The sequence below is a fragment of the Coregonus clupeaformis genome, unplaced genomic scaffold (assembly GCF_020615455.1).
Source record: "Coregonus clupeaformis isolate EN_2021a unplaced genomic scaffold, ASM2061545v1 scaf1190, whole genome shotgun sequence".
In the NCBI taxonomy this organism is placed as follows: domain Eukaryota; kingdom Metazoa; phylum Chordata; class Actinopteri; order Salmoniformes; family Salmonidae; genus Coregonus; species Coregonus clupeaformis.
Genome location: NW_025534644.1, coordinates 50,012 through 122,100, shown reverse-complemented (window position 1 = coordinate 122,100; position 72,089 = coordinate 50,012). Strand labels below are relative to the sequence as shown.

At 43.0% G+C, this 72,089-nt stretch overlaps 1 protein-coding gene and 1 pseudogene across 1 annotated transcript; both read right to left on the bottom strand.

Annotated features, from left to right (window-relative positions):
• Positions 1 to 33,388: 33,388 nt before the first annotated feature.
• Positions 33,389 to 35,223, bottom strand: LOC121534248 (zinc finger protein 501-like). Its single transcript, XM_041840857.2, has 2 exons — positions 34,789 to 35,223; positions 33,389 to 34,629 (listed from the first exon to the last, which is right to left on the bottom strand). The coding sequence occupies exons 1-2, from the start codon at positions 34,922 to 34,924 to the stop codon at positions 33,479 to 33,481; spliced, it is 1,287 nt and encodes a 428-aa protein (XP_041696791.1). The 5' UTR covers positions 34,925 to 35,223; the 3' UTR covers positions 33,389 to 33,478.
• An 8,449-nt stretch (positions 35,224 to 43,672) lies between these two features.
• LOC121534243 lies at positions 43,673 to 66,856 on the bottom strand (annotated as a pseudogene).
• Between the last annotated feature and the right edge of the window lie 5,233 nt (positions 66,857 to 72,089).

Below are 72,089 nucleotides of genomic sequence, written 5' to 3'. Positions count from 1 at the left end.
TGATGAAAATTACAGGCCTTTCTCATCTTTTTAAGTGGGAGAACTTGCACAATTGGTGGCTGACTAAATACTTTTTTCCCCCACTGTATGCATCTCATGCATGTAACCAATATGGCCTGACCTATAGCATATCATAATCACATCAATAAATTGGTTATAACAAACTCTGAACACTGTGACAAATTACCTTAAAACTGGGGGAATGTTTACTGGTTGCTCAGTATGTAAAGGTAAAGTCAAATGTGTTTAATAAATTGACTAGTTGTGGAAAATACTGGAGATCAAGAAAAAATAAGGTAAGGAGAGCTGCATGCATATTATATGTGCCGAACAGGTGCTGTTAGATTACAATAATTTTTCTGACTGTTTGGAACAATGTATACAACACCAAATAAATGATAAGCGTACCAGAGAATCTGTTGTAACGTTTTTGTAAAGCCTTTATTACAGCAAAGACTAAAAACAGTTGCATTCATTAGTGAATACAATTTCCTAAAATGGAATGGTTTAGGCCTGTTTATTGTTTACAATAATTATTCAATGATCGCTTTGTTATTTTATTTTAAAAACTAAAATGCTTGATTGCATTTCAAATCATGAATGACTCGTATGCTGTGTGATGACCTGACCGGATTAATGATTGATACAGTAGCCTATATAAGTATTGAAATATAGGCCTAAGTAAGTTACGGTATTAAGACTAAACAGGATGCGCTCTTAGGCCTACAGCTCGATGGTGGTTATACAAGGCTGCTATACTAAGCCTACTAATGATAATGACATCACTTATTATTAATATGATGATCATAATTATAATAATAACAATATGAAAGAGATAAAGGAAAAAGGAGAGTTATTATTATTATAAATATAATTTTTCTGACAATTTGGAACAGTGTAAACACAAAATCAATTATAAATAATACCAGAGGCTGGTCTAACGAGAGAAAAAAAAGTGTAAAGCCTTTATTACAGCAAAGCAAAGATTAAAAACAGCCACATTTGTGAAATTGTTTATCCGACGTGGTTGCGTGAGTCTTAGAGTTCATGAAATCAGTAGGCTATTAACAAAACACTCAAACAGGCAACATAAGCAGGATCTGTCTTATTTCTGTAGATATATAGATGTTATATATATATGGATGATTTATAAAGCCAGGCCCATTTAACAGTTAGGCTGTTGATTATAGACCTAATTAAGTTGGGGTTTCCTCTCTGCTCACTTTTCTTAGACAATTATGGCATGGGCTGTTTTATTGTCTCCTAACTCTGCTGCTGCCTCCGCCGCATTGTTCTCAACACCAATATGCAGGTTAACTTTTCTTTTTATAGACATAGCAACGTGGTCTAGGAAAAGGCACCAATTCAACAGCGCACTGATGTGTTTCAGAACCGCGGACAGCGACCACTATCCAACGTGGGAGAAAGCGCATGTTATTAAATCTAATAATTTTTTATTTGTGTTGCATCATTGTTCTGACATAATATAACCATATACAATTTCAGTAGCACATGTCTTAGACTGATGGACTGTGCCATCCCCACGGCCTCCACAATGGATCAGTCCACTCAGACTGTACAATCCAGGTGTGTAAAGCTATTAGAGACTTACCCAGAAAGAATCAAAGCTGTAATTGCTGCCAAAGGTAATTCTAACATGTATTGATTCAAGGGTGTGAATACTTATGTGAATGAGATATTTATGTATTTCAATACATTTGCAAACATTTATAAAAACATGTTTTCACTTTGTTATTATGGGGTATTGTGGGTGAGAGAAAAATATATTTAATCCATTTTGAATTCAGCCTGTAACACAACAAAATGTGGAATAAGTCCAGGGGTATGAATACTTTCCCAAGGCACTGTAACAGGGACCTTCAACTCCTGTTCTGGACAGCCCATCTGCATGGTGTGCAGGCTCTTGTTCCATCCCAGTACTAACGCAGTGGGTTCAGCTAAATCAAATAATCATAATCCTCAATTTAGCCCTTATCACTTGAAATTCGTATGGGTATGAATACTTTATAGCTTATGATATGTCCCTTTTGTAAAACCATGGCCTCGGCTTGATATGCTAATGCTATTTGCTCCTTTGCATTGTTTAGTCCTGGCAGTCTCATACATTTGTAACTATATGTTAAACCCATAGTCATCTGGTATTATCTCATGCACCTTTGTTGATGTGTTCCTAATGCGTGTCCCTCGTCTCTCTTCTAGACCGCCACTTCCTCCCACAACTGCACCTTCCTACTGGCCTTACAAGCCCCAACTCCTAACCTTCCTACTGGCCTTACAAGCCCCAACTCCTAACTTTCCTACTGGCCTTACAAGCCCCCAACTCCTAACCTTCCTACTGGCCTTACAAGCCCCAACTCCTAACCTTCCTACTGGCCTTACAAGCCCCAACTCCTAACCTTCCTACTGGCCTTACAAGCCCCAACTCCTAACCTTCCTACTGGCCTTACAAGCCCCAACTCCTAACCTTCCTACTGGCCTTACAAGCCCCAACTCCTAACCTTCCCCCGTGTGCCTCTGTGTTCGTGTGCAACTGTGTTTATAATAAATACCCTAAAACGTGGATTATTAACCTCCATCTCCTAATTGTGTTCTGACCGATTCAGCAACACTCCTGAACTAGCATATACAGTCCACCTAGTCCTTTTCTTCAAAAATAGTTATTTTTTAAAAAGTCGTAGATACTGTAATTACCTAGCTAGTTGTTAATGTCTACTGTACTGGACAGAAAAACTGACCAAATTTAGCGAGAATTTACTTCTGGGTAACCGAGATTAGCTAGCTGCCGTCATTACAATGTTTCTCATCACTTCAATAGCCCCAAGGTAGACCCACCCAAGTTAGCTAGCTGGCTACTAAGGTGATGGAAAATAGTTAAGGGCTGCTCCTCTTCCTCTCTGCTAATAAACAAAGCTAGCTAGCTAGCTAGCTAACAGTATATAGGTTTCTGGCCCTCAGTACCCGTTATTCCACCAATGTGGCTTTCACTGACGATTTATAATGGAAGCCAGACTTTATTCACGCTCATAAACAGTTCAACAGATCATAAACTCACCTTTTAAATATAGTCCTCGTCGTCAGTTGTTTGGCTGAGTAACACAACTGGCCGAGAACCAGCCGCACTGTAAACTTCCGCCCGCGTTCTAAAACCGGAAGTGGCTATATATTTGTGCTGCTATTTGTTTTTTTGTGAGTGTAGCGTTAGATGGTATGGTATTTGTTGTATTTTATTTTTTTAAGCAAAAATATAAGGGAGTTATACTCCAGTCTAGTGGGTGGCGGTAATGCAACATTTATTGGATGCCAACCGCTGTTAAACCTAATCGAAGAAGATATTTGTGCTGAGGTCAGTTAGATACTGTAGGTATGTAGCCAGCAACTTAAATAAAAATATATAAAGGTAGCTGAAAATTATATAGTATTACTATATAGTATTATTAATGACAATTAGTGTTAATCAAATCAAATCAAATCTTATTGGTCACATGCGCCGAATACTACAGGTGCAGACATTACAGTGAAATGCTTACTTACAGCCCTTAACCAACAGTGCATTTATTTTAAACAAAAAAAAGTAAAAATAAAACAACAACAAAAAAAGTGTTGAGAAGAAAAAGAGCAGAAGTAAAATAAAGTGACAGTAGGGAGGCTATATATACAGGGGGGTACCGTTGCAGAGTCAATGTGCGGGGGGGGCACCGGCTAGTTGAGGTAATATGTACATGTGGGTAGAGTTAAAGTGACTATGCATAAATAATTAACAGAGTAGCAGCAGCGTAAAAAGGATGGTTATGTCACATGCGCCGAATACAACAGCTGTAGACCTCACCGTGAAATGCTTACTTACAAGCCCTTAACCAACAATGCAGTTCAAGAAATAGATTTAAGAACATATTTACTAAATAAACTAAAAGTAATAAAATAACATAAAAAGTAACACAAAATAACAATAACGAGGCTATATACAGGGGGTACAGGTTAGTCGAGGTAATTTGTACGTGTAGGTAGGGGTAAAGTGACTATGCATTGATAATAAACAGCGAGTAGCAGCAGTGTAAAAACAATAAGATGTGTTTACATGTGTTTTACCTGTGTGGTTTGGAAGTTTTCTATAGCAAGAGAATTCTGTCCAGTGTCAGTGCCATGATACTTTAACTGGTGTGTCTTCATATTTTATGACCAACTGAAACCCTTCGCACACTGGGAGCAGTGGAAAGGCTTCTTCAGCGTGTGAGTTGGCTGGTGTGTAAGTTGTGTAACAAACGGAAACTGTTCACACACTTAGAGCAGCGGAAAGGCTACTCTTCTGTGAGTTAGCTGGCGTTTTTTTAGGAAAGAAAAACTGGTGAAACTCTCCCCACACTGAGAGCAGTGGAAAGGCTTCTCTCCTTTGTGAGTGAGCTGGTGTGTCTTTAGATGGTGTAACTGACTGAAATTCTTCCCACAGAGCAGTGGAAGAGATAGTGATACGGACTATTCCCTTTGTGAGTTATCTGGTGCATCTTTAGTTTGCTATTCCCATATTGACCACAGAGGTACATTTTCTTTCTTTTGAGAGTCTGTTGGTGTGATTTAAGGTGAAGTGGACAAATAAAACTGTCTCTGCAATCTGAGCAGGGGTGGGGCCTACAAGTGTGCCTTCTCAACTCCTCTGGCTCATAGAAACTAGTGAAGCAGTCCATGCAGTGGTGATGTTTCTGTCTTGAGTTCCTCTGTCTGTGTTGTTTATGGTTTCCTGATGCTGTGGAACTGGGCTCACTGTCTGAACCTGGGTTGGAGCTCTCTCCTGTGGGAATATGGACAGATATGGGGTTAGAATCAGGAAAAGCATTGGAAGGGGCTTTAAAGGGCAACTGCCCCTAAAAAACAATGAATTCCTTTGAAAACAGCGTATGTGGCATCGAATATTAATCAGAAACATTTATTCTAGTGTCAAAATAAATTGACTACAAAGTGTAAATAGGATAATTATGGTCATAAAGTCAGTCTCGTTTAAAATGGATTTTCATTTCTCGTCACAACGAGTAAATGAAGGTTGGGATAACAATTATGTCAACAAATCATGCTCCCTTTTGCATGTGCAAATCGCCACTCTGCCCACTTCCCTTCCCTTCAGTGAATATGGCTCTGTTGTTTCACCGCCCCCAACGCGTTCAAAGGATCACGGCCGTTTCAGACTGAAAAGCCCTGTACGGATTGACCATGTAATGGATGCTTCCAGCAGGATCCACAGCCTATGGTTTGCATGCCCTGCCGAAGGACCCTATCATGAGGAATAGGTGGTTGGAGTTCGTTGGTCCCCAGTGGTGGTGAGTATACCGCTAGCTAGACCATAGACTGATGGTTATGTATCTTATATTTTGTCCAGACTATACAGTCCATTCGGAATGTATTCAGACCCCTTGACTTTTTCCACATTTTGTTACGTTACAGCCTTATTCTATAATTGATTAAATAGTGTTTCTTCCTCATCAATCTACACACAATACCCCATAATGACAAAGCAAAACCAGGTTTCGCTGCACAGCTATTTTCAGGTCTCTCCAGAGATGTTCGATCGGGTTCAAGTCCGGGCTCTGGCTGGGCCACTCAAGGACATTCAGAGACTTGTCCCGAAGCCATTCCTGCATTGTCTTGGCTGTGTGCTTAGGGTCATTGTCCTGTTGGAAGGTGAACCTTCGCCCCAGTTTGAGGTCCTGAGCGCCCTGGAGAAGGTTTTCATCAAGGATCTCTCTGTACTTTGCTCCATTCATCTTTCCCTCGATCCTGACTTATCTCCCAGTCCCTGCCACTGAAAAACATCCCCACAGCATGATGCTGCCACCACCTTGCTTCACCGTAGGGATGGTGCCAGGTTTCCTCCAGACGTGACACTTGGCATTCAGGCCAAAGAGTTCAATCATGGTTTCATCAGACCAGAGAATCTTGTTTCTCATGGCCTGTGAGTCTTATAGGTGCCTTTTGGCAAACTCCAAGTGGGCTGTTATGTGCCTTGTACTGAGGACTGGCCTCCGTCTGGCCACTCTACCATAAAGGCCTGATTGGTGGAGTGCTGCAGAGATGGTTGTCCTTCTGAAGGTTCTCCCATCTCCACAGAGGAACTCTGGAGCTCTGTCAGAGTGACCATCAGGTTCTTGGTTACCTCCATGACCAAGGCCCTTCTCCCCCGATTGCTCAGTTTGGCCGGGTGGCCAGCTATAGGAAGAGTCTTGGTGGTTCCAAACTTCTTCCATTTAAGAATGATGGAGGCCGCTGTGTTCTTGGGGACCTTCAATGCTGCAGACATTTTTGGTACCCTTCCCCAGATCTGTGCCTCGACACAATCCTGTCTTGGTGCTCTATGGACAATTCCGTCGACCTCATGGCTCAGTTTGTGCTCTGACATGCACTGTCAACTATGGGATCTTATATAGACAGTTGTGTGCCTTTCCAAATCATGTCCAAATCGATTGAATTTACCATAGGTGAACTCCAATCAAGTTGTAGAAACATCTCAAGGATGATCAATGGAAACAGGATGCAACTGAGCTCAATTTCAAGTCTCATAGCAAAGAGTCTGAATATTTACAGTATATAAATGAGGTATTTCTGTTTTTGAATTTTTATAGATTTTCAAGCATTACTAAAAACCTGTTTTCGCTTTGTCATTATGGGGTATTGTGTGTAGATTGAGGACATAAAAATATAAAAAAATCAATTTTAGAATAAGGCTGTAACATAACAAAATGTGTTAGAAGGGAAGAGGTCTGAATACTTTCCGAATGCACTGTATATTAATGTAAAGGAACTTGGGGGTGGCAGGTAGCCTAGCGGTTAAGAGCATCCCCAAGCAGACTAGGTGAAAAAATCTGATGTGCCCTTGAGCAAGGCACTTAACCCTAATTGCTCCTGTGAGTCACTCTGGATAAGAGCGTATGCTAAATGTCAAAAATGTCAAATGTAACTTCCTTTCTCATGTCGCGCACAAAGGAAGGAAGGAATCGGGCCGTCCCATGGCCCCACCAAGCATGAACTATTCCTCAGGTAGGAGTATGCTGCTTATGGGAGACTAAAGTTGTGAAAAAGGCAGTGTGGAGGTGATTAGGGGAATTCAGTTGCAATACGTTTGGTCTTTTGCAAAACGTTTTGCAACTGAAACCGTTTACTCCAAACGGAAAACGATTTGCAACAATAACATGTTTCTATTGGACAAATTAAAGGGATACTTCGGGATATTGGCAATGAGGCTCTTTATCTACTTCCCCAGAGTCAGATGAACTCGTGGATTACATTTTTATGTCTCTGTGTCCAGTATGAAGGAAGTTAGAGGTAGTTTAGTAAGCCAATGCTAACTAGCGTTAGCGCAGATACCCATAGACTTCAAGTCATTGCGCTAATGTTAGTTAGCAACTTCTTTCAAACTGCACGCAGAGACATACAAAAATGGTATCCACGAGATCACCTGACTCTGAGGAAGTAAATAAAGGTGCCAAAATACCTAATTATTCCTTTAAGGTAGGTCCCCTCCCAGTTGACTAAATGTTTTGCAAAAGAATACGACTAATGCATACCCCTGGTGTGGAGGGCAGGGTCTACATGGGCTAATAGATTCAGCTGCAGACTGACCACAACTAAGCCCAAAAAGAGATTTGTTATTACAATCATTTCATACCTTGATTACATTGGGACACGATCACATCTTTGTTTTTTTTGTGGAATACTTGGGAATTCCTAAATTAAACACGTTTTTAGCTGAATTTCTGGTGATTTTAGTCTTTTTTTTTTTTTACCAAAAATGTAATCCCTTCCAAAATAATAATATAGTTTTACTAACAACTTTGAAAAAAAAAATCAGAAAAAAAAATCACTTGCGGGCCGGTTTTTGAAAAGCTATTGCATTCATTTTGGAACCAAGCTGCCTTGCAAGATCCCACTCTGGTCGACGGTGAAGTCGGCTCAAATCAAAGGTCACGTAGGTTATTAAGTGTGGAGTAATGAGTAGGATTGTGTTGACACATGCAAAAGTGATTATTTTTGATAAAAACGCTTTATCTGCCTTCACAATACAAACTAGTTAGAAAATTCGAACATGTACTTTATGGAAAAATATGTATGTTTCTGAACGATGCATCATGCTGCATTGTTGACAATATGACCAAGAAGCGCAGATGACTTTTCGATATGAGCAGGGCTTCACTCGGTCACGTGACGGGCCATAGCTCAATGTAACCCAGGCCAGTTTAATCGAATCCCCTCAATGGAATGACCCTTCACAACAAGTTGATTTAGCTGAACCCCCTGTGTTAGCGTACAAAATATTATAATTATGTTCCTGCCCCCTGATCATCCGCTCTGACAAAAATCATCCCTCTGCTGAATCTATTATAGATGGAAAATATATGTTATATGTTTCTGAAAGATGCATCATGCTGCATTGTTGACAATATGACTGAGTGGCACAGATTGCTGTTCAATTTGAGCAGGGCGTGTATCCCCTCAGTGGAATGACCCTTCACAACAAGTGGATTTCGCTGAACCCACTGTGTTAGTGCTGGGGTGGAACAAGAGCCTGCAAACCATGTAGATGGGCTGTCCAGAACAGGAGTTGCAGGCCCCTGATATACTGTTATTAACTGCCAGATGTCATTAAGCAGTTGAGTAAACTATCATTATAAAACTCATTGTAGATATTTGACGTATTTTAGCAGGGCCTTGGGAGGATCGGATAGTAACTCTTGATCCAATACATTTCAAGGGTGCTTTAAACGACAGTCTGTGCTCGCAAAGTAGTTTTATCACCACAGACAGGAGTTTGGCTGAACACCCCAGCGCCTTGGCTCACGTCAGCATTTCTTCAATCCATTAAAATGTCACAGCCAGTAAAAATCTAAATCTGGATATGAAATGTCACATGCTGTGCCATGGATCCACTAAACAACCAATCTTGGCTCAGTTAATTCAGATCTTATTTTCCAGGTCACATATCTTGCTGTAAATCTATTATGGTGGCAGCAATGTGAGGACCTCATGGTTGACTAATAAGGTCAGAATAATGTTATGAGGTCTTCACTTTTCAGCATGCAGTGTGAAGTTAATGGAGGGCTAAATGTAATATTAATCTAATACATTTACAAGGATAAACACTTGGATCAAATGTGGAGCTGTTGTGTTTTTCAGCTTTACAGATCTTTGGACAAAACAAGTCTAAATGTATTACCCCCTGCCAGTGACCTTCTTCAAACATGGCCATGATCCAAAACTGGGAGTCAGAAATACATGCAGCCTAAAGTAGTTTGGGATTGCTTCATGACCCTGCGTCATAGAGATGGTATCGAAGCACATCTGCTGAGCTGTTCTTGAAACTCCAATTTGATCCCATACAGTCGATAGCAGAGGTACAAGAAGAGAACCAAAGCAACAGATCATTTCCAAGCCCAATATGGCCATGTTCAGAAACAGGTGTGTCAGAAATACCACAGCAATACACTGAGTGTACAAAACATTAGGAACACCTTCCTGATATTGAGTTACACCCCCTCTTTTGCCCTCAGAACAGCCTCAATTCGTCGGGTCATGGACTCTACAAGGTGTCGAAAGCGTTCCACAGGAAGACTAGCTGCTGCCTTGGCAGGAACTAATTGGGATCCATAATAAATACAAATACAAGCCCAGTTATGTCAAGTTAGCTGGATGTCCTTTGGGTGGTGGACCATTTTTGATACACATGGAAAACTGTTGAGCGGGAAAACACAGCAGCGTTGCAGTTCTTGACTCAAACCGGTGCGCCTGGCACCTACTACCATACCCCGTTCAAAGGCACTTAAATATTTTGTCTTGCCCATTCACCCTCTGAAATGGCACACATACACAATCCATGATTGAAGTGGATTTAACAAGTGGCATCAATAAGGGATCATAGCTTTCACTTGGATTCACCTGGTCAGGCTCTCTCCTGGAAAGACCAGGTATTCCTAATGTTTTACATTTAAAGGCAGCTTAATGTGAACACTGTGCAAGGGGTGTGTAGACTTTCACTAGAGACTGTATATACGTTTAATCTGTGAATTCTGACCAAATAGGTCCAATATTGTAAAATAATTTTTGTGGTATGTCACCTGCATCTGGATGGCGTAGAACTGCTTGTAATTGAAGTAGTCCTGCTTGTCCAGTGTTGGTGGCTTGATCCATATGTGGTAACCATCGATGACCCTGACTGCCTGGTTTAACACTGGATTTCTCGCCAACCTCCCGAATCTGGCGCGGTGACCTCTACGTCTTCTGGAGTCGATGGCCTTCTTGTGAACAATCCTGCACACATCCTGGGGTTCTGGGACACTAAAAGGTGCTGGTTACCAGCCTCTAGGAAAGGCAGTGGGGCTACAAGTAAACAAAGATCAGGACCTCGAGGTGCTGGCCCCAACCATGATCCTTCTCCTGGTGAAGCAGTCTCATGAGCTGTCCCCAACCATGATCCTTCTCCTGGTGAAGCAGTCTCATGAGCTGGCCCCAACCATGATCCTTCTCCTAGTGAAGCAGTCTCATGAGCTGGCCCCAACCATGATCCTTCTCCTAGTGAAGCAGTCTCATGAGCTGTCCCCAACCATGATCCTTCTCCTGGTGAAGCAGTCTCATGAGCTGTCCCCAACCATGATCCTTCTCCTGGTGAAGCAGTCTCATGAGCTGTCCCCAACCATGATCCTTCTCCTGGTGAAGCAGTCTCACGAGCCACAACAGCCCCGTGAGGCGAAACTCAGGCCAGAGGCACGGCTCTGCCTCACCATAGTCTCAGGATAGGAGCGCAGGCGTTCAGCCTCATGTACGAGACCATACGACCTGCCTGAAAAGAGAGATGGGGAAAAACAACACATTTAATCTAGAAACAAAATGGAATTCATTACAGTTATAAGTTAGAAAGAATAATGTAGGCTACTTAAATCTTGGGTAGTGAAATGAATAGTCCACTCACTCTATACAGTACAGACCACTCTGTCGTTGTGCTTTTATTAAAATCATTTTAGAGCAACAAAATATTTTAGAACAACACCTATGCTCCCCGTTCACCCACGACTGTGTGGCCACGCACGACTCCAACACCATCAAGTTTTCTGACGACATAACGGTGGTTGGCCTGATCACCGGGGACGATGGTTGGCCTGATCACCGGGGACGATGGTTGGCCTGATCACCGGGGACGATGGTTGGCCTGATCACCGGGGACGATGAGACAGCCTACAGGGAAGAGGTCAGTGACCTGGCAGTGTGTTGCCAGGACAACAACCTCTCCTCGACATCAGTAAGACCAAGGAGCTGATCGGGGACTACAGGAAGGGGGCGGCCACCCTGTATATAGCTACTGACCCTGGAACTGACCCTGTATATAGCTACTGACCCTGGAACTGACCCTGTATATAGCTACTGACCCTGGAACTGATCCTGTATATAGCTACTGATCCTGGAACTGACCCTGTATATAGCTACTGACCCTGTATATAGCTACTGACCCTGGAACTGACCCTGTATATAGCTACTGACCCTGGAACTGTCCCTGTATATAGCTACTGACCCTGGAACTGATCCTGTATATAGCTACTGACCCTGGAACTGTCCCTGTATATAGCTACTGACCCTGTATATAGCTACTGACCCTGGAACTGTCCCTGTATATAGCTACTGACCCTGTATATAGCTACTGACCCTGGAACTGTCCCTGTATATAGCTACTGACCCTGTATATAGCTACTGACCCTGGAACTGTCCCTGTATATAGCTACTGACCCTGGAACTGACCCTGTATATAGCTACTGACCCTGGAACTGATCCTGTATATAGCTACTGACCCTGGAACTGACCCTGTATATAGCTACTGACCCTGGAACTGATCCTGTATATAGCTACTGACCCTGGAAATGTCCCTGTATATAGCTACTGACCCTGTATATAGCTACTGACCCTGGAACTGTCCCTGTATATAGCTACTGACCCTGTATATAGCTACTGACCCTGGAACTGTCCCTGTATATAGCTACTGACCCTGGAACTGTCCCTGTATATAGCTACTGACCCTGGAACTGACCCTGTATATAGCTACTGACCCTGGAACTGACCCTGTATATAGCTACTGACCCTGGAACTGTCCCTGTATATAGCTACTGACCCTGGAACTGTCCCTGTATATAGCTACTGACCCTGGAACTGACCCTGTATATAGCTACTGACCCTGGAACTGACCCTGTATATAGCTACTGACCCTGGAACTGACCCTGTATATAGCTACTGACCCTGGAACTGACCCTGTATATAGCTACCGATCCTGGAACTGATCATGTATATAGCTACTGACCCTGGAACTGTCCCTGTATATAGCTACTAACCCTGGAACTGACCCTGTATATAGCTACTGACCCTGGAACTGACCCTGTATATAGCTACTGACCCTGGAACTGACCCTGTATATAGCTACTGACCCTGGAACTGACCCTGTATATAGCTACTGACCCTGGAACTGACCCTGTATATAGCTACTGATCCTGGAACTGATCATGTATATAGCTACTGACCCTGTATATAGCTACTGACCCTGGAACTGTCCCTGTATATAGCTACTGACCCTGGAACTGTCCCTGTATATAGCTACTGACCCTGGAACTGACCCTGGATATAGCTACTGACCCTGGAACTGTCCCTGTATATAGCTACTGACCCTGTATATAGCTACTGACCCTGGAACTGTCCCTGTATATAGCTACTGACCCTGTATATAGCTACTGACCCTGGAACTGTCCCTGTATATAGCTACTGACCCTGTATATAGCTACTGATCCTGGAACTGATCATGTATATAGCTACTGACCCTGGAACTGACCCTGTATATAGCTACTGACCCAGGAACTGACCCTATATATAGCTACTGACCCTGGAACTGACCCTGTATATAGCTACTGACCCTGGAACTGACCCTGTATATAGCTACTGACCCAGGAACTGACCCTATATATAGCTACTGACCCTGGAACTGACCCTGTATATAGCTACTGATCCTGGAACTGACCCTGTATATAGCTACTGACCCTGGAACTGTCCCTGTATATAGCTACTGACCCTGGAACTGACCCTGGATATAGCTACTGACCCAGGAACTGACCCTGTATATAGCTACTGACCCTGGAACTGACCCTGTATATAGCTACTGACCCTGGAACTGTCCCTGTATATAGCTACTGACCCTGGAACTGACCCTGGATATAGCTACTGACCCTGGAACTGTCCCTGTATATAGCTACTGACCCTGGAACTGTCCCTGTATATAGCTACTGACCCTGGAACTGTCCCTGTATATAGCTACTGACCCTGGAACTGACCCTGGATATAGCTACTGACCCTGGAACTGTCCCTGTATATAGCTACTGACCCTGGAACTGTCCCTGTATATAGCTACTGACCCTGGAACTGACCCTGTATATAGCTACTGACCCTGGAACTGTCCCTGTATATAGCTACTGACCCTGGAACTGTCCCTGTATATAGCTACTGACCCTGGAACTGTCCCTGTATATAGCTACTGACCCTGGAACTGTCCCTGTATATAGATACTGACCCTGGAACTGACCCTGTATATAGCTACTGACCCTGGAACTGACCCTGTATATAGCTACTGACCCTGGAACTGACCCTGTATATAGCTACTGTCCCTGTATATAGCTACTGACCCTGGAACTGACCCTGTATATAGCTACTGACCCTGGAACTGTCCCTGTATATAGCTACTGTCCCTGTATATAGCTACTGACCCTGGAACTGTCCCTGTATATAGCTACTGACCCTGGAACTGACCCTGGATATAGATACTGACCCTGGAACTGACCCTGTATATAGCTACTGACCCTGGAACTGACCCTGGATATAGATACTGACCCTGGAACTGACCCTGTATATAGCTACTGACCCTGGATCTGTCCCTGTATATAGCTACTGACCCTGGAACTGACCCTGTATATAGCTACTGACCCTGGAACTGTCCCTGTATATAGCTACTGACCCTGGAACTGACCCTGTATATAGCTACTGACCCTGTATCAATCAATCAATCAATTTTATTTTATATAGCCCTTCTTACATCAGCTAATATCTCGAAGTGCTGTACAGAAACCCAGCCTAAAACCCCAAACAGCTAGTAATGCAGGTGTAGAAGCACGGTGGCTAGGAAAAACTCCCTAGAAAGGCCAAAACCTAGGAAGAAACCTAGAGAGGAACCAGGCTATGAGGGTGGCCAGTCCTCTTCTGGCTGTGCCGGGTGGAGATTATAACAGAACCATGCCAAGATGTTCAAAAATGTTCATAAGTGACAAGCATGGTCAAATAATAATCAGGAATAAATCTCAGTTGGCTTTTCATAGCCGATCATTAAGAGTTGAAAACAGCAGGTCTGGGACAGGTAGGGGTTCCATAACCGCCAGGCAGAACAGTTGAAACTGGAATAGCAGCAAGGCCAGGCGGACTGGGGACAGCAAGGAGTCACCACGGCCGGTAGTCCCGACGTATGGTCCTAGGGCTCAGGTCTCTCAGTTGGCTTTTCATAGCCGATCATTAAGAGTTGAAAACAGCAGGTCTGGGACAGGTAGGGGTTTCGTAACCGCAGGCAGAACAGTTGAAACTGGAATAGCAGCAAGGCCAGGCGGACTGGGGACAGCAAGGTGTCAGCATGCCCGGTAGTCCTGACGTATGGTCCTAGGGCTCAGGTTCTCAGAGAGAAAGAGAGAACGAGAGAATTAGAGAGAGCATACTTAAATTCACACAGGACACTGGATAAGACAGGAGAAGTACTCCAGGTATAACCAACTAACCCCAGCCCCCCGACACATAAACTACTGCAGCATAAATACTGGAGGCTGAGACAGGAGCGGTCCGGAGACACTGTGGCCCCATCCGAAGAAACCCCCGGACAGGGCCAAACAGGAAGGATATAACCCCACCCACTCTGCCAAAGCACAGCCCCCGCACCACCAGAGGGATATCCTCAACCACCAACTTACAATCCTGAGACAAGGCCGAGTATAGCCCACAGAGGTCTCCACCACAGCACAAACCAAGGGGGGGGCGCCAACCCAGACAGGAAGATCACGTCAGTAACTCAACCCACTCAAGTGACGCACCCCTCCTAGGGACGGCATGAAAGAGCACCAGCAAGCCAGTGACTCAGCCCCTGTAACAGGGTTAGAGGCAGAGAACCCCAGTGGAGAGAGGGGAACCGGCCTGGCAGAGACAGCAAGGGCTGTTCGTTGCTCCAGAGCCTTTCCGTTCACCTTCACACTCCTGGGCCAGACTACACTCAATCATATGACCTACTGAAGAGATAAGTCTTCAGTAAAGACTTAAAGGTTGAGACCGAGTCTGCGTCTCTCACATGGGTAGGCAAACTGTTCCATAAAAATGGAGATCTATAGGAGAAAGCCCTGCCTCCCGCTGTTTGCTTAGAAATTCTAGGGACAATTAGGAGGCCTGCGTCTTGTGACCGTAGCGTACGTATTGGTATGTACGGCAGGACCAACTCGGAAAGATAGGTAGGAGCAAGCCCATGTAACGCTTTATAGGTTAACAGTAAAACCTTGAAATCAGCCCTTGCCTTAACAGGAAGCCAGTGTAGGGAAGCTAGCACTGGAGTAATATGATCAAATTTCTTGGTTCTAGTCAGGATTCTAGCAGCCGTATTTAGCACTAACTGAAGTTTATTTAGTGCTTTATCCGGGTAGCCGGAAAGTAGAGCATTGCAGTAGTCTAACCTAGAAGTAACAAATGCATGGATTAATTTTTCTGCATCATTTTTGGACAGAAAATTTCTGATTTTTGCAATGTTACGTAGATGGAAAAAAGCTGTCCTTGAAACAGTCTTGATATGTTCGTCAAAAGAGAGATCAGGGTCAAGAGTAACGCCGAGGTCCTTCACAGTTTTATTTGAGACGACTTTACAACCATCAAGATGAATTGTCAGATTTAACAGAAGATCTCTTTGTTTCTTGGGACCTAGAACAAGCATCTCTGTTTTGTCCGAGTTTAAAAGTAGAAAGTTTTCAGCCATCCACTTCCTTATGTCTGAAACACAGGCTTCTAGCGAGGGCAATTTTGGGGCTTCACCATGTTTCATTGAAATGTACAGCTGTGTGTCATCCGCATAGCAGTGAAAGTTAACATTATGTTTTCGAATAACATCCCCAAGAGGTAAAATATATAGTGAAAACAATAGTGGTCCTAAAACGGAACCTTGAGGAACACCGAAATGTACAGTTGATTTGTCGGAGGACAGACCATTCACAGAGACAAACTGATATCTTTCCGACAGGTAAGATCTAAACCAGGCCAGAACTTGTCAGTGTAGACCAATTTGGGTTTCCAGTCTCTCCAAAAGAATGTGGTGATCGATAGTGTCAAAGGCAGCACTAAGGTCTAGTAGCACGAGGACAGATGCAGAGCCTCGGTCTGACGCCATTAAAAGGTCATTTACCACCTTCACAAGTGCAGTCTCAGTGCTATGATGGGGTCTAAAACCAGACTGAAGCATTTCGTATACATTGTTTGTCTTCAGAAAGGCAGTGAGTTGCTGCGCAACAGCTTTTTCTAAAATTTTTGAGAGGAATGGAAGATTCGATATAGGCCGATAGTTTTTTATATTTTCCGTATATATTTTTTGTATATAGCTACTGACCCTGGAACTGTCCCTGTATTTCGCCCTGTATATAGCTACGACCGGACTGTCCCTGTATATAGCTACTGACCCTGTATATAGCTACTGACCCTGTATATAGCTACTGACCCTGGAACTGTCCCTGTATATAGCTACTGACCCTGGAACTGACCCTGTATATAGCTACTGACCCTGTATATAGCTACTGACCCTGGAACTGTCCCTGTATATAGCTACTGACCCTGGAACTGACCCTGTATATAGCTACTGACCCTGTATATAGCTACTGACCCTGGAACTGTCCCTGTATATAGCTACTGACCCTGGAACTGACCCTGTATATAGCTACTGACCCTGTATATAGCTACTGACCCTGGAACTGTCCCTGTATATAGCTACTGACCCTGGAACTGTCCCTGTATATAGCTACTGACCCTGTATATAGCTACTGACCCTGGAACTGTCCCTGTATATAGCTACTGACCCTGTATATAGCTACTGACCCTGGAACTGTCCCTGTATATAGCTACTGACCCTGTATATAGCTACTGACCCTGGAACTGATCCTGTATATAGCTACTGACCCTGGAACTGTCCCTGTATATAGCTACTGACCCTGGAACTGACCCTGTATATAGCTACTGACCCAGGAACTGTCCCTGTATATAGCTACTGACCCTGGAACTGTCCCTGTATATAGCTACTGACCCTGGAACTGACCCTGTATATAGCTACTGACCCTGGAACTGACCCTGTATATAGCTACTGACCCAGGAACTGTCCCTGTATATAGCTACTGACCCTGGAACTGACCCTGTATATAGCTACTGACCCTGGAACTGACCCTGTATATAGCTACTGACCCTGGAACTGTCCCTGTATATAGCTACTGACCCTGGAACTGTCCCTGTATATAGCTACTGACCCTGGAACTGTCCCTGTATATAGCTACTGATCCTGGAACTGACCCTGTATATAGCTACTGACCCTGGAACTGACCCTGTATATAGCTACTGACCCTGTATATAGCCACTGACCCTGGAACTGACCCTGTATATAGCTACTGACCCTGGAACTGTCCCTGTATATAGCTACTGACCCTGGAACTGACCCTGTATATAGCTACTGACCCTGGAACTGACCCTGTATATAGCTACTGACCCTGGAACTGACCCTGTATATAGCTACTGACCCTGGAACTGACCCTGTATATAGCTACTAACCCTGGAACTGACCCTGTATATAGCTACTGACCCTGTATATAGCTACTGATCCTGGAACTGACCCTGTATATAGCTACTGACCCTGGAACTGACCCTGTATATAGCTACTGACCCTGGAACTGACCCTGTATATAGCTACTAACCCTGGAACTGACCCTGTATATAGCTACTGACCCTGGAACTGACCCTGTATATAGCTACTGACCCTGGAACTGACCCTGTATATAGCTACTGACCCTGGAACTGACCCTGGATATAGCTACTGACCCTGGAACTGTCCCTGTATATAGCTACTGACCCAGGAACTGTCCCTGTATATAGCTACTGACCCTGGAACTGTCCCTGTATATAGCTACTGACCCAGGAACTGTCCCTGTATATAGCTACTGACCCTGTATATAGCTACTGACCCTGGAACTGTCCCTGTATATAGCTACTGACCCTGTATATAGCTACTGACCCTGGAACTGTCCCTGTATATAGCTACTGACCCTGAAACTGACCCTGTATATAGCTACTGACCCTGGAACTGTCCCTGTATATAGCTACTGATCCTGTATATAGCTACTGACCCTGGAACTGCCCCTGTATATAGCTACTGACCCAGGAACTGTCCCTGTATATAGCTACTGACCCAGGAACTGTCCCTGTATATAGCTACTGATCCTGTATATAGCTACTGACCCAGGAACTGTCCCTGTATATAGCTACTGACCCAGGAACTGTCCCTGTATATAGCTACTGACCCAGGAACTGTCCCTGTATATAGCTACTGACCCTGGAACTGACCCTGTATATAGCTACTGATCCTGGAACTGATTCTGTATATAGCTACTGACCCTGGAACTGACCCTGTATATAGCTACTGACCCTGGAACTGACCCTGTATATAGCTACTGACCCTGGAACTGACCCTGTATATAGCTACTGATCCTGGAACTGACCCTGTATATAGCTACTGATCCTGGAACTGACCCTGTATATAGCTACTGACCCTGGAACTGTCCCTGTATATAGCTACTGACCCTGGAACTGATTCTGTATATAGCTACTGACCCTGGAACTGACCCTGTATATAGCTACTGACCCTGGAACTGATTCTGTATATAGCTACTGACCCTGGAACTGATCCTGTATATAGCTACTGATCCTGGAACTGACCCTGTATATAGCTACTGACCCTGGAACTGTCCCTGTATATAGCTACTGACCCTGGAACTGTCCCTGTAAATAGCTACTGACCCTGTATATAGCCACTGACCCTGGAACTGACCCTGTATATAGCTACTGACCCTGGAACTGTCCCTGTATATAGCTACTGACCCTGGAACTGTCCCTGTATATAGCTACTGACCCTGGAACTGACCCTGTATATAGCTACTGACCCTGGAACTGACCCTGTATATAGCTACTGACCCAGGAACTGTCCCTGTATATAGCTACTGACCCTGGAACTGACCCTGTATATAGCTACTGACCCTGGAACTGACCCTGTATATAGCTACTGACCCTGGAACTGTCCCTGTATATAGCTACTGACCCTGGAACTGTCCCTGTATATAGCTACTGATCCTGGAACTGACCCTGTATATAGCTACTGACCCTGGAACTGACCCTGTATATAGCTACTGACCCTGTATATAGCAACTGACCCTGGAACTGACCCTGTATATAGCTACTGACCCTGGAACTGTCCCTGTATATAGCTACTGACCCTGTATATAGCCACTGACCCTGGAACTGACCCTGTATATAGCTACTGACCCTGGAACTGTCCCTGTATATAGCTACTGACCCTGGAACTGACCCTGTATATAGCTACTGACCCTGGAACTGTCCCTGTATATAGCTACTGACCCTGGAACTGACCCTGTATATAGCTACTGACCCTGGAACTGACCCTGTATATAGCTACTGACCCAGGAACTGTCCCTGTATATAGCTACTGACCCTGGAACTGACCCTGTATATAGCTACTGACCCTGGAACTGTCCCTGTATATAGCTACTGACCCTGGAACTGACCCTGTATATAGCTACTGACCCAGGAACTGTCCCTGTATATAGCTACTGACCCTGGAACTGTCCCTGTATATAGCTACTGACCCTGGAACTGACCCTGTATATAGCTACTGACCCTGGAACTGACCCTGTATATAGCTACTGACCCTGGAACTGTCCCTGTATATAGCTACTGACCCTGGAACTGACCCTGTATATAGCTACTGACCCAGGAACTGTCCCTGTATATAGCTACTGACCCTGGAACTGTCCCTGTATATAGCTACTGACCCTGGAACTGACCCTGTATATAGCTACTGACCCTGGAACTGACCCTGTATATAGCTACTGACCCAGGAACTGTCCCTGTATATAGCTACTGACCCTGGAACTGACCCTGTATATAGCTACTGACCCTGGAACTGACCCTGTATATAGCTACTGACCCTGGAACTGTCCCTGTATATAGCTACTGACCCTGGAACTGTCCCTGTATATAGCTACTGACCCTGGAACTGTCCCTGTATATAGCTACTGATCCTGGAACTGACCCTGTATATAGCTACTGACCCTGGAACTGACCCTGTATATAGCTACTGACCCTGTATATAGCCACTGACCCTGGAACTGACCCTGTATATAGCTACTGACCCTGGAACTGTCCCTGTATATAGCTACTGACCCTGGAACTGACCCTGTATATAGCTACTGACCCTGGAACTGACCCTGTATATAGCTACTGACCCTGGAACTGACCCTGTATATAGCTACTGACCCTGGAACTGACCCTGTATATAGCTACTAACCCTGGAACTGACCCTGTATATAGCTACTGACCCTGTATATAGCTACTGATCCTGGAACTGACCCCTGTATATAGCTACTGACCCTGGAACTGACCCTGTATATAGCTACTGACCCTGGAACTGACCCTGTATATAGCTACTAACCCTGGAACTGACCCTGTATATAGCTACTGACCCTGGAACTGACCCTGTATATAGCTACTGACCCTGGAACTGACCCTGTATATAGCTACTGACCCTGGAACTGACCCTGGATATAGCTACTGACCCTGGAACTGTCCCTGTATATAGCTACTGACCCAGGAACTGTCCCTGTATATAGCTACTGACCCTGGAACTGTCCCTGTATATAGCTACTGACCCAGGAACTGTCCCTGTATATAGCTACTGACCCTGTATATAGCTACTGACCCTGGAACTGTCCCTGTATATAGCTACTGACCCTGTATATAGCTACTGACCCTGGAACTGTCCCTGTATATAGCTACTGACCCTGAAACTGACCCTGTATATAGCTACTGACCCTGGAACTGTCCCTGTATATAGCTACTGATCCTGTATATAGCTACTGACCCTGGAACTGCCCCTGTATATAGCTACTGACCCAGGAACTGTCCCTGTATATAGCTACTGACCCAGGAACTGTCCCTGTATATAGCTACTGATCCTGTATATAGCTACTGACCCAGGAACTGTCCCTGTATATAGCTACTGACCCAGGAACTGTCCCTGTATATAGCTACTGACCCAGGAACTGTCCCTGTATATAGCTACTGACCCTGGAACTGACCCTGTATATAGCTACTGATCCTGGAACTGATTCTGTATATAGCTACTGACCCTGGAACTGACCCTGTATATAGCTACTGACCCTGGAACTGACCCTGTATATAGCTACTGACCCTGGAACTGACCCTGTATATAGCTACTGATCCTGGAACTGACCCTGTATATAGCTACTGATCCTGGAACTGACCCTGTATATAGCTACTGACCCTGGAACTGTCCCTGTATATAGCTACTGACCCTGGAACTGATTCTGTATATAGCTACTGACCCTGGAACTGACCCTGTATATAGCTACTGACCCTGGAACTGATTCTGTATATAGCTACTGACCCTGGAACTGATCCTGTATATAGCTACTGATCCTGGAACTGACCCTGTATATAGCTACTGACCCTGGAACTGTCCCTGTATATAGCTACTGACCCTGGAACTGTCCCTGTAAATAGCTACTGACCCTGTATATAGCCACTGACCCTGGAACTGACCCTGTATATAGCTACTGACCCTGGAACTGTCCCTGTATATAGCTACTGACCCTGGAACTGTCCCTGTATATAGCTACTGACCCTGGAACTGACCCTGTATATAGCTACTGACCCAGGAACTGTCCCTGTATATAGCTACTGACCCTGGAACTGTCCCTGTATATAGCTACTGACCCTGGAACTGTCCCTGTATATAGCTACTGACCCTGGAACTGACCCTGTATATAGCTACTGACCCAGGAACTGTCCCTGTATATAGCTACTGACCCTGGAACTGACCCTGTATATAGCTACTGACCCTGGAACTGACCCTGTATATAGCTACTGACCCTGGAACTGTCCCTGTATATAGCTACTGACCCTGGAACTGTCCCTGTATATAGCTACTGATCCTGGAACTGACCCTGTATATAGCTACTGACCCTGGAACTGACCCTGTATATAGCTACTGACCCTGTATATAGCCACTGACCCTGGAACTGACCCTGTATATAGCTACTGACCCTGGAACTGTCCCTGTATATAGCTACTGACCCTGTATATAGCCACTGACCCTGGAACTGACCCTGTATATAGCTACTGACCCTGGAACTGTCCCTGTATATAGCTACTGACCCTGGAACTGACCCTGTATATAGCTACTGACCCAGGAACTGTCCCTGTATATAGCTACTGACCCTGGAACTGTCCCTGTATATAGCTACTGACCCTGGAACTGACCCTGTATATAGCTACTGACCCTGGAACTGACCCTGTATATAGCTACTGACCCAGGAACTGTCCCTGTATATAGCTACTGACCCTGGAACTGACCCTGTATATAGCTACTGACCCTGGAACTGACCCTGTATATAGCTACTGACCCTGGAACTGTCCCTGTATATAGCTACTGACCCTGGAACTGTCCCTGTATATAGCTACTGATCCTGGAACTGACCCTGGAACTGACCCTGGATATAGCTACTGACCCTGGAACTGTCCCTGTATATAGCTACTGACCCAGGAACTGTCCCTGTATATAGCTACTGACCCTGGAACTGTCCCTGTATATAGCTACTGACCCAGGAACTGTCCCTGTATATAGCTACTGACCCTGTATATAGCTACTGACCCTGGAACTGTCCCTGTATATAGCTACTGACCCTGTATATAGCTACTGACCCTGGAACTGTCCCTGTATATAGCTACTGACCCTGGAACTGTCCCTGTATATAGCTACTGACCCAGGAACTGTCCCTGTATATAGCTACTGACCCTGTATATAGCTACTGACCCTGGAACTGTCCCTGTATATAGCTACTGACCCTGTATATAGCTACTGACCCTGGAACTGTCCCTGTATATAGCTACTGACCCTGAAACTGACCCTGTATATAGCTACTGACCCTGGAACTGTCCCTGTATATAGCTACTGATCCTGTATATAGCTACTGACCCTGGAACTGTCCCTGTATATAGCTACTGACCCAGGAACTGTCCCTGTATATAGCTACTGACCCAGGAACTGTCCCTGTATATAGCTACTGATCCTGTATATAGCTACTGACCCTGGAACTGTCCCTGTATATAGCTACTGACCCAGGAACTGTCCCTGTATATAGCTACTGACCCAGGAACTGTCCCTGTATATAGCTACTGATCCTGGAACTGATTCTGTATATAGCTACTGACCCAGGAACTGTCCCTGTATATAGCTACTGACCCTGGAACTGATTCTGTATATAGCTACTGACCCTGGAACTGATCCTGTATATAGCTACTGATCCTGGAACTGACCCTGTATATAGCTACTGACCCTGGAACTGTCCCTGTATATAGCTACTGACCCTGGAACTGTCCCTGTAAATAGCTACTGACCCTGGAACTGTCCCTGTATATAGCTACTGACCCTGGAACTGATCCTGTATATAGCTACTGACCCTGGATCTGATCTTACGCTCTCGTGTTCTTCTTATTTCTATTTCTGGTGTGTTTTTGTTCTACTTGACTATCTTTTATAGTACTACTGACATTGATTATTACTGTATTGTTGGGAAAGAGCAAGCCAGAAAGGCATTTCACTGTTCTAGTGCACGTGACTGACAACTTGAAACATACAGTGAGGGAAAAAAGTATTTGATCCCCAGCTGATTTTGTACGTTTGCCCACTGACGAAGACATGATCAGTCTATAATTTTAATGGTAGGTTTATTTGAACAGTGAGAGACAGAATAACAACAACAAAATCCAGAAAACGCATGTCAAAAATGTTATAAATTGATTTGCATTTTAATGAGGGGAAATAAGTATTTGACCCCTTATTGTGCCTGTTCCACATACTCATTGCCTGCCTGCACTGGGAGTCTGGGCTGCATCATGTTTAGCGCCTGCACTGGGAGTCTGGGCTGCATCATGTTTAGCGCCCCACTGGGAGTCTGGGCTGCATCATGTTTAGCGCCCCACTGGGAGTCTGGGCTGCATCATGTTTAGCGCCCCACTGGGAGTCTGGGCTGCATCATGTTTAGCGCCTGCACTGGGAGTCTGGGCTGCATCATGTTTAGCGCCCCCACTGGGAGTCTGGGCTGCATCATGTTTAGCGCCCCACTGGGAGTCTGGGCTGCATCATGTTTAGCGCCCCACTGGGAGTCTGGGCTGCATCATGTTTAGCGCCCCACTGGGAGTCTGGGCTGCATCATGTTTAGCGCCCCCACTGGGAGTCTGGGCTGCATCATGTTTAGCGCCTGCACTGGGAGTCTGGGCTGCATCATGTTTAGCGCCCCACTGGGAGTCTGGGCTGCATCATGTTTAGCGCCCCACTGGGAGTCTGGGCTGCATCATGTTTAGCTCCCCACTGGGAGTCTGGGCTGCATCATGTTTAGCTCCTGCACTGGGAGTCTGGGCTGCATCATGTTTAGCGCCTGCACTGGGAGTCTGGGCTGCATCATGTTTAGCTCCCACTGGGAGTCTGGGCTGCATCATGTTTAGCTCCCCACTGGGAGTCTGGGCTGCATCATGTTTAGCGCCCCACTGGGAGTCTGGGCTGCATCATGTTTAGCGCCTGCACTGGGAGTCTGGGCTGCATCATGTTTAGCGCCCCACTGGGAGTCTGGGCTGCATCATGTTTAGCGCCCCACTGGGAGTCTGGGCTCCATCATGTTTAGCGCCCCACTCATGCTGCACAGAAGTTAAACACACTCGAATAATGCAACACGGCATGTAGAAATGTTGGTAAAACAACTAAACATGAGTCAGACCAATCTGGTTTCCCTCTATCCCCACCAACTAAACATGAGTCAGACCAATCTGGTTTCCCCTATCCCCACCAACTAAACATGAGTCAGACCAATCTGGTTTCCCTCTATCCCCACCAACTAAACATGAGTCAGACCAATCTGGTTTCCCTCTATCCCCACCAACTAAACATGAGTCAGACCAATCTGGTTTCCCCCTATCCCCACCAACTAAACATGAGTCAGACCAATCTGGTTTTCCTCTATCCCCACCAACTAAACATGAGTCAGACCAATCTGAAGTCCATAGAGGCTAGAATAACTTTACAATACAAGAAGATACCAAACCAGTAGCCCCCAGCTTGGTAGGCTAACTTTCCTGCTCGCTTACAGTTGAAACTAACATCAATTCACTACCCTGGTACTTTGTTTGTGATCATATGCAAACCATAACGCAAAATATGCTGATTTAAAAGCTGATTGCCATTAAAAACGTTATTAATTCACTTAATCGGTCTCTCTCACATCTCTGCCTCTGCCAAAGATTTGTTGCCTCAGCGAACTGAGGGCTCCGACAGCCGCACCCCTCTTGGCTCGTGAATGATGTCATTACTGGTTAAAGAGATATCGCACACTTTTATAAAATAAGCTACTTCTATGCAAATGTTGTTGATCAGTACAATGAAAAGATAAACAACTTGCTCGACTATATCCACTTCAATCAGGTGCTGGATCCTCGTATATAATCCAAAGAACAGAAATAGGACGGCACTCCGGTAAATAAACTTAAATTGCCACACAAACGTTTCAGGTATGAGCCCTAATCAGTACAATAAAATAAGTGCCACATGGAAGGGAAACAGATTGTGATCTGTAGCCCCATGAGATCAGCCAAAACAAGCTCAATAACTCAATTCACAACACACTCCTATTGAATATGCCGTCACCTGTACTGTGAAAAGTCCTATGGTACATCTTGATTTAAGCAGTTTTATCAATAAGGATTTCCCATTCAAATAAATGATGACCATCATGTTGTTATGTAATTAGGTTGGTATAAACAAAGTCAAACTAATTGTATGATTGATTAATGTATGCATACATGGCTGTCTGAAAGATTCTGACGTGAAACATTTAAAATGTAATGATGTTGACGCTCGAAAGACGCCTAACGATTGAACAAAGCATTCTGTCTGGATTAATTGCCATTCTGTGACTTTGACAACAACAACAAAATTGCTGTGATATCGTTTTGGTATCGAGTATCGTGATACTAAACCCGGTATCGACTTGTGTGATACTAAACCTGGTATTGAAGTCAAAATTCTGGTGTCGTGACAACACTTTCAGGAACAGTAAGCGCATTGAAGGGGGCTTTAAAATACTTGTTGATTCAAGCAGAAGCACAATAATAGTTTTGGAATCCCCTGTGGCCGCCAAGACACCAACCTCTCTCCGTACTCCACACCTGAACTTACCTGGATCAGTGATACTATCTACTTCTTCCTCTAGATCCAAGTCACCAACCTCTCTCCGTACTACACACCTGAACTTACCTGGGTCACTGATACTATCTACTTCTTCCTCTAGATCCAAGACACCAACCTCTCTCCGTACTCCACACCTGAACTTACCTGGGTCACTGATACTATCTACTTCTTCCTCTAGATCCAAGTCACCAACCTCTCTCCGTACTACACACCTGAACTTACCTGGGTCAGTGATACTATCTACTTCTTCCTCTAGATCCAAGGCACCAACCTCTCTCTGTACTACACACCTGAACTTACCTGGGTCACTGATACTATCTACTTCTTCCTCTAGATCCAAGGCACCAACCTCTCTCTGTACTCCACACCTGAACTTACCTGGGTCACTGATACTATCTACTTCTTCCTCTAGATCCAAGGCACCAACCTCTCTCCGTACTCCACACCTGAACTTACCTGGGTCAGTGATACCAACTTCTTCCTCTAGATCCAAGGCACCAACCTCTCTCTGTACTCCACACCTGAACTTACCTGGGTCACTAATACTATCTACTTCTTCCTCTAGATCCAAGACACCAACCTCTCTCCGTACTCCACACCTGAACTTACATAGATCAGTGATACTATCTACTTCTTCCTCTAGATCCAAGGCACCAACCTCTCTCCGTACTCCACACCTGAACTTACCTGGGTCACTGATACGATCTACTTCTTCTTCCTCTAGATCTGGAGCAGACACATCCCTGTTCTCCTCTTCTGTGACTCCTCTCTCCTCCACCTCCTCTTTGACTCCTCGCTCCTCCACCTCCTCTTTGACTCCTCTCTCCTCCACCTCCTCTGACTTCGGTCTCCTCCTCCACCACCTTTTCTTCCTCTTCTTTAACTTCTACCTTCTCCTCTACTTCTACTTTAAGTTCTCTCTCTTCCTCTTTAACAATCACATTGAGTTCCAGTGTTTGACTGCAGTCCTCCAGCTTCACTGAGACCATCTCTGGACCCCGCTGTGAGCTTCTCTGGGCTGGAACACCACAGCCAGAACCTGGGGACTCAGTGGACTTGGGTTCAGACATGGTAGGCTAGTAGGTGGATCTGTAGGTGGTTTAGTCAAAAGAGGCAGATACAGTGGAGGGTGAGTTGCACATAGCTAGCTCAAGCTACATTCTAAATACATATTTTCTAAAGTCGTAGCTAACTAGCTGCCTATAGCAAGTTGTTAAAACTTTTCTTATCACAGGTCGAGTTAACTTTAATGAGACATTTAGACTATTGTTTCCATTCCGTATATCTAGTATTTACTCTGAGGTGAAATCAGACTGCATGGGTTTACTAGGTAGCCTCAGGGCAGCCCTTGATCATGACTGTCAGTTCCATTACATTACACATAAGAGTCATTGGAGGAAGGAATCTTCTGTAAAGGGTTTTGTTAAGAGCCCCAACGCTCGGTCTGAACATTAACACTCATCCCTTGCGGTATGGTTTTGGAAGAATAAGAACCTTATTTTACATTTTAGTCATTTAGCAGACGCTCTTATCCAGAGCGACTTACAGTTAGTGAATGCATACATATTTTTTTTCTTCATACTGGTCCCCCGTGGGAAACGAACCCACAACCCAGGCGTTGCAAACGCCATGCTCTACCAACTGAGCTACACCTTATCTTTCCTATCAGCGAGAAATAATGTAAAAAAATATATATGTTAAATTGATACACACCTTTATAGGGTTAGGGTTCCCACACAGTGCACGTGTTTGCAGATGGAAGACAGGGACCACCTGTGCTAATTAGCATGCTCCTAACACGTGTACTGTAACCGAAGAAGGCCGCCATAAATGTGTTGTCAATGAAAAAATACTGTCGGCTGCAACTGTGATAAAGCCGGTTAAAACTGTGTACACTAATTGTATTTTTGCAGTTATTACATTATTTATATATGTGAAATTAAAGTAAATGGCTTTACGTTTCTAGAACCGTATCGCAATAGAGAATCGATTCACGTTTAGATGGAATAGTTTGCCTGTTTTGGCTGCCAGAGCCAGTCTACCTCTGAAAATACCATAAGGTCCTTCGATCTTAAGCGTAAGGGTAGGCTCCTTAAGAGTACATATTAGGTTAGCTATCTACTAACAAAGGTGGTGGTATATGCTTCGCCTTTTCCTCTCTGCTAGTAACACAACAAGCTAGCTAGCTAACAGTAGCTAGTTATCTGCCCTTGGTAGACGTCATTCCACCACTTTGACTTTCACTGACGATTGTCAATGGGAGTCGGGCTTTATTCACGCTCATAAATAGCTCAACAGATCATAAACTCACCTTTAAAGTTGTAGCTAATATTCATTATCGTCAGTTGTTGACAGGACACGCGAGGAAACCATAAGGAACATAAACTTCTGTGTGCTATTTTTCTTATTCTACGGTATAAAGGCGTTGACACCAGTTGAATGTGCATGCCGCCACCTACTGTATGGTCGTAAACTAGAGAAAAAAATAAATGTCCATTAGCAGAAAAGGGAATAGTCCCCCACAGCGGACACGTCATAATACCCATAAAACCTAGTGGTCAAACACGGAAATGGTTCCAATCGTCTTTCCACCATTCATTTTTCACATAGTGAATTTTACAATCACTTCAAATTAAGTAGGCCTATGTGTTTGGTGTAGGCTTACCTTGGTGTGACGTGTGATTCTCTCTCGGACAAGGTGAGTTTTATAAATATATTCGCCTCAATTTACTCTAAAAAATTCGAAATGCTAATTAGCAACAGAGAAGATCTCAGCAGGCCTACAAATTCCTGCAGGACGCTCTAGCTGACATCTCTAGCTAACAATGTCAGCTACCATCAGGGGTGAAAGTCAGGGGTGAAAGTAAGGCTGTGTAGTGTATGGAGAATTATGACTTTGCTAATGTTTTAAGTGGAACCTGAGAGGATGTTTATTCAGTTTCAGAGGGAGCCGTTTTAGAGTGACACCTCATAGAACAGAGGGAGTCTGTGTGTTGTAGACAGGGGATTGATCAGTATGGGGAACCACCTATATTTTGGGAAAGATTATAAGTACTGTGTTTGAACAAAGAAGAGCAGAGCAGACATATTCTTTTCGGACACTGCTCTCCGGATGATCTTGACATCTGTAAACTTATGCTGAAATCTTGTGATATGAATAAAACTTATGATCAAAGCTCAGTATAAGCGGACTCCTTTGTTACAGCATAATTAGCCACATTAACTCGACACTACAGCTGTAAGGTCTTGTACAGCATCCTGGCAAAATAAATAGTGGGGGTACAATTTACAGTAAAATATGAGCCTATCACAACAAAGAAAATAAAATTGTCAAGAAAACTGTAGGCTATTAGAACATTATTTATCATTACCGCATGTCAGAGGCATGAGAAATGAGTGAATGGACATGAAACGGGTGTATAGCCTATGAAACGGGTGTATAGCCTATGAAACGGGTGTATAGCCTATGAAACGGGTGTATAGCCTATGAAACGGGTGTATAGCCTATGCTCCAAAATGCCATGTGGTTCCACAGGAATTAGGCAGCCACCTAGAGCACCAGTTTGACGCCTCACATTATTCTGCCCAAAAAAGCGATGATAACTTCTCTCACCCAGTGGCATGAGGGCTGTTTAGGTGAGCGCTGATGCCGCCCCATGATAAGCAGTGCCCACTTTGCCAAAGGCAGGGGCGCAAAATATTTAGCTTGTCCATGCCCAGCATGCCTCTCCAGGGTGCTGTTGGAGAGACGCAGCACTTCAGCGCTCCACCAACGCTCCATCAAATTAATTTAACATATTATGTAGCCTACGGTTGAAAAAGTAGTAGCCTATGTGTTTTTTCTGTAGCCTATAGACTGGGACCAAATGTAGGGTGAGTATTGGTTAAGTGGGACAACTGGCAAAGTTGGACACATAAGCTTTGTAATGGATATCTTTAAATGTTTACAATAACATAACCAACAATCAATACCTGTGTGTTAGTGAGGAAGCATGTGATGATACAAAATGGGTTCAATGGGTATGATGTCATCATTGTGGGCGTGGCCTCCCGTCTATTGACACATCTCTAGTCATAATGGTAAGTAAGATGACATAGGGTTCTGAGGTAAATAATGTCAAGGTTATAAGAAACGAAGAAAATATATTCGGTGTCTCATTACAGCATATTTTGTAATGAGATATAATTGTAAATCAAACTGACTGTAAATGGGTTTCTCACTAATCTCCCCTTTTTAGAATATTGACATTTTAACAGGTGTTCCAGAATGCCAATCGCCTACTATCAAACTGGGCCACTCCTCCTCTAGGCCACTTTAATGCGAGCAAATATTTCGGGGTTTATGAAATACATGTTTTCTTAACAGAAATCCACTTTCTAAATAGGATAAAATGTTCAATTGAATTTTCCTCAAATCTGCTATCAGCTAGCTTGCTATGAAAAGCTATCGTAGCTGCATTTTACATAGAAAGATATTACCTCACCAATATAAAAAAATCTTAGCTAGCTATATTCATAACCATACAGGTATATGATGACAAATTGTTGTCAGTGGTAAGGTCTTTCTGGTTTCATTCTACAAAATGTCCGTTAGAGTGTAGTGTTGAGGATGTTGCGCTGATAGGTCTAGATGAAGTTCATTTTATTTTATTTATAGGCTATACAATTACATATAGGCTACGTCATATCATTATGATCAAGTATGATGATAATTATAATAATAACTGATCATTCTTAATCTTCCACAAAAATACATACATGTTTTAATACATTTCATTTGTATGAATAATGGAAGTTTATCATTAAAAATATTGAAATTACTCATACTCTCTAATTTGTCCTTATTTACAATAAATAATTAAGTGTCCCACTTTGGCAATCAAGGTGTCCCAATTTGCCAGTATCGACTTCAAAAATGTGGTCTCAGGACAATTTGTGTTTGAAGAAGAGTCATCCATCCTGTGTTTTTAATTTAAAAAAATTGTTGTATAATGTAGTACAGTTCTTAAGTTATTTAGAATGGTATCATGTAGGGGGTTAAGACAATGGGATGATTTCTGTAAGGTGTTCCGGAAAATGAATTTTCAGAAAGTGACCCACTCACCCTATTACAATGTCATGAGACAGACACTTTTAAATAATGAACAAGGAGAGAGAGTGCAGGAGAAAGTCAACTAAACAGGCACGCAGGCAGACATCGGCTTTGGAAGGGCTGCGGCATAATACGAGGTGGACAGCAAATGGTGCTGAAAGTAATTCATTTCTACAATTGTCTTCATTTTAATTCGACTTCATTAACAACAAGGGGGCTTTGTTGGAGCCCATATAGCCAAATCCTCCAATCTCCTTACTAAATACCTCCGTGTCTGGGAAGGGCTTAGTGTGTTTGGTTAAAACCAAAGAAAAAGGATACCTATTGTTAGATTTATATTTTGAAATAAATAAACCGTATCTAGATCATATAAAGCGTTCTATAACAATGCTTAACTCCGTGATGCCTTTATGCTAGAAACAAGCTTTAAAATGCCCACAAAAAAACATGACTCTGATGTATATAAAGAAAACAAATTGGCCCAAGGCCAAACCTATTGCGGACCCCTTTTGTACACTATTTTAGTTTAGCGGGGATGGGAGGGGGGTTGAAATGTTTTGTCTTGCCTAGGGCGGCAGAACATACAGGTCCATCGTTTTTTGGGTGCACGCGCGTGCACACACAGGAGGTCAGGTACGGGGAAGAAATCTACTTTCACCACTGGCTACCATTCAACAGCGCGACCAGAGACGTTCTGTGCCCAATCCATGATGAATCCATGTGCTGTATTGAAATGAACTTCTTACGTTCCCTTTCTGTCCACTTTCACCTCCACCATATCTATGATAAACATAATTTATTACCAGACATCCAGGGTTTATTCCATGATACTTTGGATAAAAGCGACTTATTTAGAGTGTGCAAAGCTGTCATCAAGGCAAAGGGTGGCTATTTGAAGAATCTCAAATATAACATATTTTGATTTGTTTAACACTTTTTTGTTACTACATGATTCCACATGTGTTATTTCATAGTTTTGATGTCTTCACTATTATTCTACAATGTAGAAAATAGTAAAAATAAAGAAAAACCTTTGAATGAGTAGGTGTGTCCAAACTTTTGACTGGTACTGTATTTACATACACAGCCCTGATTGGTGGATAGGATCGTCTAGACTCCTTTTTCTGCGGATGGTGATGGGGCCAGAGCATAATTACAAATCATTTGTAGACTGCAAATTGACCACAAGAAGCTCAAACCAATTTAATATTTGACTAACACATAATCATTTAAAACCTTGCTTACATGTGTGTATGATCAAATATATATATATATCTTATGCGTGGAAATGCTTAAAAACAGATTTCCTAAATTAAAATCACTTGGAGCTGATTGGCTGGTGTTTTTACAGACTTATGTCCTACAATAAAACATTATACCTTATTTTATTTTTTTGCTCAGAAAACTTGGGGGGCCAATCACAACCACCCGCGGGCAGCCAGTTGGGGAACCCTGCACTATAGCCTACCCCACTTAGCTCTTCAACATAAGGGGGATACATATGCAAATAAAATATGATTGGTCAGATCAGATTGTGATGTCATGCTCTGGGTTAAAAACTCCATCCCACCTGAACAGGCTGAAATTCCAGGCAAAATAATAATAATTTAAAGAAAAAGCTCTTACACTAAAAGGGCATAATTTCCACAATTTCAAAGTGTTATTTCGACCTCATTAAAACTGCCCTGCCCCTTTAACATCATAAGATGTGTTTACATGTGTTTTACTTCTGTGGTTTGAAGTTGACTTTCTTCTAAAGCGACAGAACTCTGTCCGGTGTCAGGGCTGTGATACTTTAACTGGTGTGTCTTCAGATTTGATGATTGACTGAAACTTTTCCCACATTGAGAGCATTGGTGAGCCTTTTCTCCTGTGTGAGTTAGCTGGTGTCTATTTAGGTGGTGCAACAGACTGAAAACCTTTCCACACTGGGAGCAGTGGTACGACTTCTCTTCTGTGTGAGTTAGCTGGTGTGTCTTCAGACTAGAAAACTGACTGAAACGCTTCCCACATTGGGAGCAGTGGTAAGGCTTCTCTCCTGTGTGAGTTCGCTGGTGAGTCTTTAAATCTGAAGACTGATTGAAACTCTTCCCACATTGGGAGCAGTGGTAAGGCTTCTCTCCTGTGTGAGTTCGCTGGTGTGTCTTTAAGTAGCTTGAATGACTAAAACTCTTTCCACACTGAAAGCATTCATGAGGCTTCTCTCCAGTGTGAGTTCGCTGGTGTATCTTTAGATCTGAAGACTGATTGAAACTCTTCCCACATTGGGAGCAGTGGTAAGGCTTCTCTCCTGTGTGAGTTCGCTGGTGTGTCTTTAAGTAGTTTGAATGACTGAAACATTTCCCACATTGAGAACAGTGGAAAGGCTTTTCTCCAGAGTGTATTCTAAGATGATTTTTCAGGGAATCTGGCCGCCTAAAGCCCTTCCCACATTGGGAGCAGTGGATGGGCTTCTCTCCTGTGTGGATCAGCTGGTGTCTATTTAAGGTCTGTGAAAGAGGGAAACTCTTCCCACAAACAGAGCAGTGGAAAGGCTTCTCTCCTGTGTGAGTTATCTGGTGTTTCTTTAGTTTGCTTGGTGCCTGAAAACTCTTCCCACATTGACCACAGGGGTAAGCCTTCTTTCTTTTGATAGTCTTTTTGTGTGGTATGAGGTGAGTAGGACAAATGAAACTGCCTCTGCAATCTGAGCAGGGGTGTGGCCTACAAGTGTGCCTTCTCAACTCTTCTGGCTCATAGAAACTAGTGAAGCAGTCCATGCAGTGGTGATGTTTCTGTCTTGAGTTCCTCTGTCTGTGTTGTTTATGGTTTCCTGATGCTGTGGAACTGGGCTCACTGTCTGAATCTGGGTTGGAGCACTCTCCTGTGGGAATACGGACAGTTAAAGGGTTAGAATCAGGAACAGAGCATTGGAGGGCCTTTAATACACTTGTTGATGCAAGCAAAAGCACAATAAGAGTTTTTGAATCTCCTGTGGCTACCAAGGCACCAACCTCTGTCCGTACTCCACACCTGAACTTACCTGGGTCACTGATACTATCTACTTCTTCCTCTAGATCTGGAGCAGACACATCCCTGTTCTCCTCCTCTTCTTTGACTTCTCTCTCCTCCAGCTCTTCTTTGACTTCTGTCTCCTTATGTTCCTTTTCAATCTCCATCTCGTCCTCTTTGATTTCTCTCTTCTCCTCCACCTCCTGTTTGATTGCTATCTCCTCATGGTCCCCTTTAACCTCAACCTCCTCCTCTTTGATTTCTACCTCCTCATGGTCCCCTTTAACCTCAACCTCCTCCTCTTTGATTTCTACCTCCTCATGGTCCCCTTTAACCTCAACCTCCTCCTCTTTGATTTCTACCTCCTCATGGTCCCCTTTAACCTCAACCTCCTCCTCTTTGATTGCTATCTCCTCATGGTCCCCTTTAACCTCAACCTCCTCCTCTTTGATTTCTACCTCCTCATGGCCCTCTTTAACCTCAACCCCTCCTCTTTGACTTCTCTCTTCTCCTCCACTACCTTTTCTTCCTCTTTTTAACTTCTACATTCTCCTCTTCTTTTACTTTAAGTTCTCTCTCTTCCTCTTTAACAAACACATTGACTTCCAGTGTTTGACTGCAGTCCTCCAACTTCACTGAGACCATCTCTGGACCCCACTGTGAACTTCTCTGGGCTGGAACACCACAGCCAGACCCTGGGGACTCTGTGGACTTGGATTCAGACATGGTAGGCTAGTAGGTAGGTGGATCTGCAGGTGGTTTAGTCAAAAGAGGCAGATACAGTGGAGGGTGATTTTCATGCTGCTAAGTCAAGCTACATTCCAAACACTGATTTTCTAATGTCATAGCTAGCTAGCTAGGTAACTAGTTACCGAAATTACCACTTCTCATCACAGGTCGAGAGACATCTAGCCAATTGTTTCCGTTCCGTATATCTGGTATTTGTTCTGAGGTGAATTCATGGGTTCTACTTGGTAGCCTCAACTTGATTTAGCTAACTAGCTACTAACAAAGACGGTGGTACTGTTGTAAGAAAACAAGCTAGCTAACAGTAGATAGCTAACAGTAGATCGCTAAGTTATTGGCCTTCGGTACCCGTTATTACACCATTTGCTCTATCACTGACGATTGTCAATGTAAATGATGTTTTAGGCACGCTCATAATTAGTTAAACATATCATAAACTCACCTTTAAACGTTGCGGCTAAGAATCTTTATCGTCAGTTGTTTGACTGAGTAAGGAGGAGGATACGCAAGGTTAAAAACCAAGGACGTAAACTTCCGGTGCGTTCTACTTCTTCTTTATGGTGGAATACACCAAACAATGGTGTATTACCGCCACCTGCTGGGTGGGGAGAAAACTAAGAATTTTAACATAGAAATGGGAATTAGGAAAAGGGTGAAAAATAAAACCCATAATCTACCGAAAATGATAATAAACAAAAATCAATGGGGGGGTCCACTGCCAATTCCTCCTAATTTCCACTATCTCCTTCAACAACTTGGACTGACTCCGCATAGGAGACCTACTGGACGGTCCTGATCCGTGCTACTGCAACCTCCTTCACCCTTACAGGGCACTCCGGGCTCTCTGGGAAGTTTCAAAGCAAATTTGAGAAAAAGGCTACCTAAACTCTATCAGCATATTGACTGTAGCACAAAATGCTGGACCATTGTTAGACTCATTTCCGCTATGCATACAAGGCCCTCCCCCGCCCTCCTTTCGGCAAATCTGACCACGACTCCATTTTGCTCCTCCCTTCCTATAGGCAGCAACTCAAACAGGAAGCACCCATGCTTAGGACTATTCAACGCTGATCTGACCAATCGGAATCCACGCTTCAATATTGTTTTGATCATGCGGACTGGGAAAGTGTATAGGAGATGTCGTACCCACTGTGACTATTAAAACCTACCCTAACCAGAAACCCTGGATACATTGGCTTGCGAAGGTATTCACCCCCCTTGGCATTTTTCCTATTTTGTTGCCTTACAACCTGGAATTAAAATTGATTTTTGTGGGGTTTGTATCATTTGATTTACACAACATGCCTACCACTTTGAAGATGCTAAATAAAAAAATTACCCCCCAAAGTCAATACTTTGTAGAGCCACCTTTTGCAGCAATTTCAGCTGCAAGTCTCTTGGGGTATGTCTCTATAAGCTTGGCACATCTAGCCACTGGGATTTTTGCCCATTCTTCAAGGCAAAACTGCTCCAGCTCCTTCAAGTTGGATGGGTTCCGCTGGTGTACGGCAATCTTTAAGTTATACCACAGATTCTCAATTGGATTGAGGTCTTGGCTTTGACTAGGCCATTCCAATACATTTAAATGTTTCCCCTTAAACCACTCAAGTGTTGCTTTAGCAGTATGCTTACGGTCATTGTCCTGCTATAAGGTGAACCTCCATCCCAGTCTCAAATCTCTGGAAGACTGAAACAGGTTTCCCTCAAGAATTTCCCAGTATTTAGCGGCATCCATCATTCCTTCAATTCTGACCAGTTTCCCAGTCCCTGCCTATGAAAAACATCCCCACAGCATGATGCTGCCACCACCATGCTTCACTGTGGGAATGGTGTTCTCGGGGTGATGAGAGGTGTTGGGTTTGCGCCAGACATAATGTTTTTCCTTGATGGCCAAAAACCTACATTTTGACCAGAGTACCTTCTTCCATATGTTTGGGGAGTCTCCCACATGCCTTTTGGCGAACACCAAATGTGTTTGCTTATTTCTTTCTTTAAGCAATGGCTTTTTTCTGGCCACTCCTCTGTAAAGCCCAGCTCTGTGGAGTGTACGGCTTAAAGTGGTCCTATGGACAGATCCTCCAATCTCCGCTGTGGAGCTTTGCAGCTCCTTCAGGGTTATCTTTGGTCTCTTTGTTGCCTCTCTGATTAATGCCCTCCTTGCCTGGTCTGTGAGTTTTGGTGGGCGGCCCTCTCTTAGCAGGTTTGTTGTGGTGCCATATTCTTTCCATTTTTTAATAATGGATTTAATGGTGCTCTGTGGGATGATAAAAGTTTCTGATATTTTTTTATAACCCAACCCTGATCTGTACTTCTCCACAACTTTGTCCCTGACCTATTTGGAGAGCTCCTTGGTCATCATGGTGCCCCTTGCTTAGTGGTGTTGCAGACTCTGGGGCCTTTCAGAACAGGTGTGTGTGTGTATATATATATATATATATATATATATATATATATATATATATATATATATATATATATATATATATATATATATATATATATATTATATATATATATACTGAGATCATGTGACAGATCATGTGACACTTAGATTGTACACAGGTGGACTTTATTTAACTAATTATGTGACTTCTGAAGGTAATTGGTTGCACCAGATATTATTTAGGGGCTTCGTAGCAAAGGGGATGAATACATATGCACGCACCACTTTTCCATTATTTTATTTTTTATTTCACTTCACCAATTTGGACTATTTTGTGTATGTCCATTACATGAAATCCAAATAAAAATCCATTTAAATTACAGGTTGTAATGCAACAAAATAGGAAAAACGGCAAGGGGGATGAATACTTTTGCAAGGCGCTGTAGATGGCAGCGTTCGTGAAAACTGAGGATTACACAGTGCCACCAACGCGGCCAGCTACCAAGGACTGTGGGCTCTCCTTCTCCGTGGCCGACGTGAGTAAGACATTTAAACGTGTTAACCCTCGCAAGGCTGCCGGCCCAGACGGCATTCCTAGCCGCGTCCTCAGAGCATGCGCAGACCAGCTCGCTGGTGTGTTTACGGACACATTCAATCTCTCCTTATCCCAGTCTGCTGTCCCCACATGCTTCAAGATGGCCACCATTGTTCCTGTACCCAAGAAAGCAAAGGTAACTGAACTAAATGACTATCGCCCCGTAGCACTCACTTCTGTCATCATGAAATGCTTTGAGAGACTAGTCAAGGATCATATCACCTCCACCTTACCTGTCACCCTAGACCCACTTAAATTTGCATACCGCTCCAATAGGTCCACAGACGATGCAATTCACCATCACACTGCACACTGCCCTATCCCATCTGGACAAGAGGAATACCTATGTAAGAATGCTGTTTACTGACTATAGCTCAGCATTTAACACCATAGTACCCTCCAAGCTCATCATCAAGCTTGAGGCCCTGGGTCTCAACCCCGCCCTGTGCAATTGGGTCCTGGACTTCCTGACGGGCCACCCCCAGGTGGTGAAGGTAGGAAACAACATCTCCACTTCGCTGATTCTCAACACTGGGGCCCCACAAGGGTGTGTGCTCAGCCCCCTCCTGTACTCCCTGTTCACCCATGACTGCGTAGCCATGCACGCCTCCAACTCAATCATCAAGTTAGCAGATTACCAACAATGACAAGACAGCCTACAGGGAGGAGGTGAGGGCTCTGGGAGTGTGGTGTCAGGAAAATAACCTCTCACTCAACGTAAAAAAAAGAAAGGAGATGATCGTGGACTTCAGGAAACAGCAGAGGGTGCACCCCCCTATCCACATAGACGGGACAGCAGTGGAGAAGGTGGAAAGTTTTAAGTTCCTCGGCGTACATATCACTGACAAACTGAAATGGTCTACCCACACAGACGGTGTGGTGAAGAAGGCGCAACAGTGTCTCTTCAACCTCAGGAGGCTGAAGAAATGTGGCCTGTCACCTAAAACCCTCACAAACCTTTACAGATGCACAATTGAGAGCATCCTGTCGGGCTGTATCACCGCCTTGTACGGCAACTGCACCGCTCACAACCGCAGGGCTCTCCAGAGAGTGGTGCAGTCTGCACAACTTAGACTATGCCACTCTGATAATGACATTGCTCATCCATATATATATATATTCTTATTTCATTTCTTTACTTAGATTTGTGTGCATTAGGTTTTTGTTGTGGAACTGTTAGATATTACTGCACTGTCGGAATTAGAAGCACAAGCATTTCGCTACACTCGCAATAACATCTGTATGTTACCAATACATTTGATTTTGATTTGATTTGAACTCAGGAACATGATTCCCACCTCAATTGCAACACCGTACACTCTCTGACACTTAAGCAACATATTTATGCAGCCTGCAAACTCTTTACATGTGTCCAAAGTTTTTAAAACTCTGGCATTGCAGTGGGCTTTGCATATACACTCTCACAGGGTATCTTATATACCCCAGCCTCACAGCCAAACAACAGGAAAATCAATCACCTTTACTCCCTTTTCCCATCCACCATACAGTTCAAACGATGTCCATCAACTACTCCTGGGATTTTCCAACAGAGATATTGGGTGATATCCATCGGGACCCCAGAGATTACATCTTTTACTGGTGCCCTGCTCTGGAAATCAAAGCTATCCACCCTATGGTCTGACATTCTCCTGTAGAATTCTCTGATACAGAGCAGAATTCATGGTTCCTTCTATTAAGGCAAGTCGTCCAGGTCCTGAGGCAGCAAAGCATCCCCAAACCATCACACCACCACCACCATGCTTGACCTTTGGTATGATGTTCTTACTGTGGAATGCAGAGTTTTGGTTTTCGCCAGGCATTACTGGAACCATGTCGTCCAAGGTAGAGTACCTTATGATAAACTGTAGACCACACTATCTACCAAGAAAGTTTTCATCTATATTTTTCGTAGTGGTCTATTTACCACCAGAAACCGATGCTGGCAGTAAGACCACACTCAACGAGCTGTATAAGGCCATAAGCAAACAAGAAAATGCTAATCCAGAAGCGGCGCTCCTAGTGGCCGAGGAATTTAATGCAGTCAAACTTAAATCTGTTTTGCCTCATTTCTGTAGCTCAGCTGGTAGAGCACTGCACTTGTAACGCCAGGGTAGTGGGTTCGATCCCCGGGACCACCCATACACAAAAATGTATGCACGCATGACTGTAAGTCGCTTTGGATAAAAGCGTCTGCTAAATGGCATATTATTATACATACCATGTGCAACCAGAGGGGAAAAAAACGAGACCACCTTTACTCCACACACAGAGACGCATACAAAGCTCTCCCTCCCCTCCATTTGGCAAATCTGACCATAATCATATCCTCCTGATTCCTGCTTACAAGCAAAAACTAAAGCAGGAAGTACCAGTGACTCGCTCAATACGGAAGTGGTCAGATGACGCGGATGCTACAGGACTGTTTTGCTAGCACAGAGTGAAATATGTTCCGGGATTCATCCAATGGCATTGAGGAGTATACCACCTCAGTCACCGGCTTCATCAATAAGTGCATCGACGACGTCGTCCCCACAGTGGCCGTACGTACATATCTCAACCAGAAGCCATGGATTACAGGCAACATCCGCACGACCTAAAGGCTAGAGCTGCCACTTTCAAGGAGCGGGACACTAATCCGGACGCTTTTAAGAAATCCCGCTATGCCCTCAGATGAACCATCAAACAGGCAAAGCGTCAATACAGGACTAAGATTGAATCCTACTACACCGGCTCTGACGCTCGTTGGATGAGGCAGGGCTTGCAAACTATTACGGACTACAAAGGGAAACCCAGCCGTGAGCTGTCCAGTGACGCAAGCCTACCAGACGAGCTAAATGCCTTTTTATGCTCACTTCAAGTCAAGCAACACTAAAGCATGCATGAGAGCACCAGCTGTTCCGGCGACTGAGTGATCACGCTCTCCGTACCCGATGTGAGCAAGACCTTTAAACAGGTCAACATTCACAAGGCCACTGGGCCAGGCAGATTACCAGGACGTGTACTCAGAGCATGCTTGGACCAACTGGCAAGTGTCTTCACTGACATTTTCAACCTCTCCCAGACCGACTCTGTAATACCAACATGTTTTGGTCCTCTGTAGCTCAGCTGGTAGAGCACGGCGCTTGTAACGTCAAGGTAGTGGGTTCGATCCCCGGGACCACCCATACACAAAAAAATGTATGCACGCATGACTGTAAGTCGCTTTGGATAAAAGCGTCTGCTAAATGGCATATTATTTATTATTATTATTATTATTATTATTTATGTTTCAAGCAGACCACCATTGTCCCTGTGCCCAAGGTAACCTGCCTAAATGACTATTGCCCCGTAGCACTCACGTCGGTAGCCATGAAGTGCTTTGAAAGGCTGGTCATGGCTCACATCAACACCATCCTCCCGGAAACCCTAGACCCACTCCAATTCACATACTGCCCCAACAGATCCACAGACGACGCAATCTCAATCGCACTCCACACTGCCCTTTCCCACCTGCACAAAAGGAACACCTATAGTGAGGGAAAAAAGTATTTGATCCCCTGCTGATTTTGTATGTTTGCCCACTGACAAAGAAATGATCAGTCTATAATTTTAATGGTAGGTTTATTTGAACAGTGAGAGACAGAATAACAACAACAAAATCCAGAAAAATGCATGTCAGAAATGTTATAAATTGATTTGCATTTTAATGAGCACAACTCCAACACCATCATTAAGTTTGCTGATGGTAGGCCTGATCACCGACAACGATGAGACAGCCTATACGGAGGAGGTCAGAGACCTGGCAGTGTGGTGCCAGGACAACAACCTCTCCCTCAACGTGAGCAAGACAAAGGAGCTTATCGTGGACAACAGGAAAAGGCGGGCCAAACACGCCACCATTCACATTGACGGGGCTGTAGTGGAGCGGGTCGAGAGTTTCAAGTTCCTTGGTGTCTACATCACCAACAAACTATCATGGTCCAAACACACCAAGACAGTCGTGAAGAGTGCACAACAACACCTTTTCCCCTCAGGAGACTGAAAAGATTTGGCATTGGTCCCCAGATCCTCAAAAAGTCCTACAGCTGCACCATCGAGAACATCCTGACCAGTTGCATCACCACCTGGTATGGGAACTGCTCAGCATTCGACCGTAAGCCGCTACAGAGGGTAGTGCGTACGGCCCAGCACATAACTGGGGCCAAGCTTCCTGCTATCCAGGACCTATATACTAGGCGGTGTCAGAGGAAGGCCAAAAAATTGTCAAAGACTCCAGTCACCCAAGTGACAGACTGTTCTCTCTGCTACCGCACGGCAAGCGGTACCGGAGCGCCAAGTCTAGGTCCAAAAGTCTCCTTAACAGCTTCTACCCCCAAGCCATAAGACTGCTGAACAATTAATCAAATGGCCACCAGACTATTTACATTGACACCCCCTTTTGTTTTTACACTGCTGCTACTCGCTGTTTATTATCTATGCATAGTCACTTTACCCCTACCTACACGTACAAATTACCTCGACTAACCTGTACCCCCGCACATTGACTCGGTACTGGTACCCCCTGTATATAGCCTCATTATTGTTATTTTATTGTGTTACTTTTTATTTTATTTTTTACTTTAGTTTATTTAGTAAATATTTTCTCAACTCTATTTCTTTAACTGTATTGTTGGTTAAGGGCTTGTAAGTAAGCATTTCATGGTAAGGTCTACACCTGTTGTATTCGGCGCATGTGACAAATACAATTTGATTTGATTACCGTTTAAGTAGTCTGTCCACGAGATATTAATATTTGCATAATCTGTGATAGCATTCAAATGCAAATATCCGGTCTATTTCCTTAGAACTTTGTTCTGAGAATTTCCCAACAATCTCCAAATTGTTCCCTTTCAACTGCTACCATGGTTATGCATATTCTTCTCATATCTTTTTATTTTTTAAACATTTATATTTGGGCCTGTCCATAGTTAAAATGATCATGTTGATGTTTGGAAGGTCAGTCCTTGTGAACCATAGCTTAGTCTATGAATTTGAGTGGTTACATTTCTCCATCCTCATCCCTCAGCTGTTTACCAAAAACAGTGACCGCTTTGTTGGGGTACGTGCTTTGTTGATGTTGGAATCCCAGATTGCTCCTTTAATTAAAGTACAATATTTTTATGGTATTAAAAAGCAGTTTTCTGAGTAATAAGTCCACAGTCACAAAGGAAGTGTATGTAGGCCTACATGTTTTTAATCAATGCTCAACATTTCACCATGAAAATCATATTTTATGCAACACAGGAAAATGATGACTTTGATCTTCAATACTTTGGACTTCATTTATTCAGCAGCTTCTTTGCCCTGTAAGAATGAAATAATATAATGGATCAGTAATAATAATGAACATGATAAATATATGGATAGACTTGGATAGAATATAATGGATCAGTAATAATAATGAACATGATAAATATATGGATAGACTTGGATAGAATATAATGGATCAAGCATTTTAAGGCTCAGTGCTCAGCTTGGATTTTCACTTTTGTACCAACAGAATTAACCTTTATTTTTTTGCCCTACCTGAAATGTGCTTCTTGAATACAGTTGAGTGTAAAAGGTCAGTATTGACCTCTGTGAAGACTGAATCATAGGTGGTGTTGATGTGGTCATATTTGAACATGAGTCAGGTATAGGTTTAGCAGTAGTTCTGTACCTTTCCAGTGTCACGGGTCTTGGCTCTGAGCTTGTTGACCTGAGTCTCAGCGATGTCAGCACGCTCCTCAGCCTCCTCCAGCTCATGCTGAACCTTCCTGAACTTAGACATGTGCTGGTTTGCTGCTTCCTCCTGGGTGAGGAAAAGATAGGGAGAGCAGAACATCAGTATTTACACTTTTTGAAGCTTCAGGTAGCAAATTAAAATATACATTGTTAAATGTATTTTCAACTAAACAAATATTGGCAGATTTATGATAGCAATGTATATAGGGAGATGGATGATACAGCAGAGAAAGTGAGTGGCGGAACAGGGGATCAAACTAGACCAGCAAATTATTATTCAACCCCCTCTCCTTTAAGGTAGTAACACATAGGCATAGGAGGCACTCAGAAATGTGTATAATTTCTTCAGTAATGACTTGTAATATCAATTGAGTCATTGTTGACTGATGTGCTGTAGCAACACTTCAACTAAACCGTATGGACATTACGTTTTGTAATGTACACAAGGGAAACCATGTTTTCAAACGTATGCTTTCAGAGTATTTGACTAAGTCTGACTCACCGCTTCCTCAGCCTGCCTCTTGTAGGCCTTCACTTTCAACTGCAGCTTATCTACCAGGTCCTGAAGTCTGCTAACGTTCTTCTTATCCTCCTCAGTCTGTGGGAGAAGAGCAAAGAATCAATGTCAGTATAGTTTTATACACAAACCTGTCTGTGTTACTGTCAAGTGTGTGAAGAAGGCACTTTCTCTTACCTGGTAAGTGAGCTCCTTGACTCTGCGCTCATACTTGCGGACTCCCTTGACTGCGTCTACACCTCTTCTCTGCTCGGCCTCCACCTCAGTCTCGAGCTCACGCACCTTTGTGGAAAAAATAAACGTAGGCATTTGTTTGTGGTGAAATCAGAAGTTACTCATCTTTATAAAACAGAGGTACAGTCTTCTACCCAGTCAAGGAGGAACAATTGTTATCTGTTTCTATGTACTTTTAAACTTTTAATTGAAGGGGTCTGTAATAATAATAACACATTTTCATTATCAGTGGTTCCCAAAGTGGAATAAAAAAATATGAATATTGCTAGCAACAACAGATTAAACTACCGGGGATCTGTGGAAAGAAGGGTATAATACATTGACATTTTTACATTGACATTTTAGTCATTTAGCAGACGCTCTTATCCAGAGCGACTTACAGTTAGTGCATAAATTTTTTCCCCCCAGCAGGACAATGACCCTAAGCATACTGCTAAAGCAACACTCAAGTGGTTTAAGGGGAAACATTTAAATGTCTAGGAATGGCCTAGTCAAAGCCCAGACCTCAATCTAATTGAGAATCTGTGGTATGACTTAAAGATTGCTGTACACCAGCGGAACCCATCCAACTTGAAGGAGCTGGAGCAGTTTTGCCTTGAAGAATGGGCAAAAATCCCAGTGGCTGGATGTGCCAAGCTTATAGAGACATACCCCAAGAGACTTGCAGCTGTAATTGCTGCAAAAGGTGGCTCTACAAAGTATTGACTTTGGGGGGTTGAATAGATATGCACGCTCAAGTTTTCTGTTTTTCTTGTCTTATTTCTTGTTTGTTTCACCCCTAAAAAGATTTTGCATCTTCAAAGTGGTAGGCATGTTGTGTAAATCAAATGATACAACCCCCCCAAAAATCCATTTTAATTCCAGGTTGTAATTCAACAAAATAGGAAAAATGCCAAGGGGGGTGAATAATTTTGCAACTCACTGTGTGAGATTGCTGAAAGAAGTTTGCCATGTCAACAGCAAGACAGAAGCACCGATATAAATACATTTTAATGTCTTTATTTTTAAGGTTATTGAGTGGAATAGCACCATATTCGAGACGGTAATGTTTCCAGAGTATGTACATATGTTTGTTAAGATGTTATGTTGTGTTTTCACGTTTTTATGAACTTTTGAAAGTCCGCTAGCCTACATGCAAATTCATCCGTTAGACTGCTAGCTGGTAGCCTCGGATAGCAATGCTAGCTTCCCTAGCAGCGGCACTTTTGCAGCAGAGTGAATTAGACATGTAGCTAGCGATCTAGAGAGAGAAATTATGCAAATGTAGTTATTATTATTATTATTATTATTATTATCTATTCATGAAATGGCAGTTTAGAAGAAGTAATCCAAGACAACTGTACAAGCCTGAACAAATGCAACTAGATAAATAATTTTTTACATCGAAGGTCTTGGCTCCAATTCTTCTCAACTCCAACTATATAAGTGTAACATATTCCCCAAATGTTTTATTTTGAGCATAAATGCACCATAATTTAACCCCCTAAGGTCGATGTCCATGCCCCCGGAAAAATCTAATTAGGATATTTAAAAAATCCCCATAAACGTCTGTCAGTTTTACGCTTGAGACATGTTTTTTTGCATTGGATGCGTCTCAATCCACCGCATCAGCCTATGTAACACTTCTGCATTTGCGGTGAAAGGCGACAGAGCGAGAGCGGTGCTTGTCAGACAGACCATGAGACATCCCGAAAATGGGTTTTCTTACAACATCGTCTGTAGTGTCCGAAAAGTTTGGGCTACACACTATGACCCCTCTGTGTAAAGGTGAGACTCTCCAGGACGCCCACAAGCCTCACAAGACTCGTCTGAAGGTCCCCCGGTATCAGTAGAACATTTTTTATGGAAGTACAGTATAAATGGAGACTTAAGTGACAAAGGGGTTAAATAAAATGTTCCTGATCTTTCTTATATCTCTCAGATATAGGATACACACTTCAGAACAAACTTCATTTAGATTTTTTTGGGGGGACTATCTGTTGTTCCATGTAGTGAATCTGTTATTCAATGTGTTTGTATGGGCTAATAGCAGTAAGGCCAGATAACAATTTTTCATCAAATAAATGTTTTATATATATATTTTTATACTTCAAGGGGTCTTAAAATTCAAAGTCATAGCAAAATTATCCTTGGTATGACCTTCTTAAAACAACTCCATATTGCTTAGTAGTACCCCCCTCCCCCCCTCTGGCTTACACAGGGCTTAGACTCTCATTTAAGCTTGAAAACTGCATAATGTTCTCTCCGCCCTATGGCAACATGTGTAGAATTGCAAGAAATTAGCTTTAAAACTGCAACATTTTCTTTCTGATGCCAAGACTTTAAAATGTTCTTTCCCCAGGGCACGAGACTTGATTAGTCTGACCATGTATTGCTGAAGTCATAGTAAAACTGAGTAGATGCTATTTTTATCGCACACTAAAGTAGGAGTTGTGTTCTGATATTATGGGGTCCCTGATGCAAAGAAGTTTGGGAACCCCTGATCTAGGTGGGTTATTGAGAGAAAAAGTCATTACACAATGCTCCTGAGTATTTTTATATGATCAAATACACTTATTTCAATCCACCCTGCTGTTAACTCACCCTGGACTCCAGTTTCTGGAGCTGCTTCTTGCCTCCCTTCATGGCCAGATTCTCAGCCTCATCCAGGCGGTGCTGCAGGTCCTTGACTGTGACCTCCAGGTTCTTCTTCATCCTCTCCAGGTGAGAGCTGGTGTCCTGCTCCTTCTTCAGCTCCTCAGCCATCATGGCCGCCTGGAAAAGTAGTTTGTTTAATTAATGCACCAATTGGCACCAATCATAACGCCCCTCTAAGATCTTTGTTGTTCTTAACCAGCCCAGCTACCATTGGCACTTGGGGACAAATCAAGTTGACGTAATTCAAGGACTCACATCAGTGATGGCCTTCTTGGCCTTCTCCTCTGCATTCCTGGCCTCCTGGACGATATCATCCACCTCTCCCTGCACCTGCACCAGGTCAGTCTCCAACTTCTTCTTGGTGTTCAGAAGGCTGGTGTTCTGAAGGAGGAAACAAGACGATTTGTTAGACTCTCAAGAGAACTTACATGTCACAGGGCTGATATTATGAAAATCTAAAAGCAAGCGCTGTTGAAATACTGTTGTGTGTAAACGGTATGGTTGGTTGAGTTTCATTGGCTTTTGACCCATACCTGGGAGTGCAGCAGTCCAACACGCTCGCTGGCATCTACCAGCTCAGTCTCAGCCACTTTGCGGCCTCTCTCTGTCTGCTCCAGAGCAACTCTCAGCTCCTCGATTTCAGCCACCATCAGACCATTTCTGCGCTCCACCATGGCTGCCTGCTCCTTCATGTCCTCTGCAGCGCGGACGGCGTCATCAAGGTGCAATTGAGCATCCTGGGGTTCACAATGACATAGGTTAATTGGTAAGAATTTCCCCAATATCCCTACCTTTATACAGTACATAGTCCACTCCTAAATGCCTCTGTTGTATTATTTTCTACAGATTCACAAACAAATCCTTCTCCATGTTCAGATTTTTTATCCTGATGTCCCAGTCCTTTTACCTTGAGCTGTCCCTGGACGTTCCTCAGCTGTTTCTGGGCCTCAGCGGCCTGCCTGTTGGAGTGGCTCAGCTGGATCTCCATCTCGTTCAGGTCTCCCTCCATCTTCTTCTTCACCCTCAGGGCATCATTCCTGCTCCTGACCTCAGAGTCCAGGGTGCTCTGCATGGAGTCAACGACCCTCTGGCTGTTCCTCTTGATCTGCTCCATCTCCTCGTCCTTCTCAGCCAGCTTCCTGTCCACCTCACCCTTGATCTGGTTCAGCTCCAGCTGCACACGCAGAATCTTGGATTCCTCGTGCTCCAGTGTGCCCTGGACAAACAGAAGCAGTCAGGCGAATTGTGTTCAATACATTTGGATGTAGGAATTAAATATATATGACTACAATAAACACCAATACAGGGAGCATTTGACTGTAGCTGGCATTGGCTAGTGTAACACTGCTTATCTCATCAAACAGCTGTAGTTTGTACCTCAGCCTCCTCCAGAGCGGTCTGGATCTCAGACTTCTCTGTCTCCACGGTCTTCTTGGCCTTCTCCAGCTCATGGATACTCTTGCCAGTCTCTCCGATCTGCTCAGTCAGATCAGAGATCTCCTCTGCACACACAAACACACAGGAGCTGTTTAGACTTGGGAGATTTTCAGTGGATATGCCAATGCACTGAAATTGACATTGAATCAAAATAACAGTTAATTAACAGCACTTCATATGGTCTTGCAAATCGAATTGCCCTCCACTTCCTTGGGTTGTTAAAAGGTATAGCGATTAAATGCTCACGTTGCAGGTTCTTGTTCTCTCTCTTCAGAGTCTCCAGATGATCCAGAGCCTCCTCGTAGGAGTTCTTCATCTTGAAGAGTTCAGTGCTCATAGAGCGAGCCTCCTTCTGAGCTCCTTCCAGCTCAGCCTGACCCTCCTCATACTTCTGCTTCCACTCTGCCAGAACCTAGGGAAATACATGTGATTATCATTAGAAGTCATTGATGAAGAGCTTTGAATCAGAAATATACTACAATGAATCTGACAGAAAATAACAAGGGTGAGGTTTCTTCATTTTCACCTTGTCAAAGTTCCTCTGCTTCTTGTCGAGGTTGGCGGCCATTGCGTTGGCTCTCTCAACGTCAATCATGAGGTCCTCCACCTCTCCCTGCAGCCTCTGCTTGGTCTTCTCCAGGGAGGCGCACTTGGAGTTGGTCGCCTCAATGGTCTCCTCAGCCTCCTGCAGACGCTGGGCCAGCTTCTTCCTGTTGGACAACAGAGGGTGATGTTTCGGTTTGAAACATATGTTACAATATATATTGACGTAACATTTTCTCAGAGCCCTCTTACCACCCACACTCTATATTTGAGTTGTTGCTGTTGCATGTGACTCACTTGGCCTCCTCCAGCTCCTCCGTGCGCTGGATGGCATCAGTTTCATACTTAGTCCTCCACTGAGCCACCTCACTGTTGGCCTTTGACATGCCGCGTTGCAGCTCTGCCTTGGCCTCCTGCTCCTCCTCAAACTGTTCCCTCAAAAGGTCACAGTCATGGCGGGCAGACTGGACACCGTGGGCCAGTGCGTTTTTAGCCTGAAAGAAGGAGACAAAGAGAGATAGTCAAACAAATTACAGTAGAAGACTGAGGGTGGCATAGTCCCTGGATGTTTCTCAATATGCACACTACCGTGCCCCGAGGCACGCAATCTGGAGCACGGGAGGGTCGGAGCGTGAGTCCAAATCAAAGTATGTTATACGGATTATGGAGGGCAACACATTTCGAAGCATGCATTGATGCAAGTTTCAACAAAATGTATGGACAGAAATATGACCCAACCACGTAAAAAAACAAAGCAACATTTCTTGAGCTAAACCGAGAGAAAATAAGATCTGACTTCAGAATGAAATGTTGCCCATTCCCATCTCATATGTTGCCTGACAACAATATTTTCTCTTGAAAACGTTAAATACATTCTGTGTTAATTTTTGCATTTTTACCTGATTACAATACCCTCTGTAGTGTGCGCAATTGCAAGCCTATATTAAGTCAATAGGGCGAACTGGCTAGCAACTACTGTTAGCTGGCTAGCCACAAATAATTGGTAGCTAGCTACCCACGAAGGATTGACATCTACATAACATTAGTTTTAGGTCATTTTTGGCTGTTTTAACTAGCTGGATAGCTAGATTATTACGATTCACAGCTAGCTGATAATTATGAAGTAAAACGTTTGCTTTGTGTGTATCTTATTAGGTCTCTATTGCAATTGTTCTGGCTGGAAGAAGGTTTAGTGAATGGGGAGGTGCAGCATGTGTGAGGTAATACAGTAGGTGGAGTGTGAATGCTTCTCAAATGTAATGTTTTATGCGTTCTCCACTCTCTCATCCTCACAAGTACGGACTCAATAGAACGTCCTCAGAGAACGCACTCGGAGCATGAGAGTGTGGAGTACGGTAGTGTGCATATTGAGAAACACCCACTGTCTATATGAAGATATGGCTCTAATCTCTGTGGTCGGTGGAGTCCATTTTGGGTCCCTTACCTTGACCTCTTCCTCAATCGCCCTCTTCAGCTCCTCCAACTGCTGGGTGAAGGCCTGTTTTCCTCTGGTCAGCTGAGACACCAGGGCTTCCTTCTCCTCCAGCTGGCGGCCAAACTCACCTTCAGGGATAGAGGGATATCTAGTTAATAAGGTCTCTGTTCTCTAAGATTGAAAATGTATTTGGAGGTATCATAGGGCAAAGTTAGGTGGTGAATAGTACAGTATAAATTATGTGGATACAGCCCCCAACACATGTTATTGTGTTTTACTGAAGGAAAGCATTGGGTTGTTGTTCATTGTTGATGGTACCATTTTCTGTCAGGAGTCTGGCCCTCTGTCCGCTGATGTCGTTGACCTGGCGAACATTCTCATCATTCTTAGTCTTGAGCTCGCTCAGCTGGTCCTCAAGAGTACGGCACATCTTCTCCAGATTGCCCTGTTAGTGAAACATGTACCATAATTACTTTATAAATGGGACTCCTGTCAACCTCAGTTCAGTTGAATGGTAATGTAGTTGACCCTCCTCAACACTGCTTGATCAAAACATCACTACTCACCTTAGCCTTGGCGACGGCCTCCATGTTGCTGGAGAGGTCATCAATCTCCATCTTGTACTCGCTCTTCTCCTTCTCCAGCTTCTGCTTGACGCGCTGCAGGTTGTCGATCTGCTCCCCGAGCTCAGCCACACTGTCGGCCTGCTTCTTTCGCAGAGCGGCGGCTGTGGCCTCGTGCTGCAGGGTGGACTCTTCAAGATCACGGCGCAGCTTCTGGAACTCAGCCTCGCGCTTCTTGTTCATCTCAATCTGAGCAGCAGTGGCGCCTCCGGCCTCCTCCAGCCTCTCGCTGATCTCCTCAAGTTCCCTGGAGAGATCGGCCCTCTGCTTCTCAACCTTAGCCCTGGCAGCACGCTCAGCCTCAATTTCCTCCTCCAGCTCCTCAATACGGGCCTAGAACAGGGGGCAGGAGCAGGGGGGATGAACACTACAATAGAGTTGAAACAATTGAACCTCACAAAATAATAATATGTATATTTTTCATAAATGTGTTAAATACAAAGCCAGTTACACTAATATATTCAATAGACAGTGTCCCATGCAGGAGCCAAAACCACAATGGCAAGAAGCCCCCCATAGTGTTAGACAGATGACTCTAGACAGATATGGCCCATTTTAGCATTGATATTGTCATTGAGGGCTTCTACCATTTATAAAGTAGTCAACTGGGTGGGGATTTCCCATGGGTTGGGAGCCATCAGCCAATGATCAGAGCATTGAATTATTCAAATAGGGTTGCCAATGGTTAGTAAATGGCTTTAAGCTATATCACTGCCATCTAGTGGCCGCAATAAATGAAGGACAAGATTTGGTTCAGGACTCCAGCACTGCAGGTGGCAGTAAATCACCAATATTAGTTTTAAACTTTTTTCAAACACAAGAAGAAAATTAACTACACAAAACATTTATATTTAGATGCCTATTCTATCACAGACGCCATCATGGCAAAGATACAAATCTGAGTCCTCTATCTAACTCTATGGAAGCACCATCTTTACAATGGTAAGAAGCTCCTACTGAGCCATCAGAAGCTGCCAGAACAAATGTCAGCTTTTTTCAGGAAATGATTCAATTGTGTGCTTTTTCTGTACTGGAGCTTATATCTTGTACTGTACCTGGAGTTCCTTGATCTTCTTCTGCAGCTGAGCTCCCAGAGACTGTTCATCCTCAATCTTGCTGAGGAGCTGAGTGGTCTCAAACTCCTTCCTAAGAAACAGAAACACGTCGATTGCAGAGTTGGTTTAGGTTTGATAGTGTAAAGGGAGTATAATACCATTCACGTTGCTTTTAAGAATGACATGCAAATGCTAATTCCTAATTAGTCAAGAACAACCATTATAGCAGCTGATACTGTAGTCATTTGTTTGTGTTTACTTCTTGATTTTCTCATCAGCTTGCTGCTTGTCATTCTCCAGGTCCATTATGGACTCCTGGGCCAGTTTCAGATCTCCCTCCAGCTTTCTCTTGGATCTCTCTAGGTCCATACGTAGCTTCTTCTCTTGCTCAAGAGAACCCTCAAGCTATAAGATAAAAACAAATATATTTTTCAAATCTAAACAAATGAAGATAATATAATCTTACATTCTATCATGGTCAAACTCCACTCACGTCGTCCACTTGCTGTTCCAGCTTGGTCTTGGCCTTGGTCAGAGTGTTGACTTTGTCCTCCTCTGCCTGCAGGTCGTCCAGTGTCTGCTGGTGGGCCTCTTGGAGGGCTTTCTTCTCCTTGGTCAGCTTGGCAACACTCTCATCCATAGATGCCATCTCCTCTGTCAGGTTTTTAACCTGAAAATGGCCACAACATAATTATTCTTCACCATAAAGGGGAGATATAGTTTGTTATATATTGCATTCATTTAAATTAGAAATGTGTCAACAAGTACTGTACTATAGATGTAACACTAGATGGCAGTGTACACTATGCCAGTGTTCTGAGTGGAAGTCATAAATGAGGGGGGAGCAGAACAGGCAATGAATGTTGGGAGTAGCCCGCAACTGAAATTGTACAATTCAATTTTGTGTCTTAATTTTTCCTGCACCCACAATACAACTTGAATTCCATTTCTGTTAAGCTATGTTTTGAGTTGATTATTGTTTGGATTACTGTTTGGTTAGACTGTCTATGGTAAGACACTAGACCTTGTTTTCAGTGGCGTGCTTCTCCTTCTCCACTTTGGCCAGGGTGAGCTCCAGGTCATCGATGTCCTTCTTCAGCTCAGAGCACTCATCCTCCAGCTTCCTCTTCTTGGCAGTCAACTCGGCATTGATCTCCTCCTCATCCTCCAGCCTCTCGGTCGTCTCTTTGAGTTTGGCCTCCAGCTGGATCTTGCTCTTGATGAGCCCCTCGCACCTTTCCTCAGCATCGTTCAGATTCTCAGAATCCTGTTTTAAGAACAAAATATAGACTTCATTTAGTCAAAGAGGTCAGAACAAATCAATATAAATTCATGAAACATACACTGATCAAAAATATAAATGCAACATGCAACAATTTCAAAGATTCTGCTGAGTTACAGTTCATATAAGGAAATCAGTCAACTGAAATAAATTCATTAGGCCCTAATCTATAGATTTCACATGACTGGGCAGGGGTGCAGCCATGGGTGGGCCTGGGAGGGCATAGGCCCACCCACTTAGGAGCCAGGCCGACCCACTGGGGAGCCAGGCCCAGTCAATCAAAATCTGTTTTTCCCGACAAAAGGGCTTTATTACAGACAGAAATATCACATTTATATAAGTATTCAGACCCTTTACTCAGTACTTTGTTGAAACATCTTTGGCAGCAATTTCAGCCTCAAGTCTGGGAATGACGCTACAAGCTTGGCACACCTGTATTTGGGGAGTTTCTCCCATTCTTCTCTGCAGATCCTCTCAAGCTCTGTCAGGTTAGATGGGGAGCGTTGCTGCACAGCTATTTTCAGGTCTCTCCAGATATGTTCGATTGGGTTCAAGTCAGGGCTCTGGCTGGGCCACTCTAGGACATTCAGAGACTTGTCCCGAAGCCACTCCTGCATTGTCTTGCCTGTGTGCTTACGGTCGTTGTGCTGTTGGAAGGTGAACGTTCGCCCCAATCTGAGGTCCTGAGCGCTCTGGAGCAGGTTTACATCAAGGATGTCTCTGTAATTTGCTCCGTTCATCTTTCCCTCGATCCTGACGGGTCTCACAGTCCCTGTTGCTGAAAAACACCCCCACAGCATGATTCTGCCACCACCATGCTTCACTGTAGGCTTGGTGGCAGGTTTCCTCCAGATGTGACGCTTGGCATTCAGGCCAAAGAGTTCAATCTTGGTTTCATCAGACCAAATAATCTTGTTTCTCATGGAGAGTCTTTAGGTGCCTTTTGGCAAACTCCAAGCAAGCTGTCATGTGCCTTTTACTGAGGAGTGGCTTCCATCTGGCCACTCTACCATAAATGTCTGATTGTTGGAATGCTGCAGAGATGGTTGTCATTCTGGAAGGTTCTCCCATCTCCACAGAGGAACTCTAGAGCTCTGTCAGAGTGACCATTGGGTTCTGGGTCACCTCCCTGACCAAGGCCCTTCTCCCTTGATTGCTCAGTTTGGCCAGGCAGCCAGCTCTAGGAAGAGTCTTGGTGGTTCCAAACTTCTTCCATTTAAGAATGATGGAGGTCACTGTGTTCTTGGGGACCTTCAATGCTGCAGAAATGTTTTGGTACCCTTCCCCAGATCTGTGCCTCGACACAATCCTGTCTCGGAGCTCTACGGACAATTACTTCAACCTCATGGCTTGGTTTTTGCTCTGACATGCACTGTCAACTGTGGGACCTTATATAGACAGGTGTGCCTTTCCAAATCATGTCCAATCAATTGAATTTACCACCGGTGGACTCCAATCAAGTTGTAGCAACATTTCAAGGATGATCAATGGAAACAGGTTGCACCTGATATCAATTTCGAGTCTCGTCGCAAAGGGTCTGAATACTTATGTAATACATTTGCAAACAAATCTAAAAACCTGTTTTCGCTTTGTCATTATGGGGTATTGTGTGTAGATTGCTGAGGATTTTTATTTATTTAATCCATTTCAGAATAAGGCTGTAACGTAACAAAATGTGGAAAAAGTCAAGGGGTCTGAATACTTTCTGAAGGCACTGTATATATATATATCTATAACATTGGCAATATCAATGTGAGTTAGCCACATACTTCACAGAAGTGTTTGCCTGTCTTGCCTTCCATATGGGAGCACATGTCAAATTCAATGAACATGCATGTTTGAGTTTGAATTTGAACATGATTATTGCACTACCATGAATGTGACGATTTTAATTAACTGTACCTGTGCTACCTCGTACATAAACATTTGACTATAAACATTGACTACAGTTAAAGCGGTTCATTCTGCTCCTACTAGCTTGAGCTGGAGTATACTGGAGTATGTTTGTTCAAGTGTGTATTCAAGTGTGTGCAAATATGCCCATATTGCTTTATATTTCTGCAAAATTGGTTGTTGTTCACTCACAGATGCAACTTGAAGCGCCAGGTCATTCTTCTCCTGCACTAGGGCCACCAACTTCTCCTCCAACTCCTTCTTCTTGGCCAGAGCCTTGGCCAGGTCCGTCTGCATCTTCTCATAGTTCTCCTTCATGTTGGCCAGCTCCTTCTCAGTCTCAGCGCTCTTCAGCAGGGGCTTGATCTTGTAATAGACCTTCATCCATGGCCAGTGTTTCACATTCATGAATGAGCGAATGTTGTATTGGATGGTGTACACAGATTCTCTGGTCGACAGAAAGAATAGAGTGGCATGGTGAGTGACATCCTTAAAGCTACATTCTGGGATTCAAATAACAACAAACGGAACACCCCCGCCACTGTTTGTTTACAGCTGAGGAATGGGGCTAGGGAAATGTAACCCCTCTTAAATTCACAGACAGCGGTCTAGATGCAAGGACTGACAGGTGATGCTAAGCACATGGCATTTTATGTTCTAAAGAATGAATGGATAAATTCCACGAATTTAAATGACAATTGAACAGCCAAACCCCCAAACTGCAGCTATAAAGCTAGAATCCTTAGTTACTACATCCATTGTTGGACTTATACATGAATTAACCCAAAAGCTTTAGTAAACCATTATAAGCCCTACTTTCTCATCCTGAAAAACTCACAGCATATACAGTATGTAATCAAAATGCATTAGATACAGGTGGTTGACAGTATGCTTTGCCAAGATGTCCACTATTCCTCACCTCCTCTCCATCATCTTGCTAAACTCTCTCCTCATGAGGAATCCACGGCTGAGAGCCTGGACCATGCCGACCAGAGTGGCCAGCTTCTCGTCTCTCATCTCCTCCAGGACACCCAGCAGACCGGCTTTGAAGAACACCTGAGACACAGGTTAACATGGTCAATGGAACCACATATGGTGACAGATAGAAAGGGTTGAATCAAAAGAGGGGAACAACTCCACTAGATTGATTCCAACTACAAACTTTGCAACGCTTACAAACTAACCATGGGATAGGATGTTTAAGTTGTTAGTTATTGTACAGTTGTAGATTAATAATGTCCACAGATACAGATAACTGCAGCCATACCACTCTAACACAATGCACATGATAATGAGTTTAATTTCTCTTCTATACTTGAATGACGTTGAAGTAAAAAAACACTACAATGTTTTTCCACCTTTTCCTTTAGTAAAATGAAGAAGAAAGAACAAAAGGATGGATAGATCAACTGGAGAGATTTTATATGGTAAGGGTTTAAATTATCATTCAAGTTGTGTTTTGTTGTCAGCTTTTGCTGGGGGTATTTGACTGACCTTGGTGTGTCCAAACTTGTAATCTTCGTGATTCACATCAATGGAACCAAGCAGCTTCTCAGAAGCCTTCTTGTTGTCCATGAACTGGCCCTCAGGGATGACACTGGCATTCAGTACTTTGTACCTGAATGAAGAGACCGTTTTAAAATATGTCAAGCTGTAATAGGTTGGTTATATTAAGTAAAAAGTAAGCCTATTCTGATGCTGGGGAATCCCTTGGAGCAGATCTGTATTCTTGCGTCCATTTATGTTTGTGTACCTCTGCTTGAAGTCAGCATAGATGATTCTGCTGGGGAAGCCCTTTCTGCAGATCCTGATACCCTCCAGTACACCATTACACCTGAGCTGGTGGATAACCAGGAAGTTCTCCATCAGACCTGGTAAAACAAACCAAGTCTCATTTAATACTCATAAACTGGTTAAAGATTGAGATTGTTAAAGTCACTGATACTGTACTGATAAGATGTAATATTTAACTCAATATTTATTGTACCTGGAGTCTTTGACTCGTTGGGGATCAGGCAGCGCACAAAGTGAGGATGAGTGCTCCTCAAGTTGGTCATCAGCTTATGTAAGTTCTCCTGTAAGAGGGTTACAAACCATTTTCTCAGACATCATTTATGATAATCAATGCACCTTTTGAAGGACTGAATATACACATTTCAAAAGCTCACCCTGAACTGGGAGGACACAGTCTGCATGGAACCACCCTTCTTCTTGCCTCCTTTCTTGCTTGTATCTGTTAAAATTGGAAAAAGTTAAAGATAACTAGAAAAGTACATTTCCTAGAGCGGGTGGAATAAATACAATAATAATAAGAGTATGTAAGAAATCTAGAGTGGTCTTGTCTTCAGCAAGCACATTAATTATAAACCAGAGAATCTCTGGTTAACTTCACACTTATCTAGAGGCAAATGCTGCCAATGAGATTATGTAAAATAACACCATTGTATGAGTAAATCAACTCAGTGATAAACCCTGAGAAATGGTCATACATTCAAAGACTTTAAAGAAAGTTTGGTCTGAGTTATAACTGGTGCTTAATTAAATATTTTGACATGATGCTAGTCTTACCCTCAGGTGGGGCAGCGGGATACAGGGCAGCCAAAAGTTTGACTGAGGACTTCCCGTACAACTGACAAACTGAGTCGTTCAGGGGGTCCTTGTTCTTCTCCAGCCAGCCAGTGATGTTGTAGTCCACAGTACCAGCGTAGTGCACCAGGGAGAAGTGGGCCTCTGCCTTGCCTTTGGCAGGCTTTGGTTTCTCAAACGCCTTTGTTTTCCCAAGATGCTGGGAGTACAGCTTGTCCTTGAAGGTAGTGTCTGAAGACTTGGGGAACATGCACTCCTCTTCAAGGATGGAGAAGATGCCCAATGGCTTTACGAAAAGAGATGCATATCAAATTAGTGATATTTACATTTAGGATCACATTCCTTCAGTAAAAATGCTATTATACTATTATATACATTTAGGGACACATAATAGGAAACATATTGAGTTCTCAACAGTCAGATACGTTGTATCACTGTGATAATATTTCACACAGCGATCCCTATGAGCTTTGCTGTTGTGGTCCGTTATAATTTTCACAGACAGTTTACCTTCTCAATAAGCTCAATGCAGGCAGCCAAGTCCATGCCGAAGTCAATGAAGGCCCAGACGATTCCCTCCTTCTTGTACTCCTCTTGCTCCAGGACGAACATGGTGTGGTTGAAAAACTGTTGCAGTTTCTCATTGGTGAAGTTGATGCACAGCTGTTCCATGCTGTTGTACTGTTGATGGAGTTTTAAAAGGGATAATTTCATCATACAAGGCTGTAATCCATCTCAATCACAACTAATTATCTTGTTCTGGTCTCATACTCACATCAAAGATCTCAAAACCGGCAATATCGAGCACACCGATATAGAACTGCCTTGGCTGCTTGGTGTCCAACATCTCGTTGATACGGATGACCATCCACAAGAACATCCTCTCATAGATAGACTTGGCCAGAGCGCTGACTGAGTTATTAACCTGCAATGATAATACCTCAAATTAATACATGCGATATTGACCATGTCTACTGATAAGGTGATACGAGCTTGGGAAAAACTAAAGTATGCACTTGTCCCCAAAATAATTCCAGTGCTCAGAAAATGGTAGATGCTGTGTTTGGCCGCCTAACCTGAGGCACAGTCTGTCCCTTGGTCACATACTCGTTGCCGACCTTCACTCTGGGGTAGCACAGAGCCTTCAACATCTCAGCTGAGTTCAGGCCCAGCAGGTAGCCGATTTTATCAGCCACTGGAGAGAGAGAACCAACAACAACAGACTCAGGCACACAAGATGGCTTGTTTCTGATGTCACACTGACAAAATAGTTTGGCTTACTTCTTTGTGGGTTAGGTTTAGATTTTCTCCCATATCCATAATTTCAAATAATTTCTGGAGGTTGGTATTTTGTCTTCACAAAAACTCCTGCCTGACTTTTATATGAAACTTACGGGTTCTACACTGGGTGAACAAAACATTAGGAACACCTGTTCATTCTATGACATAGACTGACCAGGTGAAAGCTATGATCCCTTGCTGATGTTAAATCCACTTGTTAAATCCACTTCAATCAGTGTAGATGAAGGATTTTTAAGGCTTGAGACAATTGAGTCATGGATTGTGTATGTGTGCCATTCAGAGGGTGAATGGGCAAGACAAAAGATTTAAGTGCCTTTGAACAGGGTATGGTAGTAGGTGCCAGGTGCACCGATTTGAGTGTGTCAAGAACTGCAAAGCTGCTGGGTTTTTCACGCTCAACAATCTCCTGTGTGTTTAAAGAATGATCCACCACCCAAAGGACATCCAGTCAACTTGACACAATTGTGGGAAGCATTAGAGTCAACATGGGCCAGCATCCCTGTGGAACATTTTCAACACTTTTTAGAGTCCATGCCCCAAAGAATTGAGGCTGTTCTGAGGGCAAAAGGGGGTGAAACTCAATATTAGGAAGGTGTTCCTAATGTTTTGTACACTCAGTGTATTTCTATGTTTGGGACTGGGAATTGGACTAATGCTTTACATATTGTTTATCTGTGAGTGGGACTGGCAATGGGACTAATGCTTTACATATTGTATATCTATGAGTGGGACTGGGAATGGGACTAATGCTTTACATATTGTATATCTATGAGTGGGACTCACCCTCTGTGCCGTCTGGCTCGGCCTGCTCCTCACGCTGCTTCTGCTTGAATTTCAAGTTGCCATGGTGCAATACAGCTCCTGTCAGCTTGTAGATGGCCTGCTTCTCTTCATTACTGAAGCCCAGGATTGTAATGGCATCCTGGCATTAAAGAGGAAGTACAACAGTGATGAACTGAACGGTAGTTTGGTATATAAAAAAATTAATACATGAACATTCCCAGCTGCCACCATGTTGGAATGTCACAGTGCATTCAGTGTGTATGGTGGTCATTACCCATTCCCTATCTAGTGTTTGGTTAACCCTTTGTTTGACTCACGTCTGTGGCATCCAGCTCGTCATTGTCATTGATGCTGGCCACAGTGATCTGACCCTGGCTGCACATGGGGAAGTCGTAGGGGTTGGTGGTGATGAGCGCCATTTCTGTGGACAACGGAGAACGGCTTGTCAGTTAAATCTCTTAGAATTGTGCTCTCCTACCTTTTACAGTATCTCTCCCTCCTTTACTCAATAGATGGACTCAAGGATACATGTAGTATATAATAAATAGCATCAAAAGAGGGGACTGAGACTTGTGGACTAGTGTGATCACAGTGCATTACTTGATAGATATTTCCCAAAAACCTGACCCATGTCTAGATGCCTTGTTACCTTGAATGTACTCATTGTGTTAGTTTTAATAGTGTGGACTATGGTGTGGAAGGGTTGAGGGTAGCTGAAGGATGGGACTAAAAACAAACAAAAGACAACTATTGTAAAATACATTGTGTCCGTAAATAGTATGTATAAGCTGTAAGTAGAAGCATAAGTGTTGTTGTCCATTAGTTTACTCCAATTAGGGGAGGGATGGTAGGTTTAGGGGAAAATAATAAAGGAAAATATATTGTACAAAACATATGGGGGATTGGAAATGATGCAGACAATTACATTGATGGAAGCCACAATCTATCTGCAATATTAAAGCTGATCTACCCCCACCCCCCCCACCCCCAAAAAGAAATGTGGACTATGATTATTATTTTTTTTTTACAAGTTCCACAGATGGGGGTGGGAATAATTTCCTCTGAACCTCTACTTTGCCGTACCAACTATCTCAGGTTTGTGGTTGGTCATCATCTGGAAGAAGATGTGGTAGCCTCTCTCATCGGGCAGCTGGAAGGTCACTCTGGACTTCTCCAGCAGGTCTGAGGGAGAAAGAGAAAGAGAGATGAGAGAGTGAGAGAGAGAACATGAGATACATTTAAATTTGATGATCTCCAAAAAATAATCTGTGTGTATTTAGGAAAGCATTGAGAAACAATCAAAACCAACTCACAGGTCTCAATGTCAGCTTTAGCCAGTTTACCACCTTGGAAGTGAATCCTGATGAATTTACCCTATAGTAGAGCATGGGGATTAGAAATGGGTCAACAAATAAATCTAAACTTTTTACTTTGATAGACCTCTTTTAAATGTTACAGTTTTTTGGACAGATGTTGGATCTATTGATACAGATGTAGGATCCAGTTTGCTACAGCAGGAAAATAAATCCTGCAGCAACAGGAAATGTGAATTATTATGTGGCTTGCAAATAATGAAAACAAATTGGTGATAAAACATTTTATTACCGCAAATCAAGTCTGAAATGTTAAAGTGCAACTATAGGGAACTACAGTAATACATTTTTCCAATATTAAATTAACTTCCACAGTATGTCCTTCATACTTACAAAGCGAGACAATTGTCGTTCCTCACTGTCTTGGCATTACCGTAAGCCTCCAGCAGAGGGTTAGCTGCAATGATCTGATCCTCAAGAGACCCCTGATTGAGACAAACAAACACAAGTTGCTCAGAAACTGGTAAAGTAATTTTTTCTTGATTGCTTGAAATGTGTTAAAAAGGCAAACATGAGCCCAACCTACCTGCATTTTGCCGGGGTCTGCTTCCTTCTTCTTCTCGCCACCAGACACTGCAATGGTGGCGAAGTACTGGATGACACGCTTGGTATTGACAGTCTTTCCTGCACCGGATTCTCCACTGGTTTATATGACAGAGAAAGAGGGAGTTTAGGTACATGTTTGAGTGTCAGATTGGCTTTCACTAAGAAATAGCATAGAAAAATACACTGTTGACCTGTTTCCTAACATAAGTAAATATTTTCTAATATTCCCATTTATCAACTCATTATTACACATAGCCTAATGCTCTAATCCATTCATAATGTCATGTATTTCATCACACCAAGAGACCCAACATATTACAATAGAAACACCTTCTCAATGACATTTTAGTAAACAACTTACGTAATCAGGACGGACTGGTTCTCCTTATCTGTAACCCAAAAACATATTGCTTATCATACTCAAGCAACATTATGGGGACATTACTGCATTCATAGCATCATCACGAATTTCAATTTGGAACATATTACATTCAAGGCTAGTGAATTCAGATATCCCCAGCAAACTGTTCCAACCTAGACTAGAAAACAGTAGATACGTCTCTAAAACATATTTAATACTATTTATTTATCTCTGTAGCTCAGCTGGTAGAGCACGGCGCTTGTAACGCCAAGGTAGTGGGTTCGATCCCCGGGACCACCCATACACAAAAAAAAAAAATGTATGCACTCATGACTGTAAGTCACTTTGGATAAAAGCGTCTGCTAAATGGCATATTATTATTATTATTATTATTATTATTATTATTATTATTATTATCTATTTATAAACATTTATGGACTTTGAGATCAATATGCACTTATGGACATCCATCCAACCCACCAACCATCCCTCCATCCATCCATCCATCCATCCATCCATCCATCCATCCATCCATCCATCCATCCATCCATCCATCCATCCATCCATCCCTCCATCCATCCATCCATCCATCCACCCCTCCATCCATCCATCCATGCATCCATCAGAGCTCGTACCAATCAGCATGAACTGAAAGGCGTTGTCAGAGACGGAGAAGATATGGGGTGGAGCCTCCATCCTCTTCTTCCCTCTGTAGGCGTTGACAACCTCCATGTCATACACGGGGAGCCACTTGTAGGGGTTCACCGTGGCACAGAAGAGCCCAGAGTAGGTCTGAATGAAAGTGATTAAATTAAATTAGGGGATTTGCAAAGTCAGATGGACTTTTACCTGGATTTATGTGAGGATGTGGGTGTACTTTGGTATACTGATGTGAGTCTACTGTATTGATATGTTTTGGTTTCTACCGTTCATTTACAGTGGTGTCACTTTACTGAGCTATATTGTAGGCTGCACAATTATATTATTTTATATTAATAGAATTATTGAAAAAAAGTATTTTGTTTTAACAAGTAATATATCTTTCTCTCAAAAAGATAGGGGTCAACATTATTGAAGTCTATTTTCATGTCATCCGACCAAAGCACTGGTTCAAATCCAAGTTCCAATGCCGTTTAGCAAACTCCAGGCATTTACATTTGTTGGATGACATGAAAATAAAGCTCTTTGGCTAAGCCAACCAGTGGTGGGTTTGGCGCTGAAATTAGAATGCATGAGCACAAAATAACCTCATCCCTACTGTAAAATATGGTGGTGGATCTTTGATGTTATGGAGCTATTTTGCTCCTCTGCTAGGAGGCTGAAACCTGGTCGCAAGTTAATCTTCCAGCAGGAAAATAAACCCACGTTCACATGAAAATCCACAATGAAATGGTTAATTGGCCACAAAATCAACATTTTGCAAAGGCCATGTCAGTCTCGGGACTTGAAACCCATTGAAAACATGTGGTTTGAATTGAAGAGGGCGGTCCATAAGTGTAGACGAAGGATATCAAGGGCCTGGAAGGATTCTGTATGGAGGAATGGTCTAAGATCCCTCCCAATGTGTTCTCCAACTCATAAAACATTTTAGAATACAGTAATTTTTGCTCTTGTTTATCAAGGGTGTCAATATTGTTGGACCCCACTGTATGTGTAGTACTGTATGTGTGTATTTATTATGTTCATGTATGTGTGTGTTTATATGTGCAGGTTTCTTACATAGATCATCCATGCTGCATAACGCTCTTTGAGGTTATACAACACAGAGGCTTCATTCAGGTAGGTCATCATGGCCATGTCCTCAATCTTGTCGTACTTAGGGGGGTTCATCTCGAAGATGTCTGCATCTTTGAACTCTTTTCCTTCCTGAAACAGTCAGATATCAAGATTACACGCAGATCAAACTGGACGTGACTGAATGCTTTTTTGCTCATTAAATACAAGTTGAATCGTAAAAAAAAAGAAAATGCATACCCACATTTAATCTAACTACTTTGTTATCGCCCACTGACACATACATGGTGATTCTTGACTAGTCAACATAAAAAATTTGTTATAAAATGTTATATACTGCCTTCAAACACCAATTAAATGCTTCTTTATATACAGTGACTTCAGAAAGTATTCATACCCCTTAATTTATTCCAGATTTTGTTGTATTACAGCCTGGATTCAAAATGTATTAAATATATTATTTTTTATACATTTTTGCACATTTATTGAAAATGAAATATCTCATTTACATAAGTATTCACACCCCTGAGTCAATACATGTTAGAATCACCTTTGGCAGCGATTACAGCTGTGAGTCTTTCTGGGTAAGTCTCTAAGAGCTTTGCATACCTGGTTTGTACAATAATTGCACATTATAATTTTTTTAATTCTTTAAGCTCTGTCAAGCTGGTTGTTCATCATTGCTAGACAGGCATTTTCAAGTCTTGCCATATATTTTCAAACCAATTTTAGTCAACTGTAACTAGGCCACTCAGGAACATTCAATGTAGTCTTGGTAAACAACTCCAGTGTATATTTGGCTTTGTGTTTTAGGTTATTGTCCTGCTGAAATGTGAATTTGTCTCCCAGTGTCTTTTGGAAAGCTGAATAAGGATTCATCTAGGATTTTGCCTGAGCTTAGCTCTACTCCGTTTCTTTTTATCGTAAAAAAATTCCCTAGTCCTTGACGATGACAAGAATACCCATAACATGATGCAGCCACCACCAGGCTTGAAAATATGAAGAGTGGTATTCAGTGATGTGTTGTGTTGGATTTGCTCCAAACATAACGCTTTGTCTTCAGGACATAAAGTTAATTCCTTTGCCACATTCTTTTCAGTTTTACTTTAATGCCTTATTGCAAACAGGATGCATGTTTTGGAATATTTTTCATTCTTTACGAGCTTACTTCTTTTCACTCTGTCATTTAGGTTAGTATTGTGGAGTAACAACTAAGGATGGATCAACAACATTGTATTCTCCTATCACAGCCATTAAACTCTGTAACTGTTTTAAAGTCACCAGTGGCTTCATGGTGAAATCCCTGAGCGGTTTCCTTCCTCTCCGGCAACTGAGTTAAGAAGGACGCCTGTATCTTCATAGTGACTGGGTGTATTGATACACCATCCAAAGTGTAATTAAAATGTGTGTTTGTTTTTTTACCCATCTACCAATAGGTGCCTTTCTTTGCAAGGCATTGGAAAACCTCCCTGGCCTTTGTGGTTTAATCTATGTTTAAAATGCACTGCTCGACTGAGGGACCTTACAGATAATTGTATGTGTGGGGTACAGAGATTAAGTAGTCATTCAAAAATCATGTTAAACACTATTATTGCACACAGAGTGAGTCCATGCAACTTATTATGTGACTTGTTATGCAAATATATACTCTTGAACTTATTTAGGCTTGCCGTAACAAAGGGGTTGAATACTTATTGACTCAAGACATTTCATCTTTTCATTTTTAATTAATCCGTAAATATTTCAAAAAACATAATTCCACTTTGACATTATGGGGTATTCTGTGTGTGTGTAGGTCAGTGATACAACATCTTAAATTCACAACAACATTTTGAAAAATTCAAAAATACATTCTGAATTAGCTGTTGTTGTTTTTTTGTTTTTGTTTTTTGGGGGGGGGGGGGTATGTTTTGTTTCTGATTTCATATTGCCTGTTGACATTTTCTTTGATAATATTTAGAAGATTTTTCAAGGAATAGTGTGATTTTTCAAGGAATAGTGTGATTTTTCAAGGAATAGTGTAATTGAACAAACTTGAATACTTTTCAGCTCAGGCTTACCTCCTTAGTGCCATCAGGTTTGGTGACTGTCACAGTACACTTCCCATCGGCCCTGGCAGTGACCAGACCCTTAAGGTACAGCTCCGCCTTGTCTGTCACATAGCAGGAGTTCTTTGAATCAAAGGGTGCGGTTTGTGCCTCAATCCTCTCCCTCTCAGGCTTACGGAGGTATATGGCAGCCTTGCCGTAGATTTGCATCTCAGCGTCCGTACTCATGGTGACGGATCACTAGCAAACAGATGAAACAAGAAACATGATTGACTCTGTGGTGCTTCCTCCCCAGTCAACAGAGTTAGATGAGCGGTATCTCTCAGAATATTCTCATCACTTTTTATGTGAAGACTCAAACCATGTCTCACCTTCTTTTTCACCTCCTACAGATGAATGTGTACTTCTTGGAGGACCCTGTGGAACATAAGGTGTTGTGAAAACACACAAGTTTAAAGGCTCATCATTTAGCAATCAAAGGGTTCGAAAACATTTAGGCAACTCACTTTACTACACATTCTGTCATTCAAATAATTTCCCCTGAAAACCCAGTTACATTCTAGGCCACCCCCTGAATTTATGTAAATGAAAGATACAGTTTTGAAGTAACACATTTTAAACCAATGCCACTTTATTGCTTACTGTCCAATCTTACAAGAGACAGGCAGAACTCAATTCAAACAGATGCTGAGTGCAAAGATGAGACAAATGTACAAATCTAAGGAGGTGGAGAGGTCTTACCACAGAGGAAGAAGGTATCTGACTTATGGATGCTGGGGCCTCAGCCTCCTTATATCTGGTTGGAAGTGCCAACCAAGCAGAAGTTAATTATGGACCACTCTGGGGAAGGACATGGACTGTAGGAGAGACCTCCCCCAGACCTGTGTGTCTGTCTCTCACTAGCACCTCCCACTTCCAGGAGCACCACACTCCCATTACATGACTTTTTAATGTCATATTTGTCCATTAATTGAATTTCACTGAATTTACATAAGAGATATTTCATTACTAATAGTTATAACAATATCAGAAGTTTGATTTATCAAATGTATTCCAATGTTACTACCACTGACCCTCATATACTGTAATGGAGTGAGTCCATGTTGCCCCACTACCACTAAAATAGTTTTCATGAAATCTAATCTGACCTTATTTAGTTCCACTTTATTGGCATTAATCCTCATCAACAACTTTATATATATGTTCACCTATTATTTATATTATTTAGCTTGTAAACACATCTGAACTGTCTCCTCACCTCATGCTTGTTACGGAGTTGGCCTTTACCTCGTGCTTTGCTTAGTTTGATTTATCACCCTGGTGGAACCGTATTAAATTCATATTGAAAAGCTAGAACATTAAATATTTAGGCTTTCAAGAACAGCTTATAAAACTGTTAAATCTAATGTGTTATTTATCTACAGTATGATCTAATGAAGATTCAGGAGGAGCTTTTATTTGTCTCACATTTCAGTTGGCTAAAACGGTCCAGTAGGATTCTTATGACTTACATAACACCATACCAGTATTTCAACCATCTTATCCACTCATATTGCTGACAGTGATATAGCTGCCTTAAACTTTTATTACACTCTGAAGTAAACTGCTTAGCAGATGAGCTAGTTGATAAAAGTATATATATATATATATATATATATATATATATATATGTAGATATATATTATTTATATATATTTATCTAAAGAAAAAATTATAAGTTACACATCACATTTACCAGACGCTCTTATCCAGAGCAACTAGGGTTAAGTGCCTTGCTCAAGGGCACATTGACAGATTTTTCACGTAGTCGGCTCGGGGATTAGAACCAGCGACCTCTTGGTTACTGGCACAACGCTCTTAACCACTAAGCTACCTGCCGCCCCAATTACATTAAACTGAATCCTTTACATTACAGTTTTTATATATTTCTAAAAGACAGCTCTAGCAACTTGTGGAGGCATAGAAAGTTATTTTTAATACATGTAATTGAGCAAGTTCCTTCAAGTCAGGCATTTCACATTCTTCAATGTTGATCACATCTCTTCTGTTTTCAAACCTCTGCATTCAAATAGTAGTTTAAATGTGTTTTGTGTCTCATATGGTGCAGCTACTGTCTGTCAGGTAGAATAGGGAATCACGTCGGGGCGGCAGGTAGCTTAGTGGTTAAGAGCGTTGTGCCAGTAACCGAAAGGTCGCAGGTTCTAATCCACAAGCTGACTAGGTGAAAAATATGTTGATGTGCCCTTGAGCAAGGCACTTAACCCTAATTGCTCCTGTAAGTTGCTCTGGATAAGAGCGTCTGCTAAATGACTAAAATCTAAATGTAATGTCAGCTCTATTCAATGCAATGTTCAGAACTTTTTAACTCCCTGTTTGTTCAATCAATCAATCAAATGTATTTATAAAGCCATTTTTACATCAGCAGATGTTACAAAGTGCTATACAGAAACCCAGGTTCAGAGCCCACCCAGCACATCAGTACAAGACCCTCAATAGGGTGGAGCTACTGGATGCAGTAGTTGAGCAGGGGGCTGACCATCTGGAAGGACCCCATCAAGGCCTTTTCATTTCTTGGACTGTGCTCTCATCTTCACTGCAGCCAAGGTTTATTGTTTGGTATATCTGCCAACACGGCCTAATTCTGGCACCGATGCCACTGTTATTAGACAAGATATTTACTTGCCGTGTTTGTGGGTGAAGAGAACATTAACACCATGCAGACTAAATGTTTATGACATTAAGTTATTTTAATGTGCAAAGATCTTGCATGATATATGACCTGTGCAACTAGGTTCAGCTATGGGACGTTTTCTGTCAGAGCGGATGATCAGGGGGCAGGAACATAATTATAATATTTTGTACTCTACAAATTGACCACAACTAAGCCCAAAAAGAGATTGTATTTGAAAATAACAATAATTTCATACCTTGATTACATTGGGACACGATTACATCTCTTTTTTTATTCGTGGGAATACTTGGGAAAATATATCCTAAATTAAACTATTTTCTACCAGTGATTTCACCATTTTTACTAAATTTTTTAAAAACACTACAAAAACAATCACTTACTTTGGAAGGCCCCAAAAAATCACTTGCTGGCTGGTTTTGGCACATGGGCTGCCTGTTGCCGAGCAATTGGGAGTCCTATAGGAGTGAGTCGATTCGATTAAGATGGCCCGAATGCCCAGCTGGGCGTAGTTTGCACAGGGTGAAAAGGGATTGCATTCGTTTTGGAACCAAGCTGCCTTGCAAGACCCCGTTCAGGTCAACGGTGATGTCGGCTCAAAACAAAGGTGACGTTGGCTAAGCACATGGAGTAATGAGAAGGATTCTGGGTTGGCACTAGCAAAAGTGATTGCTTTTGATAAAAACTTTATATCTGCCTTCCCAATAAAAAATAGTTAGAAAATTCGAACATATACAGTATTCTATGGAAAATAGATATTGCATGTTTCTTAACAATGCATCATGCTGCATTGTTGACAATATGACTAAACGGCGCAGATTGCTCTTCAATTTGAGCAGGGTGCGCTTCCCTCACCTGCTTCACTTGGTCACGTGACAGGCCATACCTCGGTGCAACCCAGGCCAGTATAATCGAATCCCCTCATTGGCATAACCCTTCACAACAAGTTGATTTAGCTGAAGCCGCTGTGTTAGTGCTGGGATGGAACAAGAGCCTGCACACCATGTGGATGGGCTGTCCAGAACAGGAGTTGCAGGCCCCTGATATACTGTTATTAACTGTCAGATGTCATTAAGCAGTTGAGTAAACTGTCATTATAAAACTGTTATTGTACATATTTGATACATTTTAGCAGGGCCTTGGGAGGATTGAATAGTAACTCTTGATCCAATATATTTTAAGAGTGCTTTAAAAGACTGTCTGTTCCCACAAAGTAGTTTATCACCACAGACAGGAGGTTGGCTGAGACACCCCACAGCCAGTTAAAATCTAAATCTGGATGTGGCATGGTTCCAAAAAACAACCAAGCTTGGCTCGGTTAATTCAGATTTGATTTTCCAGGTCATATTTCTCACTGTAAATCTATTACGGTGTCAGCAATGTGAGGACCTCATGGTCGACTAATAAGGTCAGAATAATGTGCTGGCCTGTATCGGATCTCTCTGTGGTTATGAGGTCTTCACTTTCAGCATGCAGTGTCAAGTCAATGGGGGGCTAAATGTAATAGTAATCTAAAACATTTACAAGGATGAACACATGGATCAAATGGGGAGCTGTTGTGTTTTTCAGCAAGCTTTACAGATCTTTGGACAAACAAGTAGTCCAAATTATTACCCCCTTTCAGTGACCTTCTCCAAACATGGCAATGATCCAAACTGGGTGTCAGAAATACATAAAGCCTAAAGTTGTTTTGGATTGCTTTATGAACCTCTGTCATAGAGATGGTATCAAACCACATCTGCTGAACTGTTCTTGAAACTACAATTTGATCCCATAAAGTCGATGCAGAGTTACAAGAAGCGTACCAAAGCAACAGATAATGTTCAGAAACAGCTGTGTCAGAAATCCCTGAACTCCCCCTCAGCTGCAGCTGTTGGAACACAAGCGTCTCTGGGAGAGCAGGAGACTCGTCCTAGCCAAGCCTTTTGGAAAAGTCAGGACAAGTGACCGCCCAATCCACTAGATGACCCCGCCAATGATCAATGTTTAGAAGTGTAACCCTTCACATCCAGTCGCACTATTGGAAGACTGATTTAAATCATGGGAAAAATGGAGTGTTCCTGTCTGCCTGTGAATGAGTTGAATAGAAGGTTGTCCAGTTTAACTGCTGCTTTGATAATATCCTTGACCTCTATGGCAGCTGTTATATCTGGGATGACTGAAGACCTGATGATAGGAGCCTCTGCTTTATAGTCCTGCAATGTATCCCACTTAAGAGTAGGCTTAACTTTAATATCAATTATCTCAATAATGTTGTACTCAACCTGTTGGATCGGAACCAGGGTTGTGTTCATTAGGCCCAGTGTAACAAAACATTCCAAAACATATTACACCATACCAGAAATCTTAACCACGTATATTGCTGACAGCGATACAGCTGCCTCAAACTTATATTACACTCTGAAGTAAACGTGTATATATATACACAGTGCCTTCAGAAAGTATTCAGACCCTTTGCCTTTTTCCACATTTTGTTATGTTACAGCCTTATTCTAAAATGGATTTTTTTTCAAATAATCCTCAGCAATCTACACACAATAACCCATAATGACAAAGCCAAAACAAGTTTTTAGAAAGTATTCAGACCCTTTGCTATGAGACTCGAAATTGAGCTCAGGTGCATCCTGTTTCCATTGATCATCCTTGAGATGTTTCTACAACTTGATTGGAGTCCACCTGTGGTACATTCAATTGATTGGACATGATTTGGAAAGGCACACACCTGTCAATATAAGGTCCCACAGTTAACAGTGCATGTCAGAGCAAAAACCAAGCCATGAGGTCGAA

Bases quoted from the DNA above. Each gene is read 5' to 3' on its own strand.
- LOC121534248 (XM_041840857.2), bottom strand. From the start codon at position 34,924: ATGGAGATTGAAAAGGAACATAAGGAGACAGAAGTCAAAGAAGAGCTG. The intron at 34,630-34,788 runs GTAAGTTCAGGT...GTATTCCCACAG, and splicing joins AGATAGTATCAGTGACCCAG to GAGAGTGCTCCAACCCAGAT.